The 60,948-nt window shown below is 41.4% G+C and overlaps 1 protein-coding gene across 1 annotated transcript; it reads right to left on the bottom strand.

The window, feature by feature from the left end:
* Positions 1-5,816: 5,816 nt before the first annotated feature.
* On the bottom strand, positions 5,817-43,280 carry KCNK1 (potassium two pore domain channel subfamily K member 1). The gene is made up of 3 exons (XM_065631930.1): positions 42,926-43,280; positions 11,121-11,516; positions 5,817-8,228 (listed from the first exon to the last, which is right to left on the bottom strand). The coding sequence occupies exons 1-3, from the start codon at positions 43,278-43,280 to the stop codon at positions 7,969-7,971; spliced, it is 1,011 nt and encodes a 336-aa protein (XP_065488002.1). The 3' UTR covers positions 5,817-7,968.
* Positions 43,281-60,948: the final 17,668 nt, after the last annotated feature.

Genomic DNA, 60,948 nt, shown 5'->3' with positions numbered 1-60,948 from the left:
GTGCCTGACTCAGGACACTGCCTTACCCACCTCAGGATCCTGGTGTTAAGGCTCTTGCCTCATCTGTAAAAGGAAATTGCAGCCTCAGCTGCATTTTACACAAAGCCAGACCTCACTAAGGCAGCCACAGCACAAGTGAGCCCACTGTGCATCACAGGGGGACGGTACAGCCCTAGAGCAGCTCCAGGGAATGCAACAGATGAATTTTTTAGCTATACCCTGAAGTTAATAAAAATACATCTCCCTTCTGTCTGCAATGCCCTCCCTGCAAGGTGCTTCACACCCCACCAGGGGTGCATTTCTACTGTCAGATGTGTGCTCAGCACCTTGTTGATGCCCGAGGTACTGCCAGGAGGGCAAGAGGATAGAGGAGTTACCCCTATTGCCTAAAATTAGTGCTATGAGATCGCCTGAAGTAAATGCGTACTGTGTTTCCCTGAGCTCTGACAACCTCTCGCATCCTGAGGGTCAACACAAGACACAAACAGCTCCTGCCCAGCAGGGGCCTCTCATAGAGTGCAGCAGATTGTGTTTGAAACCAATGTCTCTGTTTCAGACTCTTAGGACTATCTGGGGCAGAGAGGACTTGGTGCTGGCACAGCCTGTCCACTGTTCCCATGCATCTCCTCCAGCGTTAGCAGGGGTAAGGACACAGACCTCCTGTGCTGCAACCCCGGCTGTGGCACCAGCTGTGCCCCATGGAACTGGGTGAGGTGGGGCATGAAGGGAAACTTGGGGTCCCAGGGAGACGGAAAGCAAAGTGGTGGGGGCATGGTGGCTAATGCCACCTTCCCTTTCTGCTCCATGGCCACAGCCCAGCCCATCTGCAGAGGTACCATCCTAGGCACTCGCAGAAGCTTGGCATGTTGGTTTCAACGACTGCGCTGAAAAATGCACGTTGAAAAACTGAAACAGGAGTGAGTTGAGCTTTTGACAAGATGCTTGTGTTCAGTGCCCAGAGCCAGCCTGCTTCACCTGTGCAAGAGGACACTGAGGGATGCTCATCTTCTCAGGGCAAGCTGATAGCTAATGGGTTGTTGTCTGTCACCTAGCACACAAGAAACATAACAAAACCCTATAGAAATGCTGCTTTTGGCACAATTCATTAGAATTTGTGCAGCCAGACAAAGGAAACAGGAAATTTTTAACAAAGAAGGTAATTAGCCTTTGGGACAGTGGATGAGAGCTGGGACAGAGTCTTTGTCGGACATGGAAATCTGATCTGTCCTAATACAGCTACTGCTGACGTGTCTTGGGTCCCATAAGAGGTCAGGGAAGAGCGCCACAAGGGTCATTTCTACCTTTAAAAGACAGAAATGCATCTTTTCTCTCAACACCTTCTGATTTTACAGATTCACTAGCTCCCACTTCTCTGGGTTTCTTTGCAGTATACTTCAAAGCCCCTCGCAACACAGTGTGGAAGATTAATAGTTAAGTATCTTAAAAAAGCAACACCCCCTCCTCCTCCTTTGATAATCCTGATTTCAAATGGTTTCACTTCTTTCTTCACCCTGCAGCAGGCACAGGTCCTTCCCCAGAGGCTGCACCAGGCTGCTTGCCCCCATCCCCTTCAAGTCCCACTGTGTCCCCTCCTTTACTGTCTGTCTTTGCTACTTACTTTCAGCCTCAGAGCAGCTGTGGTGACTCCTCTGCTCTCCCCTTGCTGCTCCCCCAGGCTGTCCCATCTCCTCAAGGCTGGGGATGTTGCTTGCAAGCCTTCCTGGGGCAGACACTGACTGTCTCCCTGCTCTGCATGGGCCTGGACAGCTGGGCGGTGGTTTAGCGGTACCAGGTCAAGCTCCCTGGAAGGTGGGGTATGAAACAAGGGCATCTTCTTCTTTTGTATTGATCTTCTCTTTTCTCTGAACGTGCAGTAGGAATTTCAGTTAAATGGAGCGTGGATTTTAATTTTTGCATAATCAATTTCAAACAAGGCCTTATTACCCAATGCAAACAGGATTAATCTGAAAAGGCAGCTAACTAAACATTTGGGGGGCTTAATCTCAAAGGTGATATTGTACTTTAGTATTGGACATCAATATTTTTTGCATCTCTGTTCAGAAAGCATGCCTCAAATCACAGCTGCCAATCACTGAACAAATTTAACAGATCTTTTGCCCATAATCAGGAAACCAGCCCAGGAATGCAAAATTAGGATTTGCTAATTCTCATTTAAACTGATATTACAGTTTGCTGCCTTCTGTTTATGCAAACATGCTAATTAATTTTTGCCCAAGCATGGCTGAAACAGAAGCTTTACAGTTGTAGAATAATGTGGGATTGCAGGATGGAATAAAATTAGAGTCTAAATAATGCCCAGAAGCACAGCAACAATGCACTTAAAAAGCAAAATAAAATAATTTAATTCTTTTAAATGAGCTATTAGTTTTTATGGTCATTAGATTACTAGCAGCATGAACTTTGGCTGACGTACAGAGAGCGCAGCTGGGTGAATTGTACAGTTTTTAAATGCCAGATGTTGGAGCAGGTTTTAGATATAAACTGGTGCAACTGGTGGTGACCGCAGCTGGAGTTGATGTACATTCATGGTCAGGGATGGGGCTTTCCCAGTGACCAGCTGTCCCCTCACCTGTTCCCACCCTCCTCCTGAGGGCAGATGGTACATGAGTCCCTTCTGTCCTCTTCATCTCGCTGCCTGCTGAAATGGCCCAGCAAGGTACTGGTGAGCGCTTAGGGACTGTCAGTCACATTCTTAAATGGGGAAGATAAATTCAGAAGGTTGAGTGGGTTGACCAGTCCCAAAAACGAGGCACAGAGAAACTGAGTCCCAGTTTTATGTGCTACTTTGGATACTTGCACATATATACTACATGCTCAAGACCACACAGCCTCCGGGAATCAGCACAAAATGGGCTTAGGGAGCTTTGAGCCTCCCAGGTGAGTGGGTTTCTCACTTTTTAAGTTAGAGGTTTCACTTTTCTCTTTCCAGACAGTCTGAGCCACATTAGTCCCTGAAGAGTTTCAGCAGTGATGCAGATTTACACTCCTGCTCATGGGTCTGAACACTTAGTGACTTTAATACAGAAAAACTTGTTAGGGTAACAAGTGTAACTTGCTTCAGGAAGCAGAGGGACCATCTACACTGGGGAAATGCCAAACCGTTTTCCTGATCCATGGTATGTACAGGGCAACTAAAGTAACAAGGAGCCACAGACTACAAATTGTGAAAAAACATAATCCCATTATCTTCCTTTCAGAAGATTTTTAGCAATGATGTCCTTCTTCCTTCCCATGGAAGCATTTTCCTCTTACTCCTAGTGAAAGGCAATAAAGCCTGGTGAAAACTATGTGGTCACTTAGCAATCTGTCAGGATGATTTTGTTCCTGATGTTGGCTGTCAGCCCGTGCACCTGCTCCCAGCCACACTGTCCCTCCTCATTACCTAAATGCGTCATTTGGCCCCAAGTGCCACACATGAGGTCGTCTTGTTGTCAGCTAAGGCGATGGCTCTGACAAACCAGTATCATCACCAGCAAAGTAACTGCATCACGGCACTCACCATTGGTGGCAACGTGACGACCTTTGAAGATAATTGGGACAAGAAATCCATGGTAAAAAGCAAGTAGAATGGTAATTTAGGAAGTGATGAGACTAACACTGTAGGCATTAAAAATTATATATATCAAGTGCCTAATGTGCATTAGTGAGCATGTGAATTTGCAGAGCTAGTCATAGTGATTTCAAAAATTACTGTTTCCGTTTGAAACAAGCAACATGAAGACGGACACTTTTTTAGCTATCTAGGAGCTTCTTGATACCTATTATGACAATGATGGTTACTAGCGGGACCCTCTGCAGAGAACAGGAACCCGTTCATTTGTACTGATGCACACCTGGAGTAACACCACTTCCAGCTATAGTAACTGTCTTTTGCTTCAGTAAAAAGCAGAATCAAGAAGAACGAATAATAATGGAACAGAATTAGAGCAGTAATGTTTTTAGCAACTTATGGTTCATCTCAGTACATTTCTGACTAGTATTTACAATGCAAATGGTAATGTGGAGTTGCAAGACTTAGTGTCAGCAAAGAGGTCCTGTGTTATGTTCCTATCACCCAGAGGGCAGCAATGGCCAAGTAACCACGTGTAAAAGGCCTGCTCTGCTTTTCTTGCCTTTCTCATGAGGCCATCCTGTGCAGTCACAGTGCTAGTGCTACCCCACCTGGCTACTGCAAAGCACTTAACTTGAAACTGCTCTGTGGGAAAGTCAGAGATAATCTGCATTTGCTCCTGTGTGGGACAGTCCCTTACAAACCAAAACAGAGAGCACGCACAGCACGGTAGCAGGTCTTCTACACAGCACACTGACTTTCCAGGTCTCCTAGATAGGATCGTAGATCCAGAGCTGCACATTGGTGGGAGCTAGGAGAATATTCTGGGCAACTGTTGCTACATGCTTGCTGTCTCCTTACACAAGTTCACATAGGTCTGCTCTTGGCCATTGCCAGAGACAAAATATGGGCTAAATAAACATTTCATGTAACCCAGAACTGCTGCTTTTGTGCAACTACTCTGACAGAAACACCCAACTAGGCAACTTCTGTAGTGCTGGCATTAAAGCTGCAAACCACCCAGATCTCTGAAGCTACCTACTCACAAAATTACCCATTTCAACCTTCAGCAAGCCCTGTGTTCACCCACACTAGGCGCAACGGGTAAACCTTTGGAAGAAACTCTTAGGGAAGAGGACACGTTGTCAAAGGGACAAACGTGACTGTTGCTCAGCTCCAAGATCAAAACTCATGTGGGTTCTTCCATTTTCTTCCTCCCAACGCACTCGATAGCCTGCCAATTCTTTCTCTTGAAATAAAAATAAAACACATTTATATTTAACAACTGAAAGACAAAGAGAAGATGGCAAATGTCAGCTGTAGCATAGGAATAAAGCTATTAATGGGATATATGCCTGGATCAGTTGAAGTCAGGAGAGTGAGGACAGGCCCCAGGCGCTTCTCTTCTGCATACAAGTCATTTACTCACATTTCTAACTCCCTTTTGCAACTTTTGTTTCAGCACCATTGCTTTATGCTCCACACTCTCCATTTGGCTTTACATGCACCGACTTCACAGTTTGCCTCTGGGAAAGATATGGACTTTATACTAAGGCTCATGCACGATAAACTTTCTCCTTCTGATCTGGATTCCAGTTTTAACTAGTCTGATCTTGTGTGTTGGCTTCACATGAAGATGTAAAAGCTGTAGGAAATGAAGGCTGTTGTTTTCATCCATGCTACTAATATCCTGCAATGACATTTTTTCAAGCTTCCTCAAGTGTTGGAGTAGTTAGGTTATAAAGACAAGATAAATGTTATGTCACTCTTTTTTATTTGCTATAATCAGTCAGCATCTGAAACAAAGCCAAACACACTTTGGAATTCTTTTTTTCTATTGGAATAATCAACACAATACTAAGCTACAATTAATATCAAGGTCAGGCAACCCTCTGGCATTAATGGTCCTCTCCTTGAGCTGAGGAAGGCTAACTAAAGGATGCACAAACTTGACAAACGCAGACAGGATTTTTGCACAGTATGTGCATGCACACACACCACTAAAGAAAATAATCCCCACTTCATAGTGCAGGCAGGCAAAAGCCAGACTTTTTATTTAAGTTTAAAATAACAAATACTCACCTATATCACAGTATACTGTTTAGTTTATCGCTTCTGCTTTGAAATCTGTGCTTTCTTTTCACGTGTCTACATTTTGCAATTGTGGACACACTGCAAAGTTAACTTTGTATATTATTTAGCATCCGTGCATATCCTTTAGAGCTTAATGTTACACCGAAATTAAAAGAAGTCTTGAATTTTAAGGTACTAAAACAATAAAATTCCACTGGAAAAAAAAAGTATAAATGTTTCTTGTTGTACAGTACTCTTAATTTTAGGTCAGCGTCATTTAAATGTTATAGTTTTCAATTATTCACTGTATAAAGAGAAGCCTAGGGAAAAAATCTAAAATGCCATTCTTAAGTCTGTTAAATTCTGATGATTTATATGTACAGTATATAAATATTTTTATGTATATATGTACATATATATTGGTTAACATTCATTATGAGTAGAACTGTGTTAACTTAGGCAGTATAAAAATAGCCACTTTTCTGGGAACATGCAAACACAGTATGCTCTCACCTAATCTATAAAACCCAAACCAACCAAAATCTTTCACTCTGTTTTTCTATAAATATAAATTTTAATTGAAGCCTTTCAGCTGATTTAACCATAAAGTAACTTTTTTCCAGTAAAGATATAAAATCTGTCTGATGCTAACTATAATTAAGCTCAAACACAGTATATTTTGGGTTATTTACTTTCAAGTATTTTTTTCCACGTGCGCTAAATCTAGACACACTGCATTTTCTTTTACAGTAAAATAGTATTCAGCTCTAAACTCTAAAAGCCAAATTACAGGCAATCTGGCATGCTTGCACTGCAGGGAAAAGTCTCTCCTCTACACTATTCCTATGTGGGAGGTTGTCCTAATATGGCTATTTGTGCTCCAGATCTTTTGTTCATTGCAAAGCATTGTCAAGATTCCCATATCATAGATTTTTAAGGCCAGAAGAGAGAGTACTACAACCACTTAAATCTCATCTCCTGCTCACCAAAATTCACTCTGAGGTCCCTGCGTTCAGCGCAGTGACTGGTAGCTGGACTAAAACACCTCTCCTGTTACAGCCAAAGAGGTTCCAGCTTCCGAAGTTGAGCGAGATCTTGACTTTAGTGACTTTTCCCAAGGGGAAAAAATTCCGGTTCCATCTGAACCAAATGTGACATTTTTCCTTTTTCCTTGCCACATGAAAAACTGAAAAATTTTTTCGCCCTGAAATATTCCCTTCTCCTCCAAAGTGCTCTGAGTACTAGTTAAAAAAGCAAAAGAAGACAAAGGGGCTGCATTCAAAGGTGCCACTATTTCTGTTCCTCCACTCACCTATCAGCTCAGCAGAGAGCACACACTGGGTTGGACTGTGGAGGAAACAGCTCTGAGTCCTTCTGACAAACAGATTTCAACCATCTACTAGGAGAATGCCGTAAGAACTCTGCCAATCATGGCATATGCTGAATTTCAGTTCTCTTTTTCGTTCCGTTCCACACAGCTAAAAATCCACTCCTACCCATTTCAGTGGACTGGAATGCAGTTGTCTCCCTTCCATAAACTCCATCTCACCCAGCACTTTAAATTGGTCTCGCTACCTCTCAGAGTTCACAAAAGTATTTCATAAAAAAACCTCAAAAACTAAAACAAAAACACAGCATGGAAGACTCAAGGCACACTCTCTTCAGGACAACATTTTTCTTGTGATGGGGAGATCTCTTAAGGAAGTAGGTAATTTGAATGTAAATGGTGTGGGCAAAAGAGGGACCAGAGCCTTGTTTTTTCATTCCTAGATTTAATATTTGCACCTGCAAGTTACTGGGTAATAGAGTGATGATTTAGATACTCCCCACCCCAGCAGATCTGTAGATATTGCTCTGGAAATGTTTTCTAGATTAAGATATTTGGTGTGTTTGGATTAAATCTGTGACTACACTTCTGACAATCAAAAGTGCACATCCCAAGATTTGCCATGTCACCCAGTAGCAAGATGGGACATCCAACCAAATGAGTTGGATGTCACTGAAGGCCTACTCTCCTAAAGATGTTGGATGAAGTTGTTTGTGCAAGCCTTTCTCTCTGGCACCTCTGAAAGTGGTACACCTAACTCCTTCTCCCTCAAGCGGAATGGCCTAATGTTCTCAGCCACATCCTACATTTTTTCCCTATTCCCAGGCTGGCTCCCACATTTTTCCCAGAAGTCTTTTCTATGTCAGAAGTGATGAATCCTTGTTAAAGTAGCACAGTCTTCCAGCTTTTATATTTTCAGAAAAAAAAAAAAGAGGCATTCTATTTCTTATGGTAAGCAGCATAAATGCACCAAAACAATGGTATGGATACCCCTGTATTAATTGTTTAGAGAGCTGTCATTGGAAGTTGGGGACTGGGAAGTCACAAAAGGCTCATTTGCCTTCTGATCGTCCTTCATGGAGGCTGCTTGGTCTGAGATGGAAGAGAAGGAGAGCTGGTCATGTTCCATTATATGCACTTGGTCCTCTTCCTTGTCCTTCTTCACATAAAACAACTTCCTAAACTTTTTGAGTTCATGGAGTTCACAGAAAGTCTCGAGAACCACCAACATCGCGATAAGGCCCAGCAACAGATAACCTGGGTACAAAACCAAACAAAACAGTGTTTCAATTTTTAGCAAATTAAGTGGGGCTGAAACAATTTTAACCCTGAAAATTTTCCCACCCTGTCATCTCTGAACAGCATGTTAATTTTCTTTGTGACCCAGTTCCAGAGCTCTGTAACCCACTTTGGATTGTCAAATCTTTCTTGTCCTTTTTCATTCTGCAATCAACAAGACCCCACACAACCAAAAAAAGTAATGCTAGTGGCTTTAATTCTGTTACAATTGTACAAGAGAAAAATATGTAAAGGCATTACATGAAACAGAATACTACTATTTACCACATGCACGCTCCCCTACTTACTTAAAACCTTCACGAGTAAGTGCTCTTCAAAATACTTTTTCCCTTAATATTCCAACATGTTATAACAAAAGTAAAAATATGGCAGCTAGTTATAGTTGTTTGTACCAGTTTAGCAGTACAAATCACTTATAATTCATGAAAACTTTTGAATTACTTTTCTTTAAAATTATGAAAATATATCCAACACCCTGAAATGAGTGGAAAAACAAAGCAACTAGAAATGTGTACAAAACCAATAAAATGAAAAATTACTGTAAAATTACTGCTGATATTTTAAAAACATGACAAAATTGCCATATCTGGTGACACTTTGCAGATTATTTACCATGTTTTACTAACATACATAAATTATACAAACATGGAAGTGTTACTTAAATGATGTTACTGATGACTTTGGTGGTATACTGACCCTGATTTTTAAAGGGAATAGTCAGCGCTCATATACTGAGACTTTTGAAAATGAAGCTTCATATGGTTAACAGCCCACTGTGCTGGGTTTTTTTGTTTTGTTTTGGTTTAGTTTTTTGTCCTCTCCAAACACATACATCTAGAATTTGAGGGAAGGTGTTAAAATGAACATTTCTTAATCTTGGCGTTTCACTGCATCCCAGCCACTGATCATTACAATTTAATGAGGAGCATGACTATTTGAATATTTCATCATTTCAATGAGGAAATCAAGCAGAAGCTAAGTGTGTAATTATTAGTACAAAATGCTCATCCAAAGGCTGAACATTACATGTGCTGAAAGATCAACACAGGTTAAGTATCATAACATACATATGTCACTATTCTGTTACCTAAAGGCATAAATATTTCACCTATAGTTACAGATTATTCACTGGCAATAACAACCTCCTTTTCCTTCCAGAAGCACCATTAAATCAATACCGCAATACCAGCTACAGATCTAAATCAGCACTACAGCTAAAATTAATTATTTTCTTTTAAGCTTTATCTCATGACATCAAATCGGAGCTACGCATCAACACAAGGAAGAAGTGACAAAGCTATGCCAATTAAAAGGCATCTATAAATCTGCACTGAGAATTTTGTAATTATCTCCGAAATTCAGTCCAGCTGATCATCATTTGATTTAGAACAAGACTTGTGTTCTCCTAAGAATTCTTGAAAAGCCTGTAGCACTCATTAAACATTTTCTTACGTATAAATCCAAAACTTTTCTAGAAGAAAATTAGGTTCAGCAAGAGAAAACATTCTATACATCTTGTTTTGTTCTTTGAATTGTTCACATGAAAGGAAAAAGGAATAATGTTAAAGTTAGGACCTTAAAAAGTGTTGAAATATAAAGCTACAACATTGCCTAAAAGCTACTTTTTCCTTTAATATTTCCTGTAATTAATTTCCTAAGTGTTGTAAAGTTTGAAAGAGGATAATCTGAGCTACAATGTTTTCTTCTGATTTTGAGTTTTCAGAATGGCTAGAAGTTTTACAAGGCCTTTACAAGGCATGACTTTCTCCATTCACTTCATCATTTGGCATTCTCAGATCAATTCTGCAGATCAACAGGGCAATAATTAAAAGCTACTGCTGGCAAGATAAACACAACGGGTAGAGGGGGAAATCTCTTGCAATGACAATAGGCCTGGCAGGAGAGACAAATAAAATGTTCTGTCAGCTGCTTCGAGGAATGAAAATTCAAGGCCCAATCGTTCTTTAGGTAAAACACAAATCCAAGTTAATGGACACTTCACCTACATTAAGATTGCTAGATCATGCACAGGAGCACGGACGAATGCATACCAGCCTAAGAAATGGGCCTGACAGGAAAGTCTTGGTTTGGCCATTCAGATCTTTTAAGCAGTGCATCTGATGATCCAGGACTGCGCAGACTGAAGCCGTATCAGAAACTGGGATACTTCAAAACACTGTCACTGGAGAATACTGCTCTCAGTATACATTCACGCAGAGTGCCAACACAAAGATAATTTTCTTAGCTCTACTTTGATTGAATCATTGATCACTGTGCCTCTCTTCCATGTCAAACATAATAAAACAATTTTAAATTTAACATTCATGGTCTTGCTTTGCCATCGTCTCAGTCTACTTGTCTCTCTTTGACAGCTGGTATGTACCAGTGCCAGCTTTGACTACCTTCTGTTACAACTGGAGTCAGAAACTTTGCTGTTCTGCCTCATTTCCCATTGCTCCTCGATTCCTCTGTGTCCACTTGTCATCTCACCTTACAAGATGACCTTACGTTACAGGGATCATCCCCCTGGCTCTGTGATGGACCGAAATCTTAGCCTAAGATGCTCTTAACCATTTTCATAACAGTAATGTATTTTTTCTACTGTTAATAAGACAGTAAGTAGCCATGGTTTAGCACAATGGAATTCTGGTTTTAGCTGCTTCTCTCTTAATTAAGTAGACTGATCTTATTTAAAGGTTTCCTCTTTGCACAGCTACCTACAATGCCCAGTTTTCTAGCTGACAGCTCACAGAACAATCAGCATCCATAGAATGGAGAGGGAAAGTCTGATTGTTTTTTTTTTTAATATATAAAATGCCTTTTACTTTAGCTGGTTAGTTTGACACTTACATGTAATTCCAATTTTATACAGCTCTCGGAATTTTTGATTGTAGCCTTCTCCTGGCACATAGTCTCCGAGGCCAATGGTGCTCAGGGAAATGAAACAAAAGTAAAAAGATTCCAAAAAATTCCAGTCATCTTCCAGAACAGAAAATATTGCTGCAGGGATTAAGAAGAAGCATGAGACAGTGATGAACCCAAGGAGTATAGCGTGGATAATTGCAACAATCTGCTTGGAGAAGCCCCAGCGAATGTGGAAATACAGTACAGGCCGCCTGGTGACATATACAATGATGCGCTGTACCACTGCTGTCAGGAAAAGCAGTGTAAAGGGGATCCCGATGACCGAGTAGATGATGCAGAAGGCCTTTCCTCCATCAGATAAAGGCACTGTGTGTCCATAACCTGGAACAAAGCAGAGGAGACAAGAGTTGAGCTAAAGCTGGGAGCTCATGTAGCAACTTGATATTGGCTATATTGCGTGAGGAAAAAAAAACTGCTTCAATATCGCTAATTCTGAATTCTGCTATTTTTGACAAATGCTGCCTAAAGGTCTGTTTTAAGCAGGCAAACAAAGCCTAAGTGCTATTAATAAGCAAGTAAAAATAAATATTGTTATATTTCAAAATTGTGAACATAATTGTGTAAACGCTTATTTTGGAGAAGGAAGTCAGGAGCAGGAGCCTATTCCAGGAAATCTGTGTTTTATTCTGAGTTTTCCTGCTAATCTTTTTATTTAATTTTACAGAGTGATACAACTTCTTTTACTCACCTTGCCAAGTGGAATAATCCATACTTCAGAAAAATATTCCTAGATCTGCTTCATAGTAAAAACACCAAGGCCTTTTGTGAAAATCATTTAAATTACATAGAAGTATTCTAATCAGCATTCCACGCTATATAATTCTGTGCTTCTGGAAGGTGTTTAGATGATAATCAAAAGAAAACTAAAAGTAGAACAAACATTTTTCACAGCAAATCCTGGGATCTAACCACTGTGGCTGGATTTTTGCCTGGTCATTTATACACTAGAAGTATCAATGCTGATCTCCTCAGAGTGCAGGAATGTATTCACTGTTGTACAGGCTGATCATGGCCAGCAATCTCAATTCCACGAATGTGTGCAGTTCCACTTGTACCCAGTGCAAGCAACTACGCTGCCAAAGCATACTCTGCCAGACAGCCTGGTTGTAAATGTAAACACAGAAAAGAACAGTAAATCCAGCATAAACCTGGAATGCTTTCTTCTGTTTGCCAACTATAAAAAAAAGGAGTATTTTGTTTTCATTGCAGTAAGGAAGAGGAAATATCTTGAAATCTCGTTTGGGCAGTCTTTACACCAGTATCAAACCAAACAAGAGCAGACAGGCCCTAGTAATTCTGCAGCCCCACGTACACCAGCTCACTCGGGTTATGTTAGTGCCATACAAGACATTTTCCAGAGGTACTGCAACTAGCTACCTTGAGGAACCCAGGCAGAGACCAGTGCATACAGCGTCATGATGCTTCTGATCTCTGAACTGGGCTCACTCTGCACTCGCCCAGTCTGCCCAGTGCAGCACTGGACTGTTGGTCCATTCCCCAAGGGGTCGTTAGGAATCCCATACCTGCTCCCAGTGAAAACAGCTGCTCTGCAAGCCCTTTTGGGTTTTATATGAACACAAGGTTATCTCCCCTCTACATTAATGAATTTAACAGTAGAAGCACCAGCAGAGTAAGAAAACGAAATGTTCATTTTATCTAAGATGCATAGAGACACTTCCAGAAAACAAAAGATGGGTAAAATGTCTTATCATTACAACAGACAAAGTCTTAGAGAAGAAATGCATTAGATGTAGTTTCTCTGTGTTAGCTCACTTGACAGGAAACTTCAGTTGTATTTTAATTTTAATGACATTATGAATAATTTACCCAATCTCAGCCTTTTGAACCTCAGAAAATCATATTAATTAATGCCTTTTTTCTTGCTCACCTTCTGTTTGCTTTATCTGTTTTGAGATAAGAGAACCAGAACTGCACAGAGCACACCAGACACAGCTGAATCAGACTCATGAAGCTGCAGGGGTTTCCCACTTTGTGTTCTACTCCATCCCTAATAATGCTGGACATTTGATTGGCATTTGTGACTACCACTGAGCTGACACTTTCTTGGCCCTGTTTATCAGAACCCCAGGATCTTGCCCCTCAGAGGTATCTGGGGATTGACCAGTGCAGATACCACCACTTCGTATGTGAAACTATGACTGGTTTTGCTGTGCGCATCACTTAACGTTATCTGCACTCATTTTCAAGTGCCATCTTATTGCCCAGTTGCCCTGCAGCTCTTCCATCACCCTTACTGCCTTAAATAATTTTGTGTCTTTAGTAAGTTTTGTTACCTCCCTCTTGCAGGTCACTTATGAATATGTTGAACAGCACAAGCCCCAACACAGGCCTCCAAGGAACAACCTTTGTGACATTCCCCTACTTCAAGAGCTAACTGTTTTCTCCTTCTCTGTTTTCTATCTTTTTCCTGTCTCACATCCAGCCCCAGTTGGCTAGTTTTCCTGAAAGCGTTTCAGGACAGGCAATCAACTCTAAGTTTGGAAGAGAAGAAAGATGTGTGTTTTGAGCAGATCGTGTGATATCTAAAACTGATCCATGTGACACAAAAACAAAAAAGGCAACTGCAATGCTCCACCACATCATGGTGTCTTCAGTAAAGCACAACTAGAGGCGTGTTATTTAAGATGTAGATCAGACCTCATCTGGACTAATCCACTTCATTCTGTATATCTGCACTTAAAGAATGAATTCACACTGTAAGAAGAGCAGAGAAAGGTTACTAAAACCATCAGGGGAATAGAAATTATTTTATGAGAAGATAAAAGTGGTTGGCTTCCTCGGCACAGCTGAATGGAGGCTGAAAAGTGATATAGTATCTCCCTGTTAATGCATCAACATACAAGTACTACCAAGGGAAAATAAATGCTTTAGATGAAGAATAATATTGCCACACAAACAAATAGCTTTGATGTAGCCTGAATAAATTTAGTCCAGAAATGAGAAAAAGGTTTTTAAGCTTCAGAGACGTGTTTTGGAGCAGCCATCCACTTTCAGTACTGGAGAAAGAACCCAGCTATGTTTAATATGGAGCCTGATGAAGAGTAGTAATTTTATGGATGCTGCAATACCATGATGTTATACGTGACAAGCAGAAATTGAGCTTGCAGGCCTAGAAAGTTCCTTGTAAGCTGCAGGATCCTAAGTTTAACACATTTGCACTGTTCAACGAATCCAAGCTTTCATTAATTTGAACCCAAACATCTGTATCATGCATATATTAAAATAAACAAACAAACAAACCCAACAACAACAAAAACATCACCAAAACCCAACCAAAAGAAAGAAACAACCAACCCCTGACGCTTTTGTCAGTTCATTATGCACAGAGCAGGCTGATGGTGATTTAATTCTGGCCTCTGTGTGGGCCCAGGCAGCAATCAGCTCATTTCTTGGTGAGGAGGGGTTCTGTTACCTCTCCAACGCTTCTCTAATAATTCCTCTGAAGGATAGACATTATCCTTCCAGGTACTACACAGTGTGCACCCAGACTCAGAGGCAAGTGTAGAATGGGAAAGACTTTACTACAGCAAAGTTTGCAACAAGATTATATTAAACCAGGTGCTCAGACTAGCCTGCCTGGTTAACCCCTTGGACATTTTCCCAGTTCACAGAATTAGTTGAGATGCCTGAGGCACGTGCTGCCTTCTAAGGTCTGCTCTGCCATTCTGGTGAGATTTACACATTGCTCAAGGGACAGCTGAGGGGACCGTGTATCTGCTCCTCAGCTACTAACAATTACAGGAACTATAATACTACAGAGCAGTAGTTTCAGATTGAGCAGAGAATATAAGGTCCACTCAACCAGCAGCAGTAAGAAGATGTCATCTTCCAAAAGCAATGGAAGAGTGATCAGTGTTTGCTTGCTACTCAGGATACAGAGTCACTGCTTGGGAATAATTACATTGAAAAGCTTGAGCTAAAATAGTCACAATGAGGCTATGGCAAGTGGGGAGGGAAAAGATCCATATTTTTTTGCAGTATGAAATTGCTTATGTGACTTTTCCTAACAATGCCTATAATCTTAGTCATCGCTGTACGAAAGTCATTAAAGAAACCCAACACAGCCATACATTTAAAGGGAGGCAATTACAGATCCGAGGCAGGAGATACTCCAAGTCTGCTTTCAGACACTTGCATTCTATTGCCTCCCATCTCTGCTGCTGCACCTATTTGTAGCTTCCTTGTACTGTAACCTCTTCAGGGAAATTCCCTTCTATAACCCCTCCATAAAGTGCCTACCACATGCTAGTTCTACATAAATAATAGATAACAAAACATATGCCAAGTTGCCTTCTTCAGTGGAAACTAGCACATTCAGAAGCATTTCAATTGCTATCCTAAGATATTCTTTTTGTTATAAGAAAAAGATGCTCACAAATATGAGACTACTTACAAAGACATTTCTGTATTCTATCAAGGAGACTTGCTATGGGTGACTAGAATTAAATTGCCCATGTAGCATGTCTGATAACTGTGTTACTGATTATGAAGACAGGCAAGATTTACTGAATGCTGTATTTTCATATGTATAAAGCAAGTATTCGATAACAATCACCTGTTTAAAAGCACTGACCTTTGAAAACCCAAGCCCTCAGATAACCTGCCCAAACTCAGAAGCAAAGTGACACCGGAGATAAAATGATATTACATACAATCTCTTCTATTGTCTATTAGGCACTTAGAAGTATAATTCCTTCAAAAAAGCTCACAGAAAAAAAAAATGTGTGCAAGACCAGCAGGATTTGCCAAATTAAATAAGATCAATGCTCCATCTAGCTTGGCGTCTCGAGACAGATCATATTTGATTGATCATACAAAAAGCAAAACCCCACAAGATGCAGACAGTTGGCTTTCAGTTCTGTCCACATGGGACTTTTTTTCCTTCAAAGTCATTTACTCTCTTATGACTTGGAGGACTTCTACTGCTATAAGATTATATAAATATTCAAGATGTCTTTATCTGTTATGATGTAATTTTGAATGTCATCATAGTCTACAAAAGTGCTCATGGAAAAAATAATTTAAAATGCTTAAATCTTTTACATTGATCTTAGTACTATGAGTGAGGTCAATTATGCGTTCAATAAAATATTCTTCCATTTGCTGTCTTTCAAGTTAAGTCTTTTGCTCTTATATCTTTCTAAAAAGTCTTGGTCATGACTTTGCCATACTTTTCAGTGGTTCGTAATCCTCTTCTAAGTTCTTCTTTTAGTTATTTTCTCTTCTGTCTTACTTGTGTCTAATTGTTCCTGTTAGATCACTTTGTAGAGAAATATGCAGAATTGATCATCGTATTATGGGTAAGATGTATTTCCTACCTCCACTTTTAAATACCATCATACTTGGTTTACCAGAGTCTCTAGGTAGCTTACAAAAATGTCCAGCCCATAACAGCCCATGTCAAACCCAGCATTGTGTATGAGCATGTCACAGTGCTCTTCCACCCTGTGTTAGCTTGGCACCTGTTGGGACTGGGTGTCTTCTCCCTTCATCCTTCTCAGATATTGCTTGGACCAATCTAAGCAGCTTTATCTCTTCATAGTTCAGTCCCTCCTGTAGCTCACTACTTGGTCTTCTCTCTGTTAAGAAACAGTCGTCACCTTACAGGTCTTTCCAGACCCTGAATTGAGCATCTAGTGCCAGAGCGCAGAGGCGTTGCAATTCTATGTTGTGATACCCCAGCCTGGACTTCCACACAGAAGTTGCCAGAGGGTGCGCCGAAGAACTCATGCTGAAATGCCATAAATGGATCTGACATCAGATGAGGCAAGCGACAGGCAAACAGAGGTGCCACAACCCTTGGGAAAGTTTCCCCCAAACAGCCTCTCCCAGGCTATGGTGATGAAGCCTGGAAGGTGTGCATGGAGGCTGCAACGTTGGCTCTTTCTCTTGCCCCTCTGGTACATCCCCAGGCATCGGTTGTCCATGATTGCTCTCATGAGCTGCTCTCATGAATAGGGACCACCGTCCACAGCATTAAAGTTCACTCCCCTCCCTTCAAGATTTAAACAGTCAGTGGTTTTGTGTCATCTGTTGTCTTCTGCCAGCTGCTCTTCTTCCTCTTTCCTACCACTGTTTTTGCCAAGCCACTGCTACCTCAGGTCCCCCTAGCCCCAAGTGACCTGTTACAATACCACTGAGCTTCTCAGGGCTGGGAGCAGGATATCTTCAGCACAATCACTGTCCTCCCCGACACGCCCATTCATAACGCAGAGTCATAACACCCAACCCCAACGTGGCGGCACAACACGACAGGCGAGCTCATCCCTTTGCTGATTTGAGTCAGGTCCCTGAAGAGAAGTCAGCCGTTTATTTCTGCTCATCATCTCAAAATGCCCCAACAGATGAAGTGAATCATGTGCTATGTATTAAAGTTCTGCAAAAATCTTTCATTCCTTCTAAGCATAACACGACTCACCGGAATATGATGATGAAGGTCAATGATAATATTTACATAATTTCTACACTGTTACTTTTATAAATCTTTGACATTTTTCCACTGTGTTTAACAGTGAAATACATCCTTTTTCATAAATGGTCTATAATCTTCCATGATAAAAAGGAAACGTCAGGTGACGATAGATCCACGAGGTAAGAGAGATCATAAGTCTCAAGGATTTTTTCTATTGCAAGGAAGACCATAGCAGGAACCAAAGTGATCAGAAACGTGCTCTACAGAGTTCAAACCAACACTATGATTGAAGTAGCTGATTAGGAAGTCATAAATTTGCAGGCAATTGTCACCTACCATCCAGAATGAAAGAAATTAGAAAAAGACATGCTGTATTATGCAGTATATCTACACACGCCAAGGCATCTGCTCAGAATCAAATTCTTTCAGAAAATGTATTTTGCTTTTTCTACTTCTACCGGGTGTGCACTGGGAAGGACCAGCTTTAAAGATGGCTGATAGGCAGGTAGTTAACCTGCCTTTTAGCACACCATTGCACATAAGCCTTTCTTCCCTGCAATACAGATAGAAAAAAGAATTTAAAGGACTGTAAATAGACATGAAAACTGGTCCATAGCTAAAAATATGCAAAACAGTAGCATTGTGCTACTGTGAAAAGATTTTTCAGAAGTCTTAGAGGTTTGGGACAGAGCAATATCATTAAAACAAGACATTAAAACAGAGTTATATGTTAAAAAGAGGTAAAAATTAGAAGTTCCCAACAGTTTTGTTACACAAACTTGAGAACTTTGATTTCTAGCCAGGTTGAGTTAAGCTACCCTATGTGGCAGAAAGGAGGATGAAAAATGCCACTATGATGGGCACTTTTAAGCAGAAGAAATCCATTCGGATGTTATGTTTTGTTGCCTCCTCAGTTGAACTAACGGAACTGGTTTTGTGTGCATGGGAGGAGGGAGGAAGAAAAGGTGCTGTAAAATGAGTTGATGAAATTCTCTGGGTTTAAAAAAAAAAAAAAAAAAAGAGGGGAAGTGGGGAAGAGATTTGTTTGAAACCCAGTTCATTTCACTAATCAAAGCTTACAGTGCAGTCCTCAGGAGTTGCATTGGTATAATTAGGGAGGTGATGAAGGGTGTGGCAGAAACCTCATAAACCAGTTTTGCTACCAAAGAAAACACTCATTAGGTTCCTCCTCACACAACACCAGTAAGGGTGATTTAAACTTCTGAGGAGATACAGTGCTATTCCAGCTCCCTTCAATAATAATATATCCCTCAAACCTTACTAGAATGGAAGTGATAAATTCAGATTTAAACAATTAAATTAACCACGAGCATTTGATCTTCTCCAAAACGACAAGTTCACCACACTGATCTGCATGTATCTACTAACAGTACACGGTTTCAGTTGCTTCTGAGACTGTCCTTTGCTGCCACCAGTTATCAAAGCCAAAGACTGAACTGTCCTGCCAGCTGGGTTTGGAGTTGCCTCGGATAGAACCAGTTCATATAATAGGCTCACAATGTCACCTGCTGCACCAAGAAAGGCTGAAATGGCTTTGAACATAGTTTTATAATAAGGTTGTATGAGTAGTCTGGTTGGCTGTCAGCAACATCCAAACCCAAGAAATCAAGCCAATGGCACGGATATATTGGCTTCTATGTTCAAATGCAGTTTCAAAACAGTTTCTGCCAGAACAGCTGTATGTCAGAACATTTATATCTTGCAAAGCATACAAAGTCTGCCACGTCTGTTCCTGCACAGGAAGCAACATTTTACCTGCCCGAAGAAACCACGCTGGAAGCTGCATCCAGAGATGCTGGAAAAAGGGGACGCTGAGAAATGGAACTCGTGAAAATGTTTGAATGAGGACAAGGGATACTTCCACACTGTTTATCTGAATACATTGAGATAAACAGCTTGCTTTATGGTCTTATATTTGGTATTGTTTAAAACTGCCCAAGGATTCGTGCCAGTGCTGGCAAAACACTGATGTTCAGTTCCTGTTCTGATGAATATGATCTGGGTCAGCCTAAATAACCAGAGTGACAGTGGATATAGCTACATATTCACATGTAACACATCCACATTCAGAAAGTGTGGCAACTTTTAATAATAAATAAATAAACATACCCAAGATCTTATGCAAGGAGCAGAAAGGGTAATGATTTCAATTTCCTACTAAGTATGTTCTTAGCCCTCTGAAAAGTTATGCCCTTTCCTGCAGTAAGCCCAATCCGAACTCCAGGTGTTCTCTGAGAGTCCCACTTGAAGGGACTGCAAAAGCTCTGACTGACCAGCACACCTACAGACAGGGTGGCCCTTCTGGTGGAAAATGATTTCTATACAGATAAAATAAATAATTACCCATATAGAAATACACTAAAAAAAAAAAAATCAGTAATAACTTTTAAAAATAAATTTAATAAGCATTAAGAATTAATAAATAAATATTTAAAGCTAAACTAAAACTGGTATGAAATTATTTCATATATCCCACAATAAATATCACTACCATTGACATGCTTTTCAGTTATTGTATATTTATTGTATTACCAAAACAGAATAAAAATATTTCCTTGCCCTCAAAACATGCAACTTCTATATAAAAATATGAGGCAGTCAGTGGACACAAAGGTAGAAAAGAACGAGATGGTACTGGGCACTGTGTGACTCAACAGCATCCATATGCCATCATCACTACTTGACGTACCTGTTTAGGTATTTACATACACTCATGAGCTTCCCCTGACCCTTCTCTTCTCCAGGCTGAGCAGTCCCAGTCTCTCCTATCACTCACGGGACAGATGCTCCAGTACCTCCAACACCTTTGCAGCCCTTCACTGTACTCACTCCAGTAGTTCCATATCTTTTTTGTACAGGGGAGCCCAGAACTGGACCCAGCACTCCAGATGTGGCCTCACCAGTACTGAGTAGGAGAGAAGGATCAGCTCCCTCGACCTGCTGGCAATGCTCCTAATGCAGCCCAAGATACCATTAGCCCTCTTTGCCACTGGGGTGTGTTGCTGGCGTTCCTTTCACCATCATTTATGCAAGGAAAACTGAAAGTGCTTTATGTCTTTTCAGATGAGCTTAACCATCAAGATCAGAATAAATACATACATTATGTATCTATTTATTATCTTCACTATAGGAAAACTACAGTACTGTTTGTTTGTAACAAGAACTCCTGTATCTTTTTTGCTATTTTAAGTCCACTTACAGTTTTCTAGAGCAACACATGCTGTCCCCTTCTGCAGCTTAGCAGTCCTGGGAACTCCCAAGTTCCAAAAAAGCTTCTATAATTCCAAAATTATGGCACAGAAATCCTTACATTATTCATGTTTACCATTAACCCATTTCTATGATCTCCAAGGAATATTCATTTTCTTTCCAGCTAGGAAATGCATTAAGACAGTTGTTGCCTTTGTTCCAACCTAGCTGCTGATGCTGGAGAATCGCCTGTATGAGGAGACGTTTCTGTACCCTGTACTATATTAAGGTTGCTGTGCACCTTTATATATAAATGTGAGATATAGGAGGTGGGAACATTGACATTGTGGTCTGGGCATTTCTTTCCAATTCCTTTTTTTTTTTCTGTACCAATTATGCAGCATGAGGAACTGTTGTCACTTTGAATATTCAGGATAAACGACAATAAAGCACAAAAACTTTTATTTTTTTCTTCAAATTCTGACATACTTTCATATGAATTATTATAAATATTTTCTTTCATGTAGAGATGAAAATATAGACATGGCTTTTCAAACTAGGAAAAAAACATGTTCTTGAAGACTGATAAAAATAGCTTTGCTCTGCTCCACCTGTGAGTTAGCTGCCCTTGTGATCCACAAACAGTAACATAAAAATGCATGTTAAAAACATTTTTGAATCAAATCTGAGTGACAAAACATAAAGCAGTACAAGTATCTTGTTGTAATTTCAATCAGCAAGAGAAAAGCTGTAGTCAGTGCAGGTGGATGCACGGAAATTATATATAGATAGTAATTTTCCATTTTTAAAGGTGTGATCATTATTTTATACTCTTCATGTCTCAGAGACAGAAGGATAAATTACAAGATGTCACGATGAAGAAAATGGTTTTGTGTTGTTGGGCTTGTCAGCAAAACTTGTCCTTTAAAACATGAAAATAGTTTGGTTGCAACAGGAGCTGAGATCTTATTCTAATAGTCCCATCTGAATGTAATGAAAAAAAGCAACATTTTATCATATTACTTAAAGGATGAAGTATCTGCCAATTCCTGCCCATAACCAATTATTTTGTCTACTAGAATGCAAGTATAGCAATAGAAAAAAAAAAGGCAAAAAAAGCAGTCACCTTGTTTACATTAGTATTATTACAGCACAGTAAATGTAGGTCCATGGAGTGGAATACGTGGTAATATGGACCTAAATTCATCATTACATTTAGGGAAGCCAGAGTTTACTTCAGATTTGCTCTACTCTGTTCGCAAAGACTAGATGCCCAGTAACAGCTGAGGTGTGCTGCACCGCTCTCCAAGAGCGCCTGTTTCAGATTGTTCAATCAAAAAGAAATCTACTCTGCACGCTCCAGAACTGTTCTACAAGTATGAACCAGAAGCGTGAAGTGGGAATCATCTAGAGATTTGTTTCAGCAGTGCACTCTTGATCTGAACCAACACACTACTTCAGGGCCAAGAAATCTGGCAGACTTCAACTGCCTTCCGAGTTTGAAATGGAAGCTAAACACCAGTTCTCCAGCATCAGCTCCTGCACTCTTGCTCAGCAGGGCTATGCCAGACTGCCTTAAAAGAGCATCGTTCCCCATACGTGAACGTGCTTGCACTTCTCTGATGGGCTCCAGATGTTTTGTAGGAAAGACTTTCACTTATAGTTTCTGGATTGCCATCATGAATCAATAATATGAACACCACCATGCAAGGCAATGCACACCAGACGCAAAGACTACAGCCTGCTGGGCATACTCGATGGCTGGCTAGCAAGCAGTAACATGTTGACCACTTAGAGCAACTGCTGGTTTAGCCAGTATTTACCCATAGTTCCTATTTAATGAAATGAAAAACATTACAACCATATAGCAGTGATGGTAATGATAAAGTCATTCCCATAGCAGCAGTTAAGATCCATATGGGGGAGTTATATAGAAGTGCTCAGTACAGATACCACAGAACAGAAGGATGTGTTGTACTAGATCAGCACAGCAGTAGATGGAATCCACTGCACCGGGACCAAATGCAGACAAAAGAGTAGGTACAGAAATTAGTATGTCCCTTCCACATCCGAGATGATGATTAGCTAGTGTTTTGCACTCTTTTCAAGAAAAGTATTGGAGAGAAACACAACTCAAAAGATAGCAACTTTAAGTGGAAAATGATAGCATTCTTTCCTGCCACGGCCTGACACCGGATCTTGCTAATCCCACCTGGCTACATTATGTATGAGCAAAGCAGACACTATCAACCCAAAGGAACTGTTAGGCCCTTCTCACACAGTCTGCAAAAGCACCCATTGCTTGACACCAACAAGGGACCTACCATGTGCGAGACAAGGGTGTCAGGACTCCAGGTGAGGCACATATTATCCTCCATGTGTGCACAGATTCACATCGTGCTCAAGGCAGGAGCGAAGACTGAAATACTCAAGTGCATTCAGCACACGGAGATCTGCTCAACATCTGTGGCAAAGCATTCAGGCTTTACTTCTACCCCAGATGATAGGCAAGAGATACACATGCATTTCTGGGTTTGCTGTTTGGGGTTTTTGTTGTTGTTTTAAAAGTTAACAGTATTTTTAAAACAACCAACAAAAACAAAACAAAAAAACCCCTCGCAACCTTAAGTCTATATTAGACTTTGGTTCCTTACAATATTATGCTGGATTTAAAGACCCTATAAGGGTTAAACTGCAATCAAACCAGGATCCACCTAGTGTTGGGATTTCCCCCCCACCCCCAGACCTCTCAATAACAGCACATCTCTGGAAATACCTACCCAAACCATAAACATCACAACTTCAGACCTGCTTCTAGCGAAGATTTAGCGTAAAGAAACATGTATCTTATTTCAACAGTTATTTTCCCTGTAATCTCAGATTCATTTTTCAATGGAGGAAAAAAATTGAAAATTACAAAAGTCTGCTGAATAAAATCACAGAATCACACAGAATCACAGAATGTTAGGGATTGGAAGGGACCTCGAAAGATCATCTAGTCCAATCCCCCTGCCAGAGCAGGAACACCTAGGTGAGGTTACACAGGAAGGCGTCCAGGCGGGTTTTGAATGTCTCCAGAGAAGGAGACTCCACAACCTCCCTGGGCAGCCTGTTCCAGGGTTCTGTCACCCTCACTGAGAAGAAGTTTCTTCTCACATTTAAGTGGAACCTCTTGTGTTCCAGTTTGAACCCATTACCCCTTGTCTTACCGTTGGTTGTCACCGAGAAGAGCCTGGCTCCATCCTCGTGACACCCACCCTTTACATATTTATAAACATTGATGAGGTCACCCCTCAGTCTCCTCTTCTCCAAGCTAAAGAGACCCAGCTCCCTCAGCCTTTCCTCATAAGGGAGATGCTCCACTCCCTTAATCATCTTTGTGGCCCTGCGCTGGACTCTCTCCAGCAGTTCCCTGTCCTTCTTGAACTGAGGGGCCCAGAACTGGACACAATATTCCAGATGAGGTCTCACCAGGGCAGAGTAGAGGGGAAGGAGAACCTCTCTCGACCTACTAACCACCCCCCTTCTAATACACCCCAGGATGCCATTGGCCTTCTTGGCCACAAGGGCACAATGCTGGCTCATGGTCATCCTGCTGTCCACCAGGACCCCCAGGTCCCTTTCCCCTACACTGCTCTCCAACAGGTCATTCCCCAACCTGTACTGGAACCTGGGGTTGTTCCTGCCCAGATGCAAGACTCTACATTTTCCCTTGTTATATTTCATTAAATTTTTCCCTGCCCAACTCTCCAGCCTGTCCAGATCTCGCTGGATGGCAGCACAGCCTTCTGGCGTGTCAGCCACTCCTCCCAGCTTGGTGTCATCAGCAAACTTGCTGACAGTACACTCAGTTCCCTCATCCAAGTCATTGATGAATATATTGAACAGTATTGGTCCCAGAACTGACCCTTGAGGTACTCCACTGGATACAGGCCTCCAACCAGACTCTGCCCCATTGATCACGACTCTCTGGCTTCTCTCCTTCAGCCAGTTTGCAGTCCACCTCACTACCCGATCATCCAGTCCACACTTCCTCAGTTTTGCCATGAGGATGCTGTGGGAGACGGTGTCAAATGCTTTGCTGAAGTCAAGGTAGACCACATCCACTGCTCTGCCATCGTCAATCCACCTTGTTACGTCTTCATAAAAGGCTATGAGGTTGGTCAAACATGACTTCCCCTTGGTGAAGCCATGTTGACTGTCCCTGATGACCCTCTCTTATCCTTGATATGTCTTAAGATGGCACCAAGGATAAGGTGTTCCATCACTTTCCCAGGGATGGAGGTGAGGCTGACCGGTCTATAGTTGCCCGGGTCCTCCTTCTTGCCCTTTTTGAAGACCGGAGTGACATTTGCTTTCCTCCAGTCCTCAGGCACCTCTCCCGTTTCCCAAGACTTGGGAAAGATGATGGAGAGCGGTCCAGCAATGACTTCAGCCAGCTCCCTCAGCACCCGCGGGTGCATCCCATCTGGACCCATGGATTTATGGATGTCCAGATTGCTTAACTGGTCCCTAACCCAGTCCTCATCAACTGAGGCAAACTCCTCCATTGCCCTGCCTTCCTCTGGGGCCTCAGGGGTACGGGGCTCCTCAGGACAGCCTCCGGCAGAGTAGACAGAGACAAAGAAGGCATTCAGTAATTCTGCCTTCTCTGTATCTTCTCTCACCAGGGCACCCACCCCATTCATCAGTGGGCCTACATTGCCTCTGGTGTTAGTTTTATCTGCCATGTATTTGAAGAAGCTCTTTCTGTTGTCCTTGACCTCTCTTGCCAGGTTTAACTCTAAGGAGGCCTTAGCTTTCCTAGTTGCCTCCCTACATCCTCTGACAACAGCCTTATATTCTTCCCAAGTGGCCAGCCCCTCCTTCCATGATCTGTAAACCCTCCTCTTCCACTTGAGCTTACCCAGCAGTTCCCTGTTTAACCACGCAGGTCTCCTGGCTCCCTTCCTTGACTTCCTGCGCGTCGGGATGCACTGATCTTGAGCTTGGTAGAAGCAGTCCCTGAATGTTAACCAACTATCTTGGGCCCCTTTACCTTCAAGCAGCCTTGCCCACGGGATTTCCTCCAGCAATTGTTTGAAAAGGCCAAAGTCGGCCCTGCTGAAGTCCAGGGTTGCAATTCTGCCCGGTATTCTGCTCCCACCACAGGAGATCCTGAACTCCACCATCTCATGGTCACTGCAACCAAGGCAGCCCCCCGCCTTTACTGCTTCAACCAGACCCTCCTTGTTAGCGAGGACGAGATCCAGCAGCGCACCTCTCCTAGTCGGCTCCTCCACCATTTGCATCAGAAAGCTGTCATCAATGCACTGGAGGAACCTCCTAGACTGAGGCTGGCTGGCTGAGTAGTCCTTCCAGCAAACATCAGGGTAAAATCCAACCAACAGGTCAAAAACAAGGTGAGACTTTCTGAGGGCTGCTCTGAGAATTCCGTCAGGAAAATTCCAATTTTTCTTTTATTGGTTTACCTGCCCATGAGGCAACAGATGGTCAAAAATCTGTATCCAAGTAGGGGTCCCACCAACAGACTGCTTTATTATGAATGTTTCCTGATAAAACAAACTCTAAGTCTCAAACATAAATTTGATAAAAGAGAAATATGAAGTAGCTTTATTAGGAAAGCTTTACTTTTAGTCCTCTGAAATGTTAGAAAACAAGACTAGGTTTTGTGCTGGTCTTAGGGGTTTTTGCACCGTGATGTTCAGCAACACATGTGCAGCAGCATTCCCACAATAACAGATTTTTAAAGCCACTGATGACCAAGATCAACATGCAATCAATGAAACTGGTCATTAACAGCCTTCTTAAGAACTTCGACATCAACTTCAAGGTATTGAAAGGGGTGGGGTACCAGCCTTTCTACAGTTCTTCCTGGGATTCACATCCTTAAATATTCAGTGTAGGAAAAAAAAAATCTTAACATGGAAAATGATTTGGCATAGAGATTAGGAAAGAGAGAATTCACATTATTAACTAGATTTAGTCCACATTTTGTCCACGATAGTGACCTCCTCATTTTTCTTGTTAATTTGGTAAAAAGAAAGATGAGACTTTCACCTTGACTGCAGCATAGAGATGATACATCTTACACAACAGTAATGCTTTCAGATTTCATCTTTAGATATGGCAGCCTGGACCTATGGAAAAATTCATCTAGCAGGTAAGATGTACTTAGCATCTAATTGGCAGTGAAGCTGAAGAGACTGGTAGAGGCGGAGCTTTTTCCTTCCAGAAAAGGTCTGGAACCATGGCTTCATTTCATGCTGCAACTTTCTCTCTCCTTACCTCCTCTAATTTTCCTGTAACAGGTTTTAAAGTTCTATCAATTACTTCAGCCTCTCACCACTTGAAGGACCTTGTTTATCCACAGTGCACCACAGGGATGTGCCAGCTGCCACTGCTGAGCTCAGCACCTGCGCAGTATGGTACTCAGCTTGAAGTCTGGTGCAGTTTACTAGGAAGAGGTTTCTAAAAATTGATAATTTGCATCTGTTACCATCTCAAATGCAGCTTGGGATGTGTCAAAAGCTTTGAATGTGTTGCAGTGGCACTTACTGCAGCGCTTTAATTGTGTATTCAATTAGTAAAGAATACCTATCTAGTCTAATTTATCATTTCTTGCACTGAAATGAGTTACAGTTGTTCTTCCTATCATCTGGGAATAAAATAAACAACCAGCTGCAAATTAGTATGCTTCCCACCTCCACTTCTGAAACAAAAATTGCTTTATTGCACCATCAGAAAGAACAGAGCATGAAAACAGTGAATGAAACTGGTATTGTGGGCAGTAAGGAATTATCACACAACATTAAAAAATTAGGCCATTTCATGCTGTGGAGTTAAAATCAAATCTGTAAGCAGCCTCTTTTCATTAAAATGCAACCTCAGATGGAAGAATTTGTTATCTACTAGATACAGCAGAGGAATAGGAATTTATACTTCTAATCATGTTACCGATTTAACATGTGGAACTTGGGGAAATTACTAGCATCAGCTCCCTTGGCTGGCTGAGGAAGACACATAGTCCTTACCTATCTTTGTAAGATACTTCAATATTTCGTATGTAAATCGGTCAGACATCATAATGCATTCCATGCAAAGAAATTCTATTTCTGCCTTTTGTTTTAATAGCTATTTCTCAGAAACAAGAAGAATTCAACAGCACATGAAGCAAAATAAAAGCAAATCAATTTAACACAAATAATAAAAATTGCTGAAGCAACTAATAAAAACCACACAGAACTGAAGTGCATCAGTCTCTACTTTTACATCTGGAATATTTATTTCTAACTTAATCATAATTAAGAGACAATATTTACACAAAGGCCACAGTGAGATACTTTTTAGATGAAATGGCTTATTCTAAACTCTAAATCACAGTCCTACATATGATGCTTGATGGTAGTCTGCCATCTGAATATACTCACAGTTTTGTGCTCAAAATAGAACATTAATTTGCAAGGCCCAATGGGGAAATAATTCAGCTGTTGTGAGAACTAGCTTACCGAACCTCAAGTGAATTTTACAGATACACTAGTCCTATTGAATCATTTGTATGTTTAGGACATCCCGCATAGCAAACACTTAATTATGGGGACCATAAATGGGATTAGTTACACTGGAATCAGGATACTCAGGATAATCACAACTGCATGTTCTACTAGTAAAGGAAATGAAGAGCATTGTAGTTGCACATACTATTTCTGTTCGTTATGAAAACCATCTACATGATTCTCTTATCTAGAAGGAGTTATTTAGAAATATTGATGTAGCATTTAGAAAGGCAAATTACAGATAAAAGATGTTTAGCTAGAAATGTAAAGATACAGACAGAGCAACTTAAATGCTGTGGGGTATTCAAACACTATATTGTCCAGTTAGATCAATGGCAATTTATTTTAAAACTGTGAACCTCTCTTCAGTTTGTTAGAGAAACATCTCTTGGTGGGATATTAGATGTTTCCAGAATTCTTACAACTATAGGATGATTTTCCTAGTGAAAATATATCATTTTAACCTCTCGAGGACAGACTAAAATAGCCCTGCATATAATGAAAGCGGGCAACGTTACAATCATTAGGACCATTCACCAAAAATGTCCAACTGACCAATCACAATTCTGAACCCATCATGTCAGTCAAAGACCATCAATACTGACCAACATATTTGACTCCCATTTCCTTAAATCCCATTATGTTAAGGTAGCACACATATCAGAAACGCTTAGCAATCATCCAGGCTGAAGACTGAATCATACTAAGGTTTCTCATGTTCAGCGCCTTCCTGTCAGTGTTTGCATTTGCAGACTGTGGCAAACATGAAAAAAGCTGGACTGATTCAACCTGTGACTACGGAAAGCGAGATGCTGTCAGTGGCATCTCTCAGATCTCAATATAAAGGGAGATGGAATGTAAAACAGTTGGTAATTCCAAAATAAAGGCCTAGCACTGAAGAGCCTGGAGCAGCAACGTGTAAATTGATAGTTAAAAATAAATTCCTCCCTTGAAAAGATGTGTTAAGTATCTGACCCTATGCACACATTCCATTTCTTCTAATTGTCAATTATCATAATTTGTAAACTAGTTACAGAAACTAAACACAACAGTATGACTGTGTCGCTTCCTTACTGGTTTCAAAGATGATGCAATTTATCGCCTAACACTACTTACCCAGTGGCTAAAAATAAAGTTCCCCTTGACACGTGTGTACCTCAGGCATACCAGAAAGAAACATTTTAGTGGTGGCATCTGTATTAACAAAGGAGAGTCCTGTTAAGTTCTTTCAGCTTTCATAGCTGTCATTTTAATGCTGCTTGAAATAATCCTCCTTTACAAGGGGCAGCTAGCAACTGTCAGCTATATTATCATTACAGGAAACATGTTCTTAGGTTGCCAGCTCCCAGCTCCTTTCTTGCATCTGTTGTTAATATGGCCATGCATTTTTGATTCTTTCAGTGCTTTCACCAAGTTGTTACATAAATGCCTAATCTAATCCCAGAGTTACTGCTGAGAAAGAAGATCCTTTTCTCTTTGTGGGTCTACCCCTCTTGCATTGGTTTTAGTTTACCTGACTGCAATAACTCAGAGCAAATTAATCCAGCAGAAAGTGAAAACTTTCTTCTAGTCTGATAAACTGAATTGGCTTACTGTTGTGTGCAGTAGGCAACAGCCCTAGCGCAGGGAATAAGGTTGGACCACAAGGTTGGAATCAGGAGTCCAAGACATCTTCCTTCTGCTGACAGAGCTGTTAGGTAGGATCAGCCCATGTTGTTTTTCATCAACCTGAGCAAACATTTTACTAGATATAAGGAAAGCCAACCAGCATGCTATAGCAGAGCAAACACTGCCTTCTTCCCACAAAGGCTACTCACACGTTTGGTAGGTTATGTGGGCTGCACTAACTCAAGTTGTTTGTTTTCTACATAGAGTATGCAACCAAGCGTTTTCTTAGAAGGGAGTGGCAATATTTCTGGAGCCTCCACTGAAGGAAAGATACAGAAATGTGTATTGCACACTTTGATATGGCTTCTGTAAGTCCTTGTTCAAGTAGCTGCAATTTCCTCTAATACTATTGAGCAGAAAAGCTATTACTAAAGGAAAAGATAAAAAAATATGAAATGCAAGAAAGTGAAAGCATGCTGAAGTGCATCCACAGGATAGGAAATCAGCTTACTGTACAGGAACACAGCCTAGCAGCAGGAGCAGAGAACTGCAAAACATCATTCACAGGCTCCTATTCTCAGCCATACTAATGGCTCCTACGTGACCTTTCACAACTGCTTTTCCCTCTTTGTCTTAGTTCATCCTTTTGCAAAATACATACGGAAATATCATTCTAATCTCACAAGATGCAGAACACAATAAAAGGGCTCTAATTAGTAAAGAAGTACATGCTTCAGGATCTACCGATAAAAGGTGGTTCAGAAATGTGAAACATTATCACCATCTCTCTCACAGCATCTAAGGACAAGGTATAATGCAAGGCTAAAACCTGGATCTCAAACTTCTGCTTTAGACGTTGAGACAGTTTCTGTCTTTTGCTTTCGTTGAGATTCATGGCTAATAATAACTTCTAGCGTAAACGACATTTTCCTCAAAGCAGCACACGAAATTTTGTCAGGTGGCAATTACCCCCCGAAAGCATGACCTGAACATTCAGCTGGCTTCACTTAGTACAAATAGCTGCACTAAAAGATATGACTGGAGAGTAAAGATTTATCTCTGTACTATAGATAGAATGTAAAAGCATAATAACTCCAATAATGAACTACGGCAGGAGTTCGCCCTTTTACTTACTCTTTTCTTACCGGCATAGATTGTTGATTCATGCAACGCAACATCATGTAGTGTTCACGGTTCTTTGCTTGCCCAACTGGAGATCCAGAAGTGATCCAGAAGCCAGTTTGAAGGCCTGGACTTCTCAACAGACGTGCAAATGCACATAGGTAAATTAAATAATCTCTTACCCTCACACAAGAGTGCTTCATGCCATTCAAATGATTTACAACATTTTGCATTCATTTCTGTGTATCACTTACAGTTTACAGTAGCTAGGCCTTTCTTTCAAATAGTAACACAATGACACATTTTTGAGCCCTAGGCATTTTTGCTATACTGCTGAGCCTGCATTCCAACACTAAATAAATATATAGCCATGAAAATAAGTAACAAGACATACTGTGAAGTGTTTAAAATGTAATAGCCCATTAGTAAATCATACAGCCTAGAGCTTCCAAAACTCTAGAAGAGATGGAAGTTCTCCGTTTTGCTTTAGGGTTTTCTCATTTCCTTTAGGCTGTAGGCTTCAAAGGAAAAGGTCTATGCCATTCTTGCACAGCACATAGTTGTGTAAATAGCTAATTAATATACAGAGTAGAGATTTCATGGCCTTCTCACATTAATCTTACATAAAACAAGTGATTTTGGGGGCTCTTTTTCCACTTTTATGAAGTAAGATGCATAGGACTGTACAATTAATTCCCCAAGAGTTAAACATCCAAGTGACTTAATTTTTGAGATCTCTGAACATAACATTTTTTTCCACTATAGCTGTCTTTAAAACCATGTACAGCAGGGGTATATACACAGGAGTAGTTACATTTATACAGTCCTAAAATTACATTCGGCCCTTTGAAGGCAACTGCGAGGCTGATGTGGCCCCCGGGTGAAAATGAGTTTGATCGCCCGATGTATAGTATGATCTCAGCCTATGGGAGAAGAGGTGAAATTGGAAACTTTTGCCTTTTGCGTTGCCTTTGCATTTGGTGACCCTGGAATAAAAAACCCATTTCAAACTTGTAAACAAAGGAGAATACCTACTCTAGGTTGCCTCTGGACTTCGGCACTAGTACTGCCCCTTTCAATGTCTAAGCCTGCCAATCACATTTTATACGCTCGTCCAAGCAAAATATGTGTTCATAGTGTGCCACGAAGGTTTAAAAGGACAGAGAAAGTAAAAGACCAAGTGTCACATAAGCGACAATTCAGTTCAGGCTTTAAGATAAAAACATGCCAGTGCTGCCATCATTTGAGGTCTTCTGAAGAATCACTTCTGCCTCTTCATGCTTCAAAATCTTCTCACATTTTGAAATCATTAGTTTTAGTATGTATTTAACCCTTGTTCATAACAAAAATTGAGAAGACCTTTTTGAAACAACAGTAAATATTACAATCCTTGTTGAGCTGGCTGCCTCCTTTTTCCTTGATGCAGGAGAACTAGAACAGGTTGCACAAGGTTGTGTCCAGGCAGGTTTTGAATATCTCTAGAAAAGGAGACTCCACAACCTCTCTGGGCAGCCTGTTCCAGTGCTCTGGCATCCTCAAAGTAAAGAAGTTTCTCCTCATATTCAGATGGAACCTCCTATGCTTCAGTTTGGGCTCATTGCCTCTTATCGTATTGTTGGGCATCACTGCAAAGAGTCTGGTCCAATCCTCTTGACACCCACCATTGAGATATTTATAAACATTGATAAGATCCCCTCTCAGTCTTCTCTTCTCCAGGCTGAACAGACCTGGCTCTCTCACCTTTCTCTCCTAAGAAAGATGTTCCAGTCCTCTCATCATCTTTGTAGCCCTCCACAGGACTCCATCCAGTAGTTCTTTGTCTTTCTTGAACCAGAGAGCCCAGAACTAGACACAGTACTCCAGATGCAGCCTCACCAGGGCAGAGTAGAGGGGGAGGAGAACCTCCCTCAACCTGCTGGTCACACTCCTCCTAATGCACCCCAGGATACCATTGGCCTTCTTGGCCACAAGGTCACATTGCTGGCTCATAGTCAACTTGTTATCTACCAGGACTCCCAGGTCCTTCTCTGCAGTGCTGCTTTCCAGCAGGTCAACCCCTAACCTGTACTCATGCATGGGGTTATCCCTCTCTAGCTGCAGGACCCTACACTTGCCCTTGTTGAACTTCATTAGGTTCCTCTCTGCCCAATTCTCTAGCCTATCCAGGTCTCACTGAATGGCAGCACAGCCTTCTGGTGTGTCAGCCACTCTTCCCACTTTGGTATCATCAGCAAACTTGCTGGGGGTGCACTTGGTCTCTTCATCCAGGTCACTGCTGAACAGGTTGAACAAGACTGGACCCAGTACTGATCCCTGAGGAACACTGCTAGCAACAGGCCTCTAACTAGACTGCACTGCTGATCACAACCCTCTGAGCTCTGCCATCCAGCCAGTTCTCAATCCATCTCGCTGTCCTCTCATCTGACCCACACTTCCTGAGCATACCTATGAGGATGTTGTGGGAGACAGTGTGAAAAGCCTTGCTGAAGTCAAGGTAGACAACTGCTCTCCCCTTATCTATGCATCATAGAAGGCTATCAGGTTGGTCAAGCATGATTTCCCCTTGATGAATCCATGTTTGCTACTCCTGATAACCTTCTTTTCCTCCACAAGAAGGCATTCTGTGTTTAGCTTAGCTTCAGGATACTCATGTGTTACCTTTAGGCATATTACTACAGAAAAGAAGATGCAAAAGCTGATGTGCAGTCCTGACAGAATTCCTGGCAGGCTTTGTAATTGTATAATTTTCTGTAGGGCAGATTATTTTTCTTTCCCCAACAGACCATGTGTACATACTTTTAGTCTCACTGCATGTTTCTATATGAAAATTCTGGTATACAGCTTTTACCAACATTGTAGAATCATAGAATGTCCTGAGTTGGAAGAGACCCTCAAGGATTATTGAGTCCAACTCCTGTCCCTGAAGCAAATGTGTAACTTATTTGCTATTTTAATGGCATACAGTCATATCAACTAAATGCAATGCCTTTACCGTAAACACTGAAAAGATTTAACCTCGAAATACAATATTTTCAGTAAAGCTGGGAAAATTATTCCTTTTATGATCATTTTGGCATACTACAACTAGCAATATCATACAGCCAGTACAAAAAAAGAAACTAAGTCCTAAAAATTCTTAAGCTAGATTAATCTATCATTAGAATTAAGCCTCTGCTTATTAAAAAAAAAAAAAAGTAAAGAATGGTACAATGTATGTCTTAACCCTATCATTTTAATATCTAATTCTGGTTGGTTCCCCACACCCTTAAACCAACTCATATTTCTACTCTTAGAAACCATTTGTGAAGTAGCTACTGTTAAAGAATTTAAGGTTATTCAGCTGATTCAATTTTAACAGTCTTTAAATAATTGAAAGCTGAAGGAGGTACTCAGACACTACATGCAGGATGAAATTCAGAGGTACATTTTAACCTTTTCATTTTAGCTTCTGGACTTATTTTTAATGTCTTCAGAAAATACATTCAATGTGTGGAACATGAAATGTATGAGGAGCAAAAGACATGACAAAACCCCATCCTCATGCTACCAGTTCTCTCAAAAGCTGCATTTGCGAAGGTATTAAATTATGCTTGAGAACATTCTGTATAGAAATTCTGGTTACTCCAGAAGTTTTCATTTTGTAGTAGAGGTCAGTAAAAAGATGCAGAAAGCTTTTACTCCCCGTTAGCATTACAACAGTCTGGACTCACCATTTTCAGGAGAAAGATGGAGAACTGTTAAAGTTTCTGCTGGTAAATGGTATACTCATTTGTCAGAGGGCACAGCCTCACTTTTCTCACGCGCAAGCAGAGCAGTACTCAGCAAACTACTGGGTTGGCTTGTTCCACTGGCAAAACCTGTTTCCCAGCCCATCCACCTCTTTCAGCTGCCTAAGCAACCTCCTTGCTTCAGCATCTCCATTCCCTCAGTTCCTCAAAGATACTGTGATAGCTTAAACAGCTTCAGAAGGTATGGCACAGAATCAGTTTAGAGTACAGACTAGGGTAATGCCCAGGAAGCATCAGTTAGTAAATGTTTGGGATCTGGTGACAGCTGGTGTACCACTTCTATGCATATGTGCTTTTCCTGCAAGGAAGTTTTCATACTCTGTTTTCAGAGTTGAATGTGTATCTTTTTGTTTCCCGGGGAGAGAAAATCTGTATGTTCTTGCAAAAGTCACTCTGACACTTTTCTGAAGCACAACCTCTTGAAAAGCTTTGCTTCATTCATTCCTTTCAGTCCTGATCTTAACCACATCACTGTTTTGTCCTCATAAGCAGCACAATCGGTTTCAGCTAGGTTCTCAACTGTAAAAAACAAACGGACACATTTCTCCTTCTGAGTCGTCATCAGTAACTAGTCTATGACTTCAGTTGGATTTTGTACAAATACCATAACCTTCAAGCAGCTGAGGTCAGATCCAGAGAGACAGCAGGAGGTTACGTAGATAATTCCCAAGAAACTTTTTATTGCTATTTTTTAATCCTGAAGGTGTACCTACTCAAAATGCTAAAATTCCACTTCTGCACATGCCAAGAAATACCCTGGTCTTCATATGGTTTAGCAGCTTGTTGCCTACTTTATAATTAACCTGGAGCAGTGGCTAAAGTAGACGTTTCTCCATAGATTATGATGTTCTTCTATCCAAAAAACCATAGATTGTTAAAACAATGATGCAGTGGGCCAAAGTGAAGAACAAAAAACAGCTAAACAAATACACAGGAGAAACTACACATTTGAAACTGAAAGAAGACTTTTAAACTACGTTTACATAAAAGTGAAAATCCTACTCAGCAATGGTCAGTAACCGCAGGATTTGATTGATAAGTTTTAGAAGTTCTGCTCTGAAAGTGTACATAACTTTTAGCTTAGGATTTGATTTGGAGATGTCAGTGGAATGGTAATAAAAATTACAGCTTTACAAAAGGCTTTTGAGAGATTACTCTCTCCCTTTCAATAAAGATGTAAATATCACACAACAAAATAAAGCCAGACCGAGTAGTAATTAGAAATAATAACAGAGTAACGGGAGGACATGTAATCTGTGTATGGCAAACAGCAAATAATTTTAACATTGCTAAATTGGGGAAAAAAAAGGGAAACAGCAAAGTTAACATTTACAAAAATTAGTCAGTTAATAAGCCTAGGGCAGAATACCATTAACCAAGCCCTGAGCCCAGTTACACTCTGTCTATCATACTAAGTTAAATGGACTGGTTTTGCAATTTTTTGTTATGTCTGTGTATATTTCGGCAGAGAAAGAATGACCCTAGAACTGACACAGAAAGCCTAGAGAGGCAGCAGTTGCAGTCCTTCACCTCTGGAGAGCTGCTGGGCTGGCTCCTCATCACTGGGAATTTAGCGAAGCAGGTAAACCAGCAGGACACAGCAGTGAGGAGAATGCATGTAAGAGACACTCCATCAGTCAGCAGCCAGCACTGCTCCAAACAATAATTCAGTCATGCTACTCTGTGGCTTCTCTGATTTCTGCCAGGACATGGTTTTTACTACTCATTGGCCTGTTAACCATAAACATTGGATTAGAGCTACTCGTGCCACCTTTGTTGCAGCAAGCACAAGCAGGAGTTTGGCACAGCTGATTGCTGTACTCACGTAAGAAACCAGGAACTGCCACACTGCCTGGAACACAGGACAGGACAGACACGGATTTCCTCTCTGCTACCACCTGATTCAGTAGAGAAAACAAGAACTTTGTCCCTTTGTCTTGGACACGCAAGAGATAATGTGCCCAGCCTGTCGGCTGTGACTATCATCTCTGGTAACTAAAGAGTGGCTTGTGTCCTGAAGCACAGAGCCTAATACATTTCCCCAAAAGTTTATTATCATTAATTTTCGACAAATAAAGGTATTTTGGCAATATTCATACAAAAGACTTTTTGGTTTGTGTTTTTGGCAGGTTTGTGGTTTAGGTTTTGGGTTGGTTTTTGTTTGTTTGTTGGGGGGCTGTTTGGTTTTGGTTGGTTTTTTGTTGTTGGTTTGTTTTTTTAACTTAAGGCCTTTCTTTTTTGGTTTTAAATTTCATGGTAGTCTTTCTGCCTCCTCCTCAATACAGCTAGAAAACCTTAGTTCAAATCCTTGTCTTGAGAATGGCATTAAACAGCACTCAACTGAAACCTCCCACATCCCAGGAGACAGCATTTTAACCCTGGGGCCAGACTAGAATATGACAGCAGCAAGTCTGGAGCTGTTCTAAAGTGTATAAACAGGTGTATATACAGGAATTTTCCCCGAGAAGAAAGCAGACACACAGGCAGACAGAATGACTCTTTCACTTAGTGTTTATACAACTTAATCAGAGAGGTGGGACACCTGGTCCCAGGACAGGCTACTGATCTATCTGGAAGGGGACAGCAGCTATGACTAACCTGTCCCAGAACACCCTGTAGCATTCAACTGCTCTCCTCGGGCACAGGAGCAAAGCACAGAAAAAAAATGTGGTTTTCCACATGCTAAATCAGTGCCCAAACAGTTGATCTATTGAGTGTAATCCTTCTCCTCTGGCATCGTTCTCAACCTACCTCTTTTCTTAGAAGCACTCCAGTATAAGAGCCACTCTGTTGCAGAGCGCCACACAATCTCACTCTGTCTCCAAGATCATCCCCAGCTAATTACCTTTTCCAGTAGATGTGGTTGCTAAGTAACAAACAACTCTTGAAAGAGAAACTAAGTTCCTTCCCAAAGTTCGGCATCCCCACCCTGATGAATAGGTGCAATTTGTCACACATATTTAAATGATGCATGAGTGTTATAGTATAAGGAAGCTTAGTTTTCTGCTGGAGTCAGAGGTGACTACTAGTGAGACTGATCCAAGTTTAAACCACCACAAAAAGTTTGTACATTTTCATACAAGGGGCAACAGAGAATCTTACGACAGGTCTCTAGACATACATTAGGTATGAATTATGAAATATATTTATTCGGTGTCTATTAATGAGCTAATACAGACATCTTCATGGACACAGGCCACATATTCTCCTGCCAGCAAAATAAAATATGCATTTTACGTTAAATTCAAGTATGGGACAAAAAATTCTGCTTTTCTTAAAGCCTTTGTGAACTACCCTCTTTCTAATAATGTTAAATTCACGTTCTTCTGTAAGGTGTGCAAGACCCAAGTAGCTTCTTCCACCCAAAGGCTCTATTTTAAGAGCATATGCATCTTACACTGGAGCATAACAAAGACATCACGACGTTTTCAACAGCATTCCCTTATCTTCCACAGGTTTGTTAACATCTGTACTTGCACACTAAATATGCACTGGATGTAGGGTCTGTTCCCGTGAGGAGGAAGAAAAGCTAGAAAGACCACTTCTTGACAGAAGAACGTGGAGAAAATGATGGAGACTGACATGTTTTTCTCTCCATGGCCTTCATACGGACTGCACCTTCTTTTGCTGTACATCCACCAACTCCAGCACAATCTCCCAGCCTGTTACCCTTCATGAAGGCAGAGTTTAGTTTCTCTTGCAAATTATCAGTAGCAATGCTTATGAGAATTACACCTAACAGAGAACATCCTTATGAATCAAATTATATACACATTAATATTAACTCCTCATTGGGCTTGCCAGTAAGATCCATATAATCTATTTAACTTGAATGCAAAACTTACCCTGAAAGCCACATTGTTTCTTTACTAGTCCTTCAACCAAGCAGTTTCAAGGTAACAGCCGCTGTCAGCTTTTAGTTACAATGGCTGCATAGATGTTCCTTACTCTCTTCAGAATACAGCAAAGAGAAACACAAATTCAGTACGTCATGGATCTTGGGTGTCATTCCTTGCAACACGGCATCACAACACATCTTTGCAACCTCAGCATCAACACTGAAACAGGTACAGGCTAAGTTCTGGAGAAGATGCTGATACTCACTCACCAGCTTGCAGATAACCACATTATGGGCTTCAGAAGCAATTGAAAACTATCAGCCCTCTCCTCCCTTCTCTTACTGTCTTCACTCCTGTGACTCAGGTAAGAGTCCAGCCTGACCTCAACTAAAAAATGAAAAATGTGCATCGCCATCATAAAAGATGCAACTTCTCCTCACTCTTCCTCTGCAAATCCTGAGATCAGGACAAGGCTATCCTAGCTTCCTTGTAGTGTGTATCTTGTTAACTCTATCATGACTGAGAAGGATCCAAAGCAGCTGTTCCTCAGCATCCCTCTGGTATCCAAATGTTAAAAGAAACCTACAGTCATGTTTGTGATGGAGGCAAAAAATACTCACAGCTGGACAATCAGAATAAGACTGATGATCCTATTGCATGAAAGGCCATGGGATATCCTTACACTGAGAAGACCCATTCCAAAAATAAACTTAAAAATACAGGCCCCAAGTTCCTAAATTGGCATCTCCTTTCCTTCAAACAGAAACCACTTTACCCTTCGTATCTTGCAACACAACCAATATAAATCTCTTTTTTTTTTTTTCATTCTGCATACAACTCATGTAGTGCAGTATTCCCATATTGCACCAATATGGGATAAGATCTTAGAGCCTAACAGCATGCCAAGAACAGTGAAACACACTACCTGAGAGAGCAACCACAAAAAATTACTTCATTTTTTATTGTCAGAAATAAACCATGTACAGATGGCCCCACAACAAAGCCAACCAGAAACAACTGCTTCAGCAAGATCATTCATAACATCTAGCACTGAGATAAGCAATGACCACAGATGTGTGTAAGGTCATAATTACAGAGTTACCAAGACAAATGCTATTTAAATGCACACAATTGTATATTCTTAGTGTTTACGTTGTCAATGATTAATGACCAAATGCTTCCCCTTGCACACTGCTCATATGGCAATCTGCATGACTGCTTAAATTGCACAGTCACGAATAAAGTTGTTAGAAAAAAAAACCTGCAGCCAGTCACTGCCATAATCTGCTGAAGCCTCACCCCCAGTCCCCGTCACTGCCCTTTGTTTGCCCATCCTTCAGGCAGCTTGTGACAGTCCTGTGACAGTCTATGTGTGCAGCAATACAAATTGCCTTCAACAACAATTTGCCTTACTGTGTTTATTCTGGAAACTCCATTTAAGAATTTTTCCAAATTCTTAACTGGCTTTATAATTTTCTTCAAAGACTTTCTCTAGTTAGTAAGATGCCAAAGAATATAATACGGATGGGAGGGAACAAGAAGTGAAGTTAGGGATGCTAAAATTAAATACTTTCCCTACGTGCTTTATATAGAAAACAAAAAGACTGTGAAATAAGCCTTGTCCTCTGCACAAGGGGTAGGTGTGCATTTATTTACATGATGAATGACAAATTAGTCAGCTGAACACAAGGTACACCCCAGAACTCCTTGCAATTTCATTTCACTTCTCCTAGCACAGAAACAACCCTCAACTGGTATCATCAGTACCAGGGTTCTCTTTTCTGCTTTTGTCCTTGCTGTACTCGGCAAGAGTTGCTGTACAAGCAAGAGAAAGAGTTTCAGGTGTACAGTTTGTAACAACACAGCATTTTCTGAATGTTCAAACGCTTCCAAACAGCTGTTTGAGATGACCGGGCATAGGTTCAGCTTCTTGCTTGTCTTTCATTTTAATGATCATTTCAAAAGACTTGAAAGATTTCTTGCACAGTTGCAGAGTAAATTAGGGGAAAAAAAACCCATGCACCTCACCAGAAATCTGTGTGCTCTGGGAAGAACTTGAGCAAGTGTTGGACCTAGTATACTAGTCTGGATTTATACTTGTGTACTTGTACAAGTTCTTACTTATATCAAAAAGGAAACAAGTAAAACTAAAAGGCACTGCATAAACCAAGAAACAGACAGATTTTGTTAAAATGAGCCCAACCCAAAGGCCTATTGGACATAGAAGACATACCACCACCTAATGCCTGGTCTATTACATCCATGATTACTAGATGAACTTCAGTTTCTGAAATCCACAGTAATAATGATAACACACACATTTCAGACATTTGTGTTTTCTAAGTGTATGCCATTTAAGTGGAGTTTTCTAAAAAGTTTTCAATTTGGACAATGGTACCTTGCGTTTTCAGTACTTTCCTTGTAGGGCCTCTATGATCAAATCAGCTAAACATGCAGGGCCAGGTTACGCCCTGCCCTTGAGCAGATGTGCAGTGGGAAAGAGATATCTCTGCCAGAACTGTACCACCAAACCCAAACATCCTGTACCTATGTCTGAGCAGGCAGTGTTAAAGTGTTACCAACTTGGTTCCATCCCTGCTTCCCGATGGTGAACATTTTTTTTGATTGATTCATCTCTGAAATCAATATTGCCAGATTCAAAAATAATAAACTGCAGGGATTGTGGATTAGATTTTTGTCTGGTCAATAAAATTAAGTTACATACCTGACACTGGATAAAAACAAAGAGAAAAGCAAGTCCTTTTTAACATCCTCTTTTTTTCTTGAAAATGTGCGTCATTACTGTATAGAAAAAATAATTTGAATACAAAAATAGCTCTTGGACAAAATAATATACATTTTATGGTACCACAAAACGTAATTGATTAGGAATGGAAACAGGCATCATAAGGTCAATTCAGCACCTTAAGTTTAAAGTGCTTTATGGTTTTACTGAAAGAAAAAGGAAAAAAAAAAAAAGAAAAAAAGAAAAAAATCTAAGTGCTGAAGTACTATCATAATTCCATGCTTTTCTCACCAATATTATTACCATACATTGATGAAAGGTTGGAAATTTATTCACTGAAAGCATTTAATTGTCAAATGCATGCCACTTTCTTCTTACAACTCTAGTTATTAAGATGAGGAGGAGAGGTGATATGAGGACACCCATAACCCTATTTTACTCTTTCAAAATACCATCCTCCTTATAACAAGCAGACAACCTGATCTGTATACTCAATGACAACTATTTTTAGGACAAGCATTGTCTGTTTGAAATCAGTCAGGAAGCACCAAAATAAAATCAAGTAAATTATTAAATGTCATTATTGATATCAGCTGATTATATTTCCCTTAATAGAAAGAATGCTCATTTAGGGAAGAAAAAAAAAAAGGCACAAAGCATTGCAGCTTTTATAGTAGTCCCAATGCACTGCCAAGACTCAAAGCCCTCTGGATGGACTAATTTTAGGGTGATTCTTTTAAAGCTTTTCTTATTTGAGAAACCTTTTGTTATTCATTTCAGTGGGGCACATTCAGATCACCACAGCCCAGCTTCTCAGCACAAATGCCTGCACCCATCCTCTACCAGAAGGCTGCCCACTACAATCTTATGTGAAAAGCAAGTGCTGTAAAAATAAGTCCTTATAAGAACTATGGCCAAAGGAATGCTTCCTCGAGCTTTTCAAGATACCAATTAAAATTGCTATTTGGAAGCAAGTAAGCATTATTCTTTTAGTCTTCCACATGCAAATATTAAACCGAAATTGACGGCAAAATACGAAACTGAAATTTAACTTCGCTATTATACCCAGATAAGCAGTGCGTTCCCTCCACCCCCATTCAACCTGAAAGAAACGCAAAGGAAAAAAAAAAAACCAAAAAACAAAAAACTGAAGGCAACCCTTCAAAGCATTGAAAAGTTCGTAGAAAGAGACGGATTTTCAAACGCACCAACGTTTTCAAAGCAAGTAATGACCACTCCGGAGCACAAGCGCCGCCGCCCCCCTCCTCACGCCCAGGGCCGAGGGGCTGGTGCGGGGCCGGCCGGCCCCGCACCAGCCCCTCGGCCCTGGGCGTGAGGAGGGGGGCGGCAGGCAGCGGCCGCCCCCACAGCAACCCCTCAACCACCCGGGCCTCCCCGGAAAGGCCTCCTGGCCCGCGGTTCCCTTACCCGTGGTGGAGAGGACGGTGCTGGCGAAGAAGAGGGAGGAGGTGAAGTCCCAGTTCCAGTTTCCCGAGGCGTTGCTGAGCACCGAGACGCCGTAGTTGCTGGCCTCCAGCACCCGCATCAAGAACTGCTCCAGCTGCTGCTCCGACAGGCAGGCGTGCTCCTCCAGGAAGCGCTGCTTCAGCTTGCCCAGCTCCTGGCGCAGCAGGTCCTCGTAGGGCAGCTCCACCGAGGAGAACACCACGGCGCCGAACACCAGGTACAGCAGGTAACCCAGCACCAGCAGGGCGAAGCACCAAGCCGAGCGGTGCTGCTCCACCAGCCGCACGCAGGAGCTGCCCGCCAGCGACTGCAGCATCTTCCCGAGCCGGGGCCGGCTGAGCCCCGGGCCGGGTCGCCGAGGGGGAGCGGGGTTTGGGCGGGGGGGGAGAGGTGGGGGGTGCGACCGTCGCCTGCCCTCTCTGTGGCCGCTTTGAAGGCGCGGAGCGGCGGTGATGTGGCGCTCACGTGGCCGCGCGGCGCAGGTACCGCGGCTGAGGGACGGGCCTGACGCCGCCAGCCGCCCGGCCCCGCCGCCGCCGCTGCCTCCTCACGCCGCCGCCGCCGGCTCAAGCGCCGCTTTCTCCCTTTCTCTTTCTGTTCCTCGTCACCCGGTAACGCGCGGCAGAACAAGGGGCCCCAGCTGACGTTCGGTGCAGCCCGCCGAGAGCCCGCCCCCCCGCTTCTCTGTGGCGGGGCGGCGGGCGGCCGGGCGCCTGGCAGAGATGTCTTCCCGCTTTTGCACACACACGCGTCTGCAGGTTCCCCCGCCTCGCTGCCCCCCCGGCCCCAGTGAGAAACCCCCAAAGCAGCCGTTCCTCCTACTGTTTTGGTCTTCTTTGGGTTTTTGTCTTTTACGTTTGTGTGTGTGTGTGTGTGGTGGTTTTGTTTTTTGGGTTGGGGGGGAGGAGTTTGTTGGTTTGTTGTTTCTTTTTTTCTTTCGTATTTCAAAAGTAACTGGGCAAAGCAGAAGAAGGTAACGCCGGAAACGGAGCTGTGTGAAGCAGGAGGCTGAATTTCGGTTCAGTAGCGTGACGTGTTCAAGGGAGAACCCTGATGGGCTGGCCTTAGTGTCCTCCCTCAGGTCCACTGGGACATAACTTCAAAATGCGGTCAGCGGGGGTGCAGTTTGAACCAGGTGACCTCCAGAAGCCACATCTAAGCTAAATGAGTCTTTACTTCTGTGCTGCGCTCCTGAAGGTACTCGCTTTTTAATGGCACGAAGTACGTGGCTAGCGCCCAGAGCGGTGTCCACAATGAAGCCAGAACTCTGTGTGGTCCAAACCTGCGATCTTCTCAAGTTTCGCTTAAAACGCATCTTTCTTCATCCATCTCTTAACTCTGGTCAGCAGTCACACAGTTAACCTGCCAAGAGGTTCCCCACCACATGAAAAGGAGCAGTGAACACTGTAGATTCCCAAAGTGTTCCTTAAGGTGACTAAAGGCAGCTTCTGTAAAATGAGAGAGTAGATTCCCTGGTTGCATCCCACAGGGCTCTGCCACTTCCCTCTCATGTCTCAGCTGATGGCAACTTGTACAGTCACAGAAACAAAGTAATAGCTTGTAAAATAGAAACTTACTGGGGCTGAGCCAGTGAGTTCAGAGTACATCAAATCTGGCAATATATCTTAATCCATGGCGTACCCGTCTAAGCTGTAAGGACTAAAATGGAAAAAGAATAGAAAAACAAAAGGCATAAAATGATTTTTCATTATAGAAACATAAAGCGATGTGTCAACAATTCCTTTTATGCAAAAGCTACACGGGGCTGTGGGATGAATCTGGCCTGGCAGAACACAGAACCAGTTCCTGGCCCGTTCTCCTCTGCCGGTTACAGCTGAGTTGTGCCAGGGGCTTAACTCCCCGCTCTCTCTTGTTGGATGATCAAAATCTACATGTGTTCATGCATGCGGAAAGCAGCTGCTTGAATACATGGTGAAGTATCACGCTTGGGGGATGTGATAGGTACGTACCCGACAGGCCCAGCAAGCAAGACTCTTGATGCCGTGCCAGGAGTGCACGTGTGTTCTGGCCTACAAATGTGTGTCTGTCATGTGTGCATGTGCAACTTTTGCATGCACATTTGATTGTACAACTGGGGAAGGGGCACCGTGGGCACTTGGGTGTTTTGGTCAGATGATAAACTTTCCCTCCACGGCTGGACTCCTGAACTGTTGTAAGGTAAATGGTTCCAAAGTGCCTTCTTCGTATGTATAAATTGTAGCACTGGACAGAGGTGCAGCACAGTTAAATTAGGGGAGGGGTTTGGAATGAGCAACTGAAGAAAATCTATGCTGTATATCCAGAAGTTAATTGACAGAAGGACAGACAAAGGCAGAGATGTCACGTCCTTACACCACCACTTCAGCACCTTCCATCAGCATCAGTGTATCTTTAAAATGTATTTTTTTGCTGTAAACCAGTGATGTGTAGGAAAAAGCCAATTAAATTAATAGCAATGACAATTAATAATGGCTACTGTCTGAAATAACATAATGCAGACAAGCTTTTGAAGGGAATATTCCGAACAAATGTTTTATTGCATTGCACTAAGACAGCATGCATTTAAGCATTGTTACAGAAAAAAGAGGTCGAGGAACCTCATTGACCAATTTAGTATGCTTGGCTAACTCCATCCAATTACTTAATCACTCATCCCCTCAAATTCCAAATGACTGAGTACCTCCGTCTATAATAGAAAAGCCATTTAAAACAATATATGTGACATACTGGGCTCCATTTTGATCAAGTGTACTTGGTTTGCCAGGTACGATAGGTTTTGTAATACGATCTAATTTATGGCAACATCTAGTAGGTACAGTTGAATTTGTGATAAAGAATGGGCATGTCTTCACTAGAAAACAATATTTTCCCAACCTTCAAGCCAAATATTTATTTAAAGGTTTGAAACTGTTTGCTTAAGAACACACCTCTCTTTCAGTGGTGATAGGAAACTGTGGCTGGGTAGCTGAACAGTTTTATTTACTGGCCTCCTTCAGTTTTCCATTTTTATGAACGACTCATTCTCCATTTTTAGAAGTCTCTCACAGTTGGAGGTTTGCTGGGTTAGAGAGAAAAGGAGGACTCTGCTGAACAGAACCCACGCCGCTCTTATAACTTGCTTTTGCCTCGCAGGTTTTCAGAGGCATCGGCTGGGGGAAACAACACCATTGCTTATGTTCATGTTTTAACTCAAAGCCCTTAACATATCTGATAATTTAGTTACAGAATTCATTGAGATAGATGTGCAGACAGGTGTCATAATGTTCAGTTTTCTGACTTCATGTGATCATATTTACCGTGGCAATATTACACGTTAACACAGTTGTGTCATTCCAGTTTCCTTCTAGAGTATGCTGTGTCCATTTTCACATTGTTTTGCTAGTCAAGGATCAAGCCACTCACGGACTGAGTGTACAGAATTAAGTGTTATATACTGTGTAACAGAAAGTCACAACATGCTTCCACAAGGAGTGACTGAAATTCTGAAGCAGGCTGTAACAGAACAGTCTTTTTCCAGCAGGAGTTTCATTCTGCTGTGATCATCCCTCTTAATAAAACATGAATCCAGTTAATAAAGCGTACCGCATTATCACATCACTCATTCAGTAGCTACGCTCCGTGGTGACTGGGCTCCTTGCTGCCAAATAATTCCAGCTGCTGGTGGGGAGAAGAAACCCACTATTGGTAGATACTGGTGCTCCCTGTTGCACCAAACTCCCATCTGAGGTACGGAAAATGCAAGTACAAGCTGGCTGCTGACAAGGGTAGAAGAAAAGACAGACACTCTAATTCACACATAGAACTGAGGTAGAGATTGTGTTTGTGTCCTGGGGTGCTAGAAAACCATAGAGAAAGTTAGTAGTCTCTCTAACTCTGCTGCCTGGGGAGACAGGACAACTCCCCTGTCACATCCTTGGTTAGCAGCTTCTCTAGTGTTGTCCAGAGGCTGAGAAAATCCTGTCTCAGACATAAGAAGTGCAAGGCCCTCTCAAAGCTGTGTGAATCACGTTTTCTATTAGGAGAGGTCAAACTGAAATAAAGAGGTTTTGTGTTAATGGCAGCCTATTTTTATCTGAGCTTTTTGGTTAACTAAAAAAATCTTTTATTACTCGCACATTTCCAGTGAAATGCTGAAGTGCTCCAAACCCTGGAAGACAGGGCTGGAGGGGGATAACAGCCTGGTGGCAGACAGTGACCAGAGAGGGGGACAACTGTGCTCTAGTCTTTTGTGCAGTTAATGTAAATTATATTAGACAAAAATACTAGCTTTGGTGGAAAGCAAGAATAGTTCCCAATAATGTTCCGGTTCCCAGAGACTGGCCTGTGCTGAATGGCATATGGCAAAGAGGAGATTTAATGCTGGGGCTCTGCTGCTCTGATCACTGAGCTCTGTGCCCTGAGGGGGGTGAGCCTGGGGAAAGGGAAGCACCTACATTAGGTGCTGTTACTAATATAAAGACCATAAAATATTTTCATCACCAAAAAGAAATAACTGAAAGTGACTCAAGTACACAGTTTCAAGGTGATTGAAAAGTATTTTTTTTTCGAAATAGCTAGTCTTATGGCAAAATCACCAAAAAAAAAATCCATTTTTACATCAGTCTTAGAAAAAAATGTCCTTCCTCTCACAAAAGGTAAAAATAATTACACTGAAGAACCTTAAGTCCTGAGAAGCAGTGTAAATAAAATCAGTAACTAGGCAATGCTCGTCCTGCCAAACTTGTTCTGCTCTGGCATACCTATAGCATAACCTCACCATACACTGAGCAGAGTGGCGGTGAGGAGTAGTGGGACGAACAGTGCGGGAGCCAGTAAACAGTTATGTGCAGAGAACATGAAGTACTATAAAAGCTGTGTCACCCTGAAAGCTGAATACTGAATACCAATAGGGAACCAATTTGTCCTTCGGGGCTTTTATTCAAATTTGGTGTGAGTATAAATTCAGTGGTTATAGCAAGTCTAAAGCCTGATTGATCTGTCCTAAATTATGCGTACGTGAAGAAAGATAGCCATAAATGTAAGATTCTCTAAATTCACTTTCATTAAGGATTCTGCCGCATTTATGTGTTTCCATGAATTTTTTTTTAATGAAACAGAGAAGAAGTAAAATCCTGCATAATTTGCTGTATCTGTTAAATGAAGCCTGGAACGTAATACATTTCCTGTTGTAGAAGAAAATTTATCTGAACAATTGCTTCTGAACACACAATTTATGGGCTTTTGCAAAAGTTAATATAAGGTCATCTAGTGGCTCTGACTGAATGTCATGTTCCTGTGGGCAGGCAGGAGGTGCAGTTAAAAGAATCACATCCTCAGGAGGCACCAACACAAACGTAGTTTGTGAGAAGCAGTCAGATGGGTCACCATGTGTTCTGGTTTGGATGGGTAAGGTATTCTATTCTGGCTAAAGAGAATCATCCAGATTTGGGTCAAATAACATGAATCTTATAAAAATTTAATCAACACAGCCTGACTTCATAGGAAAAATTAATCTGGGATTCATTCCCGTCTTCATGTGGCAGGAAGATGGAGACGCGATAGGAGAGTACAGACATATTTAGGTCTTTAAAATTTATCACCAAGTGAGCTGGTGACAGTAGAAATATTGCTGTGGAAGAAAAAGAGTCAGCAAAGTCTGTGTCCATGCCGTTTCCAATATCCTGCCTGACTGAATTCTACTGGAGAGGGAGGGGAGATTTAGTGGCTTCCTCAAAAAATCATTTTATGCCGTTAACTTAATGGTGCAACACTGTCTGCAAAGAGCACTGATCTGTGAGAGCAAAAGAATGGATGTACCTGGTTTGGGGGCTATATTTAGGAGAAGGTTTACGTCATGGAGTAGTAGTAGTTAGAATGAAGAAAGTTTATATGCATGGTCAGGCACAATTTATTTCTTGAGTGAGTCATGCCTTGTTCAGCGTAAATGTAATTTTCCTTAGAGTTGCAATAAGTATTTGTATTCAGCCAATGATCTTGTTGTCCAAATGGAATAACTGAGAGATAACAATTTTAATAAGATAAGCATTTTATGTCATGGAAAAAGTAATTTCATGTATTCTTGCTATCAGGTTTACCCAATGGCATTATCCAAGGAGGAAATTGGTCACTCTAAGAGGTGTAGGTCCGCTGGGGATGAAGGCTGCATATATGTACATAAATACATGTATTGATATTTACACATATATGTTTGTATATAATTATATAGTGTGCTTCCTCAGACTCTTCACTGCTATATTCTAAGTTGTGCCATATCGTGGTAGAAACATAATTACCCATGATTTGTAGGATTGTGTTAGCGCTGAAGGAATGTAATAGCTCAGAGAATTCAGGATGTCAACATGACCTTATTACAGCATTACATTAAATAAAATTCAGTATTTTAAATAAAGTGACCTTGCCCTACGAAGTCCTGTGGCAGCCAGCCAACAGAATCAGTCTTTTAAACCTCTTGTTCGAGGTGCTGAAAAGAGGAAAACCAGACACTTAATGCTTTGTACTGAAAATAAGGGTTCACAAAATACTTTATTTCTCTTCCTTCTACTCTGTAGAATTTTTAGTACTTCTTCTCCCTTCTTGGCAGCCTGGTGTTACAAATGGTTATGGAGGGAAATAAAAGAATGCAGTAGCTGAGGTGGACTCGAACAGCTGTGGGTGTCCAAGCCTCCCTCCCGATCTTATCACCTCCAGGACCAAGCTTGGTTTTGTCCCAGAGACGTTGTGCTGGTTCTTGGGCACCCAGGAGGTGATGGCACCAGCAAAGCCCACCACCTTCCTCTGGATCACTTTCAAAACACCCAGCCCCAAAAAAGGTTATGCACTAAATGGCCTACTTGTAATTAATTTTTTTCAGTAGTTAGACTGTATTTCCATGATTTCTGTTTTTTGTTTAATTGAACCCCAGTCCCAATCTCTTGGTTTGGTGCTGCCATTGGGGAGCATTGGTAGATCCTTTTGCCTGTTTTAATTCTGCCTGCATTGCCTTAGAGTTTGTGTACTTGTATAATCAATTTTTTATGCAATAGGTTGAGCTGGACTTGTGTTAACAGTGGGATGAGTAGAAATAAACCTGTACTCAGCAGTGGTGACGTTTTTACTGACAAGTAACACAACCTCTCGCCCATTCGTGGAAAGGTCACATTAACTTGCCAAAAGACCTTTCAGCTTCAGCTCCATTTCATTCTGTTTTCCTGGGCCCCAGCATGTGTACACAGCACAGCACTGCTCCCTGAGGCCTCCCTGACCTGGGTAATTCGTTCAGGCTGAACAGTGTGCACACTTGGACTTCTTCATCCACTCAAGTCGGGGTGCTGGAGCCTGGTCCTGACACTGGCTGCTCTTTGACTCTGCATTGGGCAGTTGGGCCCAGGTGGCTGGAGCTGTTGTCATTTGTAATGGTGAACTTCTGGATGCCTGCAGCCATCCTGGCCTATATGAGACCTTGTAGTAGCTACACATCGCCTCCAGGGCAAGTTACTTTGCTTAAGTAGGGAAGTCTGGTGCTGGATGTTACTGCCTGTGTGTGGATCACACAGGGGCCACAAGGCAGATTCTTAGGATGACTTCCAGATGCTTCCAGCCCAAGAAGTAAGGGACTCTGGAAGGAGTAAGGTTGCAGCTCTGGGAAAGGATCTCTCTTTCCTGTTGCAGCCATAGCTGATAGCTAGAATGTACAGCAACTTGGCTTTTCAGAGCTCTAGATTCCCAGAGAATTTAAATTCTAAAAACAGATCCATCTTACAGATCATTGCAGTCTCTAATATATAAACCACACTCTAACCCAGATCCTCAGCTATACCTGAAAACAACCCTTGTGTTTGATCTTGGATATTTCCTGTGCTGGATGGATCCTACAACCTGGAGGAGATTAATGCTTATCTGTAGGCTGGCACAAGGTCCAGTACTTTCCTACAACTGTCCTAGTGGGATGGAGAACCCAGGCAACTCTCTTCCCTAGGCACACGCTTTACAGCCAGCACATGGTGGGGGTGAGCGTTGAAGCAGGCACTCTTCTCGTGTCATTCCTGCAGAGCAGATCCATCTTTTCCAGTGGTCAGTCCTGATAGCTCTGAGGTCTGATACCTCTGCGCTGGGGGCGCAGAACAAACCAACACACAGTACCAGAAACCCTCAGCCATGGTGTTTATTCCTCATCGCTGAAGGCTCACATTACTACAGTGAAGTAAAGCAGGAGTTACTATTCACAGATGAGGAAATACAAACAAAGCCTTCTAATCTGTGATACTCCTACCTAGCCACGCTATTTGGACAGGTTCATTTTCTAGGCAACCCTTCTGCCCCAGCAGAGTTAAATTTTAATAAGTGCAATTCATTGCCTCGCTGAACCAATGCCTGGAACAGCCCATGGGTACTATTGCCACATGCACCTGCTATAAAGAATACCAAAGCCTACTTCAGTGACCTGGATCTTTTGAAAATTTAGTCCTTTATTTTTATCCATTTAGAAGGAACACAAGCTGCAGTGTCCTACTTTTTCTCAACTGTGTCATCTGACTCATCAATCAAAACTGAATTTGAGTCCTATTTTCACCTACTGATTCTCAATCAACCTAACAAACCTATCAGGAGTACAAAAGGACAATTTTGTCACTCAACCCAAGATAACTTTGCAAATCCTGAGTGCTGAGACGTTTTAAGGGTTAAGATAATTACAATTTCAGCAAGGCCAGATTCTACACTTTCCCCTGAAAAGATATACTTGGATAGAAAGAACACCACAGGACAAGAGAAAAAGTTCTGTGGAGTAAGAAGACTTTAATATGAGGAGATTTTATGCTATTGGGTTGATTAATTTTTAAGAGAATACAATAGCATTATCGTTCTATCCACTTGTCAGAGTGCACTGTACACTTTTGTAACATTTACCAGATGTTCATGAGGGTATGTGTGCTGAGAAAGAAATATAAAAACTGTCTGGCCTACAGCTCGTTCAAGAAATAGCTTCAAATGTAGGTCTTGTCTAGAAAAACCTCAGTTAAAAACCTGACAGGTTTTTTCTCCTGTACTTTCACAAATGCCTGAAGTGATTAAAAAACAAGAAGAACCGCACCACCACCACCAAAATCTGTTTTTCTTGCTGTTATGGCAAAACAAGTATCAGTGACCTGACCCTATTCCATCTGGCTCATGAGACATAAATGGGAAACAATTACAACATGTGCTAGAAGAAGATCATTTGGCCTCTTGAAATCTCTTTCCTAGAATCCAGCCTACTGTCCTTCAAACAAGTCTTTAACCATGCCAGGAATAAAGAATAAAAGACTGAAAAACTGAGTTTCCAGGGAAAAAGAAATTTCTCACAGTGCCACTGTTTCTCTTCTGATCTCTCACACCTGATTTTAAGACAGATCTACAAAATACTTTGAGAAGGTGAGGCTGGGAACTAACATTTGCAACGCTTTTGAACATTGCCAGCTTTGGATTTTGATTTTATGCTGCATTATAATTTTCTCTACCTCTCCCACTTCTTTGTTTAAACTAATGATACCTGTACCTGTTCTTGCTCTTACCTAAACTCCTCTTCTCTTACACATGCCATAAAGTGAATCTAGGACTATATTTTCATAAACAGGAAAAGGAAATTAACACTATGCATATTTCTGAAGCTGTCTTTTCATTAACTAAGTCCTAAGCATTACCTTAGAGCAAATAACTAATGATAAAATCTTAAACGAGGCTGCAGAATTGACTATAACTGAATTGCTGTTAAATTAATTTTGAGACAGTACATGTACAACTTAGGAACAAACTTGCTGACAGGCTTTATGCTTTAGGCAGACCTCTGTTTTCTCTTCAAGTCAACATCAGATCCCTCATCAACACAAAACAATCAAAATATTAATAATTAATATTAAAGTTATAATTAATAGTACCCGGATATATTGCCACAGCAACAATTACTCTTATTTGTGTTCACTAAGTAATGTGGAAATGTGCGACTTACACCAGGGATGCCCCAGCTGCTGGCATGCTGCCTCCTCCCGTATGGTGACAAGTGGCCCATGTGTGGCTATTTCCCCAGGCAAAGGGGACGACAGACCCGAAGGAGCCTTACGCAGAAGGACCTGTATGAGACTGGCACCTTGGGGAAGACAAGCGACTTCTGGGTAGTTTCCTAAACATCAATTCAGAAAGGTGAAGGTAGGCACTTCGAAATTTTTAGCCCCAGGCTTCTGTCTGCTTAGACACTCCCATTCATATTGTGTGATAGACAGACGTTATTTCGGGGGAACAAAATGTGCTATTACCACAGGATCGTATAAATCCTGTCTGTCTTCTGGGAATTTCAGCTTGAAAGAAAAGCTGGATGTAACTATCCTAAAGCGTTAAATATTTCTGAAAAATATATATCACGGCATCTTACATAAAATTGTGCAATATACTTTTGAGACTTTGCTCCCAAGATACTTCTTTATTATCTTAAGTTGTTGACAAATGGCACGAGGCTTTGCAGCAGGAAAAGATCTCCCCTCCAGCACCCAAATCAACCTCCTAAGACATATTTCTTCTGCTTGCTGTTAACACAGAAAGCTGAATTTTCACCTCAGCATTTTATACTGAAATGGTTTTGGTTATGAAAGTAGAATAATCAAGAAAACTATTTTAAATATAGCTTCACTAAAGTACAGAGGAAATTACATTGTCTGCTGCGTATGAAAATCTGTCTATAATTAGATTTAAATGTCAATCCTTTCAGTGCATTTTAGCATTTCTGCAGACTGTAGTCCTTGTGAAATATATAGTTTCAGAATACAGCCTTCATTTTGTGAAAATTACGACCCCACGGCATGCATTCAGGACAGTATGTCTTTGTGTCAGATATGAAAGATAATCTAATAGTTGATACAGTTTTTTACTAGTTTCCTCTCATTCCAGTAGCATAATTTGTTCTCATTAGCTTTACTCTGCGTCTTGTAAGTTTGGGAGGAAAATGATTCATCTGTAGCTAAGAACAGTATGGAATTTTGATATAGATGTCTGTATTTCATGTTTTACAAGTGATGCTTGTATATATGAAATGCTATTTATTCCATTTAAACAGTAGTGGAATTTCAGCAATTGTAATATTTTCTTTCGTTCTGTGGTCTTACTATACAAATAAAGAAAAAAGGTTCTTGAAAATGAAGATATTTATATTGCTGTTGTTTAGCAGAAAAGATGCTAACTGACCAGAATTTTGGGGTTTTTTCATTATCTGTAATACCACAGTAATGCCATCACTTATAAGGTTAAGTTTTTCACTTTCCCACTTGTGATGGCTGTTTCCAAATTGAGACTTGTCTCTTTGCAAAATAAACTGAAAAGTAAAAAGCTATTCCTAAAGAAAAGACATCATATTGATATTTCATCTAGTTATCAAAACATCGCTGTGCTTTAAAGCCTTCTGGGTAGTAGTGTGTCAGCAGGATGGATAGCTGGAGAGAGGGGAGGGACACAAGGGAACTGTTGTGTCCTCTGGCCACCTTGGCTCCCTGCCATGTGTCCTGGTGATGTGCACTCCTGTAGTAACAGCCACAGTACTGGGGAAGCCTCTGAAATCCTTCCATCCTCATCTTCCATCCCACTTCTAACATTTGACTAGCTCGGATATGGCCTTCAAATCAGTCTCTGAGCAGTGACAGGGAGTGGAGGGAATGGGCACTAGAGGTGCGCAAAGTCAGGTCTTTAGCCAGCATTGATCAGAGTAAACAAGACCAAGGCAGATGGCTTATCCCACCTGCGTTTTAGGTGTAGGTGCCTCTGCCCCTGAGAAGGGCAGAGCTGCACCCCCCTGCCATGTACTGCTCATTCTCAGGTGTTCAGCCACTGCTGGATTTGTGTTTCAACCTTTTGAAATAGAATGCAGTGGAAATATCTTCCCTTCAAGACATCTGGTTTTCAGAAGCAATAGTTCCCCGTGTTAGCCAGGAATGAACTGTAAAAATCACACCTCAGCCCAAATGAATTCTGACTGTACTTGAAACTTTAACCTAATTAAACTGTTAACTTCAAACTCTGACATAAAAAGAAGAAAAAGAACATTGTCATTTTGACATGAGGCAGGTAAGGCAACTTCTCCCATTTTAGCACATTTTGTACCATACAATGGTGAGTTCAGATATTTCAAATCTAATTAGGACTTATACAATGGACTTTCACTAAATTGTCATGTAAGTAGAGCCTTCATTTCCAGCACAAGCAGCTCAGGTGAACCGGTCTGCCTGGCCCTTCTGACTTCCAGATAATGTGACCGAATGAAACACAATTTCTTTTATCCAGAACTCCTGGCTCCGAAGATCTGTCACTGCCAACAGCCATGGGAGCAAATCATATGTCAGCCTGAAAAATAAATATTGAAGAATAAATTGAACTATAATAGTGTGTCTTTCTGGTTATTTAAAAATATATGAACAAAGAAAATGCAAAGGAAAGGAAGAGCCAAGAGAGGTTTACAGAGATTATTCAAAGGTGAAAAAATTGAAAAGAAACTTCTTCCAGAAACAGCCTGGCTCAATACCCACTGAAACAAAAGAAGTGGTTCCATCCCTCGCCTTTGAAAGTCTCATCTGTGTGTCTGCTCAGACACATCATTTGTGTCTTCTCAACCACAACTAGACAGTACCTAATTCCCTCTTTTGCCTATATGCTCATGCTAAGGCCCATTAATATTGCCCAAATAATGTAAAGGGAAGCATCTTGGGCGTGTAATGATCTAGCCTTCGGACCATAAACTTTCAAGGAATGGAGCACAACAACTCTATCAACAAATAGAGTGAGCTAAGATTATCCCAAGAGGCCTTATTAAAGTTATGAGAGAATTATAGGCACATTCAAAAGCTTCTACTAAATATTACTATTGAAACCTCTGAACTGTTATGAATATCCTTCGGTGATACTCTTGAGACTTCTTGTAACATTCTACAGAAGATGCAATTCTCCTTTAAACTCCACAGGGTGCTTCAAAAACCTGCAATGGTTATAATTTTCTAATATATATTATTGTATTGAAGAGTTATTTTTAAATGCTCTTTCAAAGATAAAAGTAATGCAAAGAAAAAAGGAAAAAAACCAGAATGCAAATCCTTCATTACAAAGAAAAAGTAGAAAGGAGACAGCTGAAAAATTTTAGTATGCATGTATCAGTAAGTATGAATATTGTGAAACTCAAGGATTAATAAAGAAATTAATGACATTAATGAAACCCTCACAGCAATCTGCAAATGATTACACATTAAAGGGTTCTAAAAGTGGCTTGGTGAAGTTCTAAAAATTATCACTAACCCTGGATATCTCAATTACCTCCCAAAGCTATGGAGGCCAAAAATTTTACTTACAAATACTGCTGTCATCTATTTGTCTCAGCAGCTCAGAAGGCAGAAATATTCTTTACAACTAGAACTAAAGGTCCTTGTATGTCACCTGGATTTGTCACAGTGGACAACGTCACAAGGATCTACTTGGGATTCCTACTGACTTGTGGTTTCTGCTGAACATGTATATAGGTGTGAAGCTTGCGTGTAGAAGCAATGCAATGATTTCCAGAGGGCTTTGTGCCTGTGCTGATAAGACCTGCAAGTGCACTACTAGGACATGTGCAGCCAGCTAAACTCATATCTTTCCACTCTGCAGCACCAAGTCTGATGAGACAAAACACTATGAACATCTGTTGCATTATAGTCACTCATGAAAGTGAAGGAGGAAAGGAGTGAAGGAGGAGGGAAGGTAATAAATAATATGATGTTTCCTACATTTAGTGATAAACGTTATGAAAAACCTCACAGTCCTTCGTAACTGATGCTTTCTCCTTGCCTGTCATCTATGTTTATGCAGTACCTATCAGTCTTTGCAACCCTCAGTTCTTGAACTCCTTCTCAAAGCATCTAACATGGGCTTTATTACCAAACACAGAGACCCTTCTCTTTCTTTAGCCTTTCAAGAAATAGTGGGGAAGGAGCACTGGAAATCTTCTGAAGACTGGAGGAAACAGATGCTGAATTGGGCAGGATGGGTCTGCTATGAAGTTGTGGGTACAGGAAAGAGCTCCCACAGGTGAAATGGGGACATGTCTGGAAACTCAGCCCACCCATGTCAAACAGAACTTCTGGAGGAAAGCCCATTTCAAGCCAGATCTTCAAACAGGAGGAGGTCAGGTTTGAGTGGATCAGACATCTTAAAGAGCCCAGGCAGGCAATGGAAAATCCACTTTTACAGATATCTCCTTGCATATCAGTCATTTAGACATGAAAGTGACTACATGAACCTTATTCATGGTTCAGCATAGAGCTAAGCTTATTTTCCAGTGAGAGGGCAGCTTGCCCATAATTATATAACCCTCCTCCTTTCCCAAAGCATTCACTTTTCTATTTTTTTGCTTGGTAAGAAAAGTTTAAGGGTTGTACTTCAGTATTGACTCACAGTGAGGAACCTAGGGAGCTTGGTGGTAACTTGAGTGAGTTCTTAAGAAGCACAATTGTATAAATTATGATAAAATGCTTGCTGTCTACACAAGCTGATAAAAACTAGCTGTGATGAATGGATAAACCTCACTTGCATTTTGTTTCCTGGTATTTTGCTACCTGGAAGAAGTCAGTGTGTTTGGGATTTGAAACTCCTTCTATCTGATCCTGTATGTACTTAAGGGAAAGAGAAAGAACTGATATTATAGTTCTTTATATAACATTACCCTGTGATTATTTCTTGCATGGAGAAAAATGTCCCTTTATTCATGGGAGTGCCTGTGAATGTGAATGGCTCTAGGGGATAACAACACCCACTGAAATGTTAGTATTTGGGACTTGTCTAATCCCTGACTCTTTTGTTGGATAAACGTATTCTGAGAGCTAGACTCACAGGAATAAGCCTTGCTGGGTGCCATATCAGAGCGGGTCTGTTTTCTCTGGAAACTAACTTTGAAATGCTAATAATTTTTTGAGAGTTATTGATGAATTATTCTGTGCAGCTGCTCCATTTCTCGTCACTGGGATTGCTCCCATTGGGCAGGGAGAACCTGTGGGCTCCCACTTGTGACCAGTTGCTCTTCAGAGCCTGGTCAGTGCGTTCACTGTGGGAAAGGCTTCTCTGATAGCAGCGCCCTGAACCTGTGCTCGAGCCAGCTCCTGGCTCAGTGGTTGTCAGAATCTCCTGGCTGCCAGTGAGAAATTTAGGTAATTAATTTCTTCCTGAATAGATTTTCCTGAAGAAGCAGAAATAAATGAAGTATATTAGCTTGTTTTACAATAAGTCCATCTTGCTTTTACTGAACTAATTACCCTTCAGTCATATAACTCGTTATGCTTTTCTAAGGCATTGTGAAATCTGTTGAATCTGGAGCCAGAGTAATTATGACACCTCAGATTCATTTGTGATTAAAAGCAGTGACTGTTCTTACAGCTCATATTTCATCAGAGAAAATCAGAGCATTTTATAAACACCAGTACCTCTCAGAACAGTTGAAGGATAAATTACTAATAAGAAATATTCTTACATTTGAACATTACACACTGGCTTTTCTTCTCAAAATGTTTTCTGAATATACAAATACCTAAAAGCTCCATTCTGTGCTGCACTACACACAGTGTATGAGCAACTCAATAGAGTTTAGGGTAGGAAGTGAAACTAGTTGCCAGTAAAAATAACAGAAACCATTCTGAGATGCAAAAAGTAAATACCCAAGTAAGAATTTGGCAAGGACGTGAAAGCTAAAATCTCTGCACTCTTGGAAATGAAGTAATGCCATTTTCAATGACCGTGGTGTCAAGGGCGTTCACCTACAACTGTTTAAACACAACTCTTGTTAACACAAATCTGGACTTTATGTTAACACGGGGTCAGAGAGATGAGTCATACAAAGTGAAGCAACAGTGAATCACTGACCCCACCTATAATGGGTGCCCTCTAGACTAGTTAGGCATTAGTGATGTGGGACTGAGGTGGTACCTGCTTGAGGTGGTACCACCACAACACCCAGAAGGGACAGGACAGGCTTTCTCTCTGCAGGAGAGAGCACGTGCTCCCATTCTGGCTCACACAAAGGATGTGCAAACACATGTAGAGGAAAGGGAAGGTCTGGGTATGGACAGCCAGCCACACCGCTCCATCCCCTCTCAGGCTCTGTGCAGTAGATAAGGGTTTCAGGTGCGGGCAGGCAGCTGGTAAGGGTTTGTGTCACACGTGCGAGGGGAGAAAGCCATCTGGGCACCCTGTGAATGCCAGAAAGGCCAGTGCTGAGGCAGGGGGGACAATTTGGTGCCTGTGTGAGGGCACATGCCAAAGAACCCACTGATTAATGGTGGGGTGATTAAACCAAGGCACAAGGAAGCTAAGTATTTTTGGTAAATCGGGCAACTAGCTGATAAGAGAGAGAGAGAATATTTTACAGGCAGAGAACTGAGACAGTGATGAGGTATATAAATTAAACTCAGATGTGTGAGACAGCTAAGAAATTAACTAACGTCTTCTTATTCCCTGCCTAGGTTCTTAAAGCAGACAGTGTGACATGCTCCGCTCTATCCCTACAACCTCTGTGAGAGGCTGTCCCTGCCGACCAGTGTGCACTGCACCGCATGCTAAAAAATACTGTGCATGATTAAAGGCTCAGAGCCAATGGGATTGTAGCAGCCTTAATTAAAAATGCAGTTAAAACCCCAGAATGAGGTACTGTTAGCCAAAGGGGCTAGGAGAAACCAGAAGGTTGGTCTGGGCTTTTTTAACCTAAAATATTGGAGTGGGAATGGAGCTAGAGAGATAATAAGGCAATTAGAAATGAGAAATGAATGAAATTAAGGATGACTCAAAATGGCTGGGAGAGGCTTTTTTTTTTCTTTTTTACATCTGTCTATAGTGTATTAAAAATAAAAGAAGTTCGAATATTCAGGAAGTCAGAATGATGCTATAAAATTAATTGTTGATTAAGAACATAGAGTAATTAGAAAATGTAAAATCTATGATTTAATGGATCCAGTAACACATATCTCAAAGGAGGTAGAGGAATTGGGGAGTCTGAATGGATTTGATGGGGTGCTGTAAGCTCTTTGCAACATCTGGCTTTATGTACCTAATGGCAGCGCTAAGTTGCTAGACTCATCCCTCTGTAGTCATGGTGAGCGAGTCACCTCTGGAAGATAATAGTACAAATGAGGATCCAGGAGTCTCTGAGGGGACCCAACCCATTCACCTGGGCATCTGATCTAGTGCCTCCATGCAGGTGATATGAAAGTCTCCCTTTGTTTCACACGGCAACACTCCATGGAGGAACCAGGGGAAATAGTGTTCTCCATCAGAGATGGATGTGATGAAACCTGCTGCTGCTGCTGCTACTGCTCCACTCAGGTTATTACCCTGTTCTTTTTACCAGGATGTTAGAACGTTACTGATATTGAGTTCACACTGACTCTGTATTCCCTTAACTCCATCAGCTTTGAAAGGAAAAAATGAAGGAAACTCTGAGACAGAAACGAGGCATCTTCAAAGGGCAAAGCTGCCACTTCAGCTGCTTGTATCAGCACTAAGCTTAGAGGGGTAAACTTCAAAGGAACTGAAGCCTCTTTTCTTCAGCAGTTGGATGAAGCCAGACTAACACATATCAGCACAGATATGGTTTTCCTGACTCCAGAGCTAAGAAAACATCTTTCATGCATCTAAAGACTGGGAAATCAGAAGTGATTCCCCCTTGATTTCATCCTTGGGCCTAAATCTTTTAATCAGAAATGATCTCTGGCAAGAATCTGTTTTGTTAACAGGAACCAGCAGAGAACTGTAGAGTTGGTATACCTCAAAAAGATCCTAAAATAGGATCAATCTGCTAAAATAGCCAGTGGGAAGACATAATATCCAGAAAGCAGTGGTTCATCCTTCTATTGCATACTAGCCTTGCCTCTTCCCTCACTGCTGAAGATTTATGCATCCTTGATCATTTTCATCTGCTGCCTGGGCTCTGAAAGCAGTGCAAGGTAGTCTGGAGGGAGCATTCCAGTCTTTGCATAAAGGAA

This window comes from Caloenas nicobarica, chromosome 3 (genome assembly GCF_036013445.1).
Source record: "Caloenas nicobarica isolate bCalNic1 chromosome 3, bCalNic1.hap1, whole genome shotgun sequence".
Taxonomy (NCBI): domain Eukaryota; kingdom Metazoa; phylum Chordata; class Aves; order Columbiformes; family Columbidae; genus Caloenas; species Caloenas nicobarica.
The sequence above is the reverse complement of the archived record's forward strand: the minus strand, read 5'-3'. Positions and strand labels throughout refer to the sequence as shown.

What these genes read in the sequence shown, in the direction of transcription:
- KCNK1 (XM_065631930.1), bottom strand. Translation starts at nt 43,280, where the DNA reads ATGCTGCAGTCGCTGGCGGGCAGCTCCTGCGTGCGGCTGGTGGAGCAG. An exon ending in CACCGTCCTCTCCACCACGG is followed by an intron (nt 11,517 to 42,925) that starts GTAAGGGAACCG and finishes GCTTTGTTCCAG; the next exon opens with GTTATGGACACACAGTGCCT. An exon ending in GTATAAAATTGGAATTACAT is followed by an intron (nt 8,229 to 11,120) that starts GTAAGTGTCAAA and finishes TTTTGTACCCAG; the next exon opens with GTTATCTGTTGCTGGGCCTT.